General features: G+C 37.4%; 5 protein-coding genes and 1 non-coding gene across 19 annotated transcripts in view; 3 read left to right on the forward strand and 3 right to left on the reverse strand.

Moving 5' to 3' along the window:
- The first annotated feature begins 9,566 nt into the window (after positions 1-9,566).
- On the forward strand, positions 9,567-21,165 carry eif4g2b (eukaryotic translation initiation factor 4, gamma 2b). Of its 3 annotated transcripts, none has more exons than XM_048168418.1 (22): positions 9,568-9,755; positions 10,402-10,510; positions 10,801-10,895; positions 11,224-11,289; positions 11,367-11,492; positions 11,722-11,824; positions 12,693-12,824; positions 12,969-13,035; positions 13,132-13,283; positions 13,379-13,489; positions 16,587-16,769; positions 16,918-17,056; positions 17,143-17,306; positions 17,401-17,511; positions 17,818-17,946; positions 18,089-18,193; positions 18,291-18,506; positions 18,611-18,869; positions 19,042-19,246; positions 19,353-19,561; positions 19,670-19,791; positions 19,896-21,165. In XM_048168418.1, the coding sequence occupies exons 3-22, from the start codon at positions 10,885-10,887 to the stop codon at positions 19,959-19,961; spliced, it is 2,676 nt and encodes an 891-aa protein (XP_048024375.1). In that variant the 5' UTR covers positions 9,568-9,755; positions 10,402-10,510; positions 10,801-10,884; the 3' UTR covers positions 19,962-21,165. The 3 variants fall into 3 exon arrangements, with proteins under 3 accessions (XP_048024377.1, XP_048024375.1, XP_048024376.1); XM_048168419.1 differs by lacking the exon at positions 9,568-9,755 and adding an exon at positions 9,845-10,003; XM_048168420.1 differs by lacking the exon at positions 17,401-17,511 and having other exon boundaries at positions 9,567-9,755.
- LOC125254884 lies at positions 17,555-17,735 on the forward strand. The gene has a single exon (XR_007181791.1). It is a non-coding gene; the product is annotated as a small nucleolar RNA SNORD97 (small nucleolar RNA).
- On the reverse strand, positions 21,035-37,302 carry LOC125254056 (polyamine-modulated factor 1-binding protein 1). 7 transcript variants are annotated; one of them, XM_048168434.1, is made up of 10 exons: positions 37,241-37,302; positions 36,680-36,742; positions 25,905-26,076; positions 23,713-23,853; positions 23,404-23,604; positions 23,123-23,310; positions 22,753-22,966; positions 21,577-21,675; positions 21,423-21,490; positions 21,035-21,341 (listed from the first exon to the last, which is right to left on the reverse strand). In XM_048168434.1, exons 3-10 carry the CDS (start codon positions 26,067-26,069, stop codon positions 21,185-21,187), a joined length of 1,233 nt encoding a protein of 410 aa, XP_048024391.1. In that variant the 5' UTR covers positions 26,070-26,076; positions 36,680-36,742; positions 37,241-37,302; the 3' UTR covers positions 21,035-21,184. The 7 variants fall into 7 exon arrangements, with proteins under 7 accessions (XP_048024391.1, XP_048024392.1, XP_048024390.1 ...); XM_048168435.1 differs by having other exon boundaries at positions 25,905-26,079; positions 37,241-37,298; XM_048168433.1 differs by lacking the exon at positions 37,241-37,302 and having other exon boundaries at positions 21,035-21,338; positions 21,432-21,490; positions 25,905-26,079; positions 36,680-36,847.
- On the forward strand, positions 36,903-44,981 carry rnf141 (ring finger protein 141). The gene is made up of 6 exons (XM_048168437.1): positions 36,903-37,338; positions 38,455-38,649; positions 38,740-38,848; positions 39,014-39,195; positions 39,297-39,404; positions 43,664-44,981. The coding sequence occupies exons 2-6, from the start codon at positions 38,516-38,518 to the stop codon at positions 43,812-43,814; spliced, it is 684 nt and encodes a 227-aa protein (XP_048024394.1). The 5' UTR covers positions 36,903-37,338; positions 38,455-38,515; the 3' UTR covers positions 43,815-44,981.
- Positions 44,982-45,109: 128 nt separating this feature from the next.
- On the reverse strand, positions 45,110-56,426 carry LOC125254054 (AMP deaminase 3-like). Its single transcript, XM_048168422.1, has 14 exons — positions 56,170-56,426; positions 55,892-56,069; positions 53,454-53,619; positions 52,990-53,209; positions 52,703-52,832; positions 52,419-52,613; positions 52,179-52,310; positions 51,899-52,062; positions 51,427-51,553; positions 50,813-50,976; positions 50,519-50,639; positions 48,413-48,586; positions 46,132-46,242; positions 45,110-45,929 (listed from the first exon to the last, which is right to left on the reverse strand). The coding sequence occupies exons 1-14, from the start codon at positions 56,409-56,411 to the stop codon at positions 45,753-45,755; spliced, it is 2,301 nt and encodes a 766-aa protein (XP_048024379.1). The 5' UTR covers positions 56,412-56,426; the 3' UTR covers positions 45,110-45,752.
- Positions 56,427-60,167: 3,741 nt separating this feature from the next.
- LOC125254055 (AMP deaminase 3-like) overlaps positions 60,168-70,636 on the reverse strand; it is a 15,084-nt gene continuing 4,615 nt past the window's right edge. For all 6 annotated transcript variants that reach the window (XM_048168423.1, XM_048168424.1, XM_048168428.1 and 3 more), the window contains 14 exons: positions 69,616-69,838; positions 69,338-69,515; positions 67,330-67,495; positions 66,867-67,086; positions 66,577-66,706; positions 66,293-66,487; positions 66,053-66,184; positions 65,773-65,936; positions 65,093-65,219; positions 64,476-64,639; positions 64,196-64,316; positions 61,660-61,833; positions 60,869-60,979; positions 60,168-60,714 (listed from right to left, as the gene is read on the reverse strand). In XM_048168423.1, the coding sequence (XP_048024380.1) occupies positions 60,538-60,714; positions 60,869-60,979; positions 61,660-61,833; positions 64,196-64,316; positions 64,476-64,639; positions 65,093-65,219; positions 65,773-65,936; positions 66,053-66,184; positions 66,293-66,487; positions 66,577-66,706; positions 66,867-67,086; positions 67,330-67,495; positions 69,338-69,515; positions 69,616-69,838 (2,282 nt within the window). In that variant the 3' untranslated portion in view covers positions 60,168-60,537. The remainder of the gene's footprint in view (positions 60,715-60,868; positions 60,980-61,659; positions 61,834-64,195; positions 64,317-64,475; positions 64,640-65,092; positions 65,220-65,772; positions 65,937-66,052; positions 66,185-66,292; positions 66,488-66,576; positions 66,707-66,866; positions 67,087-67,329; positions 67,496-69,337; positions 69,516-69,615; positions 69,839-70,636) is intronic.

A 70,636-nucleotide genomic window follows, 5' to 3' on the forward strand; every position in this document is an offset into this window, starting at 1 on the left:
TTCTCAGTCTTTCATGTACTTTGTGTCTGTACCGTAAAATAAAGAATCTCCCTTGAACCTCAGACATGAATATTAACACTCCTATGTGTACCAATAAATATATGCCAATTGTATAATAATGCTGAGGGCAGATGAAAGAAAATTCCATTTCTTTGTGAGTCCTATGTTTGAATACAAATCAGTTGATGATATGATGAATTTCTCATTTTATTGCTGTACTCTCAAAAGAATTATTTCAAGATATTATTATTTCACGAATCTGAGCAATGTTTTTGTATATAGAATATGCATGACTCATTTAAAGTCAACATGAAATCCAAATTTACCCTATTTGCTTTTTCTGATGCTGGTCACACTGTGCAATTTATCAGTAGATGTTGTTTGCCTTTGTAAACTTTAAAAATTACTATAAATATATAAAATCTTATAAAATGTCGGTAACATTAGCCAATAGCCAATTTTCAAAATGAGAAACATCATCAGTCTGGCTCCATTCTGATACATAACTTTTCACGATCCAGGATTTCTGCCCTAATTTTTTCAAGTTGAATAATCATGGAAGTAAAATAGGTTATAAACAGCAACTTAAAAAAAAAAAAAAATCACAAACATTTTACCCCTCAAATAAAAGACAAGTACTTTTGATAAATGTTTAAATTATACAATGGGGCTGTTGAATGCTTGAATCTGATTGGTCGACGAACGTTCGGCTAAAGTAGTTCTAGGCAGGTCTTGACCGCATTACAGTTCCATATCACTACGCCAAATGATTTCAGTTATTTCAAAAGGTCCTTACAGCTTACAACAGCAAAAGAAACAAAACCCACAACGACACTGACCAAGCAAATAAATATAGTAAAAAAGAGGATAAAAATGACAAAATATTTAGATGTTTTTCACCACAAAATACGCTTTATTATGTCCTAAGAGCACACGCTATCTCTCACTCAAACACACACACTCGCACAGAAACGTGTTGTCCGCGCTGCTCTGACGAATTAATCAGTAAAATAGTTTAGCAACTTAAAAGCTACATGACATTTTTTCACCAGTGAGGTAATAACTGAACACTTATTGAGGTAGATAAACTTACAGTTTAGCTATTAGAGACACTGCTGCCGAACACTGTTGTACAGGCACAGAAGTACAGGCAGGATAATTCACATATGCCTCTCTCCCTCTCCCTCTCCCTCTCTCTCTGTCTCATAACTGCGTTAATAACTGGAACATTTTGGAATTAGCAGGCTTGGGGTGAGATGCGTAAGAAATTAGTCCCACACACAAGAGTGTTCTAAGGACAAAAACCTGACAAATGTCTTGAAATACAACATCTGAATAGTGTCTTGAGGTGTAGTAACCATAGTATAAGTGGAATAATTGACTCCGGGCCATTGAATTATCAGAAAATAACTCTGCTTCGCATCGTGGCTGCATTACCACCTCGGGTGTGCATTATTTTCTAATAATTAAACAGCCCCTCGTCAATTATTCCTCACATATTCTACCAATTTTATCTATTGCTCACATGAATCATGGCTGATTGTGAATATCACATTTCTACAATGACATTCTTACAGATTTTGCCTATTGCTTGAACACTATAGACACATGCTTAGACCAAAGTAACAAAACTTGAAGCTTTTGTTACTATACCTTAAACACAGTGTAACCATACCTTAAACAAAATCGCTGCTTTGCACTTCAGTTGCAATTCTGCAACACATTTGCTCCTGCACACTACACATTTCATACATGAAATCTCATGGGTACCATTGTGAAAACACATCTATTCAAAATACAAAACACGTTGGGTGATTGAAAACACTTACTTACAAAATTGATCACCAATCAGCCAACAACAAATAGGCCTCAGTTGAACCATTTTGAGAAATTTGCAAGCATAGAGGCAGGGAGAGCAAGAGGTAGAGGAAGAGGAAGATGAAGATGAAGACAAAGACAAAGAGAGAGAGAGAGAGGAGTAGGACATGGTCGAAGAAGCTATGCACGGAACAATATTTCAGGTGATATTAGAGCAACGTTGGTGGATCATGTGATAAATCATGGCCTGACAATGAGGGAAGCTGGGCAGAGAGTCCACCCACATCTAAGCCAGTTCGCAGTTGCATCCATCATAAGGACATTCAAACCGGAAAACAGGTATGACTTCAACTCTCCACTCCAGACTGTAACTACAGTATTTACAGTACTGTACTGTATCACATTACTATATCACATGTACTGTATTGCTGTCACGGAATCTGTCAATCCTGTCATTAATAACACTAATAACATAATACAAGACAGCTGGGTGCAATGAAATGATAATGAATCCGGGAAGTGGGTTATGGAAATTGAAGTCCGAGTGGTGTGGTAATGGTCTGGGGTGGAGTGCCCTCTGGAGGCTAAGTAGGGCACTCCAACTGGTGATCATGACAATTGCAAGTTGGATAGTGCTCCTTTTGTAACAAAAAATGGTAGTTTTGTGGAACATACAGTGCAGTATATACGCACTGTACCATTGAGATGTTACAGTACTGTGTAGGGTATACAGTACTGTAAAAAAGAACCAATAACAATTAGTGTCTGCATTTTTCTACAGAATGACTAGAAGACCTTCTGGTGGTGGTCGGCAACACCTGTTCACCCAACAGCAGGAACTTGCCATTGTGGAAATGGTCAGAGCAAACAATGCAATCCGTCTCCACCAGCTACGGGAACAAATACTTGCAGATAGGCAAGTATTCATCAACATCAATCAAGTAGGTATTACCACAATCAGACGTGTCTTGGTAAAGCTCAAAATCACAATGAAGCAATTGTACAAGGTCCCATTTAAGAGGAACTGTATCAGGGTCAAAGGACTTTGACAAGAATATGTACAGGTAAGTGTTGCAGTCCTTTACATTTACAATACAGTATCTATGTAATCCAGTACAGTAATAGCTGAATATATACCATTGTATCAGTGCCACATAGATGCATGCAGAGAGGAACACAGTTACCTGTGTGTTTGTGTGTTGGGGTGGGGGTGTGTGGGGGGGTTCTGTATGTGTAGTACTGTAGTTGTGTGTTTTGAGTAATGCCAGCCATCCATGCTATGTATTTTCTGTTGCAGACAATCTTGGACATGGATGGAGCTGCACAGCCTCATGAATTTATTTACATTGATGAGGCTGGTTTCAACCTCAGCAAAAGTAGACGATGGGGTCGTAATATAATTGGCCAAAGGGCAATTGTGCACGTCCCAGGGAAGCGTTGGGGGAAACATCACAATGTGTGCCGCCATAAGCCTTTGAGGGCTACTACACCATCATGCCAAACTAGGTCCCAATACGCAACATATACTCACATTTCTCGATGCACTTCATGATGCAGTTGTACAGGACAGATCAGAGCAGCCCAGGTTTGTTGTTGTCTGGGATAATGTTAGTTTCCACCGGGCTGCTCTGGTCCAGGACTGGTTCACCAACCAAGATCAATTTGAAGTTGTATTCTTGTCCCCTTACTCGCCATTTCTAAACCCTATCGAAGAATTTTTTTCCGCTTGGAGATGGCGCGTATATGACCGCCAACCTCCATTGCCTGAAGAGGCATGCGGTTGGTGGTCATATAGGTATAGGAGACATTGAGGTAACGTCAATCCATGGATGGATTCAGCACACAAGCCGTTATTTTCCCCCTTGCTTAGCAGGAGAAAATATCGCTTGTGACATTGATGAGATCCTGTGGCCAGACCCAAACAGATGGCAGGATCTGTAATCCCACTCATGCACAATTGACCTGTTTTTCTGTATTTACAATAGTGTATTTTGTTTTATTTTTGTATTATTTTTGCGTTACTGCATATACTGTACTGTAAAGTATAGTACTGTGATGTGCAGTATTGAGTTGATGTCATTTGTAACCTTTCAGTACTTTCATTTTTGGTTGTTGTGAAAACCTTTGTTGGAAAAAAAAACAGAAGTGTTGCACTGAGCTTCACAGAATGCTAACTGATGAACTGAATAAAAACAGTGAAATATAAAGACTGCAGTGTTTTATATAAAGTACACTAGTGTGTTGCTGCTAATCTGAAAGTGTATTCATATGATGCAAGTGTGTATCATTTTGTCATCAGTGACATTTTGACAAAGGATTGTTAGGTTTTGATAGCAGAGTTTCAATTCGACATAGATGTGAATGGTTTATTTCCCAGTGTTGTCGTGTGCTTGTGTGTAAAGTTTTGACACAATGAGCCGAAGTTTTGCAAAAAGTGTTCAAGCAATAGGCAAAAACTGTAACCAAAACCAAATGTTACAAAGGAAAGCTGTTTAAGACTGACACATTGTCTCAATCCATGATTTTTTTGTGGTTCTTAATTCCACTATAGCCGTCCTTGTCCTTTCTTGATTTTTGTCCATTTTTACAGCTCTTAATCACCTACTATTCATCCTTTCCATTACTAGTGTGTGATCATGTTAAAACAGGCCAAAATCCAACCTTTACAAAACCTTGAAGCCACAATTCATCTCCTAATTTAGAGGTGATGCTATCATCTGAAACACGACCCTCTGGCTGCCACCCTACTGGTGCGCATTCCCTCCAGCAGATAAAATCTATGAGCTTGAAGGGTTTTAATGAGGCAGAAGATTCCTGTTAGCGATGGCTTTTTAATTATCACAAGGACCACTTCGCTCGTCTTCAGGAGGGGAATGAAATGATTGGATGCATCAAATCTTGGTGAGGTTTTTGGCACTATTATGGCAGGACCTGGAGAAATACACAGAGGTTCAGCCTTTTATTCAACCTCAGTGACTGTGATTTCACAAGTCAGATACAGGGTAAAAATATGAGGGTCCCCAGCGACCAATGTTTCATTTCATCTTTATTACTATAGAAGCAGACAGAAGGAGAAGTTTTGTGCAAACATTGGAAATAACCCAAGGAAAACATTCTCTGCAAAGATCAATTGTCAACAAGGCCATCCTTGAATATTTGAGAATATGTGTGCAATGGATCTTTGTTGCTGCTGTCGAGGACTGGGCAACTTTTGTCTTCAGCAGGGTTCACATACATTTGTTATCTCACAAAAACGTGCACTCTTACACATGCAAACTGACAGCAAAAGCTCATTTGCTGAATACGTATGAAAATGTAATGTCCCAACAAGACACAACAGTAAAAAAAAAACAACTGTGTGTTAAATAATCTAATGCCATTTTTACTTTGAACTGATGCAATACATTGCAAAACAACACTATTCTGAAAAATCTTTATTATTGTTTTGCTTTGCTCAACATTATGCAAAATTAATTTCTCCCTATAGGTAGGGGGGGGGCGGTCAGGGACCATTTATGTTACACTGAACACATTTTCTTATACAAGTGCTTGAGTTAGCACATCTGAAAACAAATAAGGTGTCTTTAGTTTACATCATTACTTTTAAATCATGTCGCAGTTGAAGGACACAACAGCGGTGGGACGTAAACAAGGAATCAAGTGGCTGTTACCAAAGCAAATTTATTTTTGTCACTGTGTGTATCCTTCGTAGTTCAATGGGCCTGCAGTACAAACACAATGCAAAGTCATACTGTGAGGGACACCCGAGAGACTAGCTTTGACTTTGAACGTTATTACATCAGGGACCTTATGAACATATTGTTTTATGAGGTAATGTGTTTGAATCTCTCTCATGATGAAGGCATGTTCTTTGATTGTGTGGAAGCAATCTCTGCAGAGAAAGCCGATTCCTAATTTCAGAAACTTGTTTGTGGTTTACTTGGTACTGGCTTATGGGCCTTTGAAAATACTGATTAAAGAACTCTCATTCTCAGGAAAGAGAACGGCAAATTATAAAGGAACAACAAGGGAACGCAGTGCACCGTGAGAGCTGACTGTACTCTACAGGGCAGCTTAACATTTTCACACTGTATTTAAGTTCACACTTGCATTGTACAATACAGACATTATAAGTATCCAGGATTTCAGCAACTGAAATCATAGCTAAACTGATACGCTACAAGCCTTTGAATTAATGGATTAATTCAAATATAATAGAACTTGTGAGTATAATGGATTTGATGCCACTATTTTGATGGCCTTTATATCCTATCTCCATCTTTGGGGGGAGAATAAGATAAAATAATCTCAGTTTTAAAAAACTAAGATTATTGGTCTTGAAGGTATTTAATTAACAAGAGTAAACTGTCATGCTCAGTGGTTAGTGGTTGTGTTGTGTGTCATGTACATGCAGTGCTGGGTAGATTACTTACAAATTGTACTCAGTTACTGATTCCAAATTGATAATAATCCATTACATTGCACATTTAAGGTAATATAATATGACTGCTTTTTATTTTTTGATTACTTTTGACCAAGCATCACATGATTTGAATAGGACAATCTTGTACCATATTGATATAAAAATACAAAGAGAAAGAAAATATATTCCATTCTTCATTATCAACAACATGAAGAGCATTAAATATTACATTACTTCAGGGTTTCCTAGACAGTTCGTGATGGAACTGCAGGACTTTGTGAGTTAAATGAAAAGCTAATAAGTAATTAAATCATACAATTTAAATAAATGGTCATTTGCTAAAAATATTAAAAATATATATTTTATTTGTTTACCTGCATGTCATGTGACCATTAACTGACATCAGAGAACTGTAAGCTTAATTGTATTATTATTAGGGGCCAAGCCTCTGAAGTTATCAAATACAACAGTGCATTTATATACAAATTCATTGTTCTTCTTCTTCCTGAATGGTAGTCAATTGCAGCCCTATGAACCATAAGTAGGAAAATTTTGAAATTTGGCACACTTGTAGTGATGGTGTTTAAAAGTAATTTGATCAAATTTGGAGCATCTACGACCATAAAAAAATAAAAAAAAATAAAAAAATAAGTAGTATAGGGAGAATCAATGAATTATGAATAATTATTTCTGCCATTGTAAAAATTACTGCCATTGTGGGAATAATATGTAATCATGTAATCAATAAAAAAGTAACTGTAGTCTGATTACAAGTAAAATGTAATATAATTAATGACAAGTACTTCATTTTTGGAATTTGCACTGCACTGCATGAATGGATGCCTATACATTTAGGACATCCCGTTATACCAAAACAAATGTTTGACTCTTTTTGCAATTATTGAACATTAAGCTCCTGTGGATTTAAAAAATAAAACACAATCAATGGTGGTGGTATACACAAATAAAAGATGAAAAAAAAAAAAAACACACACAGACACTCAAGAATACATTGTAAGATTAAAAGAGTTCAAAGTGTTCATTCAGTGCAGATTTATAACCTACTTGAATTATTAAAGTGCTGTGCAACTTATCTGTCCGTAGAGCTACTTTTGGGGGCCACTGTATTACACATACTTGGGCTTTTTCCTTTTTGAAAAGATATTTAGGTTTCTACTGCCATTTAGTGGCTAAAGTCAGAAATGCAATTTCACCTGAATATTTGATGGGATATTGGAATAATGTTCAGTTGTTTGTGCAGACAGTTTTTCTAAAAAGATATACATTTCCTTTCTACACTTTTAAATGTTTGTTTTTCTTTTTTTTTAGTTGGTATATTTACATTACGTTGTTTGACCTCTAAAACTGAGTGAATCAAAATAATTTATACTTATATTTAACTATTTATATTAATAAAAGTAAAAGAAAAAAGTTGTGCTAATGCATTGATTTGACTGGTATTTGTCTGATTTTTTTTATCTTTATTCTGAAACATCCAAAAGAACATTTTAGTTTATAAACATTTTAATGAATTTTGCACTATGTTATCTACAATATATTCAAAGTGAAGAATAACAAATAAAATAATTTTTCCCTTCATATTTCAAGCAGCAATGATACTGTGTGCATGTTATCCATCAGTGAGCATGCCATGTCACCATGTTATTAGTCCCCACCCATGCATCTTGCAAAACTCCAAAAAGCAGTTCCCGTTTAACATGATGCAACAAAGTATCTGTTGCTCATGATCCAGCTGTTCCATCACAGCCAAGGTACTCCCAAATCAAGCCTGTAGGCAATTCTGTCCAAGCACACCTGATCAGACACACTGCTCCACTTTTCTTATCTTCTCTTCCTGGGTTTCAGTCACACTTTGTAATATAAGTGTTCCCTTTTGCTTGATGCTGCTGGCCTTGTTCTCTCTGTATAGACAATGAGCAGTTTCTGTCCTGAATCCACTAAACACTCACCTGCTCAAGCCTTCGTTTTCCGATTCCGATTAACCTTTTTAAATGTTAGTACAAACGTTCATGTTATCTCAAAGTGCATTAACTAATGTTAACAGATACAACTTTTGATAAAATTGTATTAGTAAATGTTGAGGTTAACATTAATAAATGCTGTAGAACTTAAAGTATTGTTCATTGTTAGTTAATTTTAACTAATGTAGCTAAATAATTCAACAAATAAAACCTAACTAGTGTGACCGAATAAACATAAATCATGCTAGTCGTTTATGTATTATATTACTATAAATACATCCAAATAAATAAATAAATGCAATTTAATTGATATATAAGTGATGCTATTACCTATTAAAATTCCTTATGTTGAAAACAAAAAGCTTTAAAGACATTAAAGGATTAGTCCACTATCAAATAAAATGTTCCTGATAATTTACTCACCCCCATGTCATCCAATATGTTCATGTCTTTCTTTCTTCAGTCGAAAAGAAATTAAGGTTTTTGATGAAAACATTCCAGAATTATTCTCCTTATAGTGGACTTCAATGGACTCCACTGTTGAAGGTCAAAATTACAGTTTCAGTGCAGCTTCAAAGGGCTCTAAACAATACCAGACAAGGAATAAGGGTCTTATCTAGTGAAACGATTGGTCATTTACTAACTGTATATGCTTTATAAACACAAATGATCGCCTTGCACGTGCTTCCACTTTCCATATTCTTCAAAAAGCGTACGCCTTACCTATTCAACTTATGGAAAAAAACGAAACTGGTGCTGCGTTTGTTCCGTAAATTGAATAGGGAAGGTGTAGGACACACGGCTTTATTCCTCTTCTGGTAACGTTTAAACCCATTTAAAGCTGCACTGAAACTGTAATTTTGACCTTCAACCATTTGGGCTCCATTGAAGTCCACTATAAGGAGAATAATCCTGGAATGTTTTCATCAAAAACCTTAATTTCTTTTCGTCTGACGAAAGAAAGACATGAACATCTTAGATGACATGGGGGTGAGTAAATTATCAGGAAAATTTTATTTGAAGGTGGACTAATCCTTTAAATGTGCAGTGATTTGTTAAGATCACTTGAATCTTCATTGTAAAAGAGATTCATCATTTGGGGTAAAAAAACAAAACAATTTGGAGGGTCTATAACATTGGATTTATAGAATATGTGTAAACTAACTGACCAACCGTATTGTTTATAATCAAATCAAAGACTCTAAAATTAATTACACAAATTTTAAACAAATTACACACAAAACAAACTGAATATTTAGGAGATCATTCCAAAATATCTGTAGCCTATGTGGTTATAACGGAAAAATACTGACAACGAAGTCCTGACGAATACAAATCAAGTTCCTGTGTGACGTCAAGCAGTCAGTCAGGAGGTGGCTCGCGCATAACATTTTCTTACCCACAGTGAGCTGCGATCGTGCCTGACCGGTTACTCTTTCAATACTCCCAAAACATATCTATTTTTATATTCATCCTTTTTTCTCTTTTAGAAGAACAAAACCTAAATCAAAACTGAGGTTGCTTTAGTAAAGGTAGGTTCTTTTGTATATAACGTATGATAAAATGGCTGCTCTTATGAGAGCGTGAATGCAGAAAATGGCGTCGTTATAGAACAAACACCTGAAAGCGTTTCTGTTTGTATTCTGTTAATATAAAATATTAAAATACTTGTCAGTCGTTAGACACTTTAATATATGTCTATTTTGGCCTTTCTCCGTGTCCTGAAGCGTGGCCAAAAACAGCATGCTAGCTAGCTAGCCATTACGCCAAAGAAATGTTGGTACGTTATATATATCTGTTTACGTCTTGTTATTTAGTAATTCGGTCATCTTTCAGGCTTAGAGAATAATAAAAAATTATTCAGGCGTTGTTCGGTGTTTTCCGTTTTTTCTTTGTTGCCTCTGTTACTGTGTTAGCAAGCTAAAGGTCTCGCCTCTTTTGTTATGAAAGAGGAAAACCAGTTGTTTCCGGTCATATATTCGTACAATAAAATATTCGTTTGCTCAATCTCTGATGTAGGCCTTTTCGTTTTAAGGAAGAGTAAATCAGTAAATCTCTAATCAAACTAGTACTTCCTGTATGTGTGTAATACGCAATAATTTCTTAACCTGTTAGTTGTGTTTTCTCATGTTTCCTTGACTCTTTCTTTCTCTCTTTTTTTCTTTATCTCTCATACAGTTCGGATTTCCCCACCCCGCCCTTTGATTATTATTCTTTTGAAGATTCTTCGTTGTCAAGCCGCCAAAGTGGAGAGTGTGATTGCAGAAGGGGGTGCTTCTCGTTTCAGGTGAGATCAAACATCAAGCACTGGTCAGGACTTTGCTACCAGTCTTTCTTAACATCAATAGAAGAAACATAGCTTAGCTATAGCCTATAATATCACTTGTTACCCTAGAAATGCATTTACATCATTTATTGTTCAGCAAAATGCTTCATTTTGAGGCACCCAATTTAAATGGGATTTCCCAATGTTGAAGCTTTTCAGGTCAAAATGATATGTATAGGTCTACTCTCAGATTAAGCACCATGAACATTGTGTTAATGACTGGCATTTCTCTCTATCGCACACTGGTTCAGTTGCGTTTTAGACCCGAGCATCTGCATTGACGCCGCACCAATCGCCTTGAGCAAGTGGACAGTTCAGTCGATTTAACTTAACTCATGAAAGAGGGGTAAAGCATTTGCCTGAATTTTTAAAAGGATGTTTGAATTGAAGATTGAAATAATTGATCGTCTTTGAACAAGATGGGGGAATTCTTTTAGATGGGTGTCTTAAAATGTCCTGACTAGAGTCACTCAGATATTGGGGTTTTTTCCACATTAAAGATAAAGTCATAAGGTGTATTAACTGGTCCACTAGTTACTTTTTCTGCTATTTAAACTGGTTAAAATGGTTTCCACACCACAACAAATAGGATAAGTGTAAGCCAGTTAAGTATTGGTGATGGTTGTGTGAAAAGCATTCTGAAGTTGTATAATCTAATATTGCTTTTGTTGTAGTGCTTCTTCGGGCGGAGGAGGAGGTAGGGGTGCATCTCAGCACTATCCCAAGACTGTCGGCAACAGGTATGCCTTGCTAAATTCAAGAACAATGCTGCTTTTTAACATGCTTTAGAGGCTCTAATTGCTTTGTTTCTCTTTAGCGAGTACCTGGGGAAAACCCCAGGGCCTAGCGTTCAGAGATGGGTTCCTTCACGAAGCACTAGACGAGATGTCAACTCCTCCAATGAAAAAGAACATCACGATGCAATATTTAGGAAAGTGAGAGGGTAAGTGTCCTTAAGGAGCATGAATATTCACTTCAGCAGTGATGAGCTTAAAGAAGCCTCTGTTTTTGAGCTCTTTTGTTCATTGTGCTCTGGGCCGTTTGAGCATGTTTTTGTGGTTGTGTCAGCTGATGCTCTCAAGCTCAAGATAAGCACAAATCTTTACATGTGGTAAACTGTGGTCTTTGTTTTAACTGGTACAAGATGTTTGTTCTTTGCTTTTTTCTTTTAGCATACTTAATAAGCTGACCCCTGAAAAGTTTGACAAGCTATGCCTTGAGCTTCTCAATGTGGGTGTAGACTCTAAACTTGTCCTCAAAGGAATCATCTTGCTGGTAAGATGCTTTTGCGTCATTTTAATGCATACAAACTTGATTACCAGCTGTTTTATCATTTTCATCTGACTTCATAACGGTGTTCACGAATTTTATTAGACCAGGTTGACATTTAGCATTGCTCTTTTATATAGAATGGCCAAAATATAGGTCAATTTACACCACCTTTTAAAAGTTGATATGATTTTAAAAAATAAATAAAAATATATTGTCTTTGCTCACCAAGGTTACATTTATTTGATCAAATACAGTAAAAATAGTAATAATGTGAAATTATTGTAATTTAAAAAAGGACTTTTCTATTTTCATATATTTTAAAATGTATGTATTCTTGTGATGCATAGCTGAATTTTCAGCAGCCATTACTACACTCTACAGTGTCAGATGATCCTTTATAAATTATTCATTGCATTTAAAGTTAATCTTTTGTTACATTATCTTTACTGTTGATTAATTTAAGGTACCCTTCTTGATTAAAGTATTAATTTCTCTCAAATAAAAATCTTACTGACCTCAAACATTTTAATGGTAGTGTTGGTTATACGTTTTGCTCATGTAATTGATTGATTCATTTTGGTGGTAATTATTATAATGAATATTTAGAATGTATTATATAACCCTGCTCAGATATTAGTTTTAAGACAGATTACATTGCCACTGCTAAAAAAAAAAAGTTCTGAGGAATATTTTAATGCCAAAAGTCTTAAAAGCAACAACAAAGCATTTCATGTGTTTGAAATTCCAAATCATCTTGACTAAGTGATAATAGACATGTTAGGATAATGAAATAATCTTATAAATATAGCTACACATACCATACATTACTGAAATACATGTGGTTACATATCATTTCTGTTGTTTCCTGTAGATCGTAGACAAAGCCCTAGAAGAGCCCAAATACAGCTCACTCTATGCTCAGCTATGTCTGCGTTTGGCAGAGGATGCACCAAACTTTGATGGCCCAACACCTGAAATCCAGTCATCACAAAAGCAGAGCACAGTGAGTGCCTAAATGCCATTAAAAATTAAATGTCATATCTGTGTGTTAAGGGTTTGTTGACTCTGGAAGAGCTGTCCAAAAACACTGCTAATTAGTTTAATTTTCTTATTGTGCACCATATTTATTTTCATAACTTGCCTGCAGACTTTCAGAAGACTTCTAATTACCAAGCTTCAAGATGAATTTGAGAACCGCGCCAAAAATGTTGACAGTGAGTCACTTTTTTTCCCCCTCACATCCTTGTTTTATTGCAAGGCATTATGCTCTGTGGCAGGTTTCTAATATTCAAATGTATGTTTGCACTTAGTCTACGACAAACAAGACAACCCTCTCACCTCTGAGGAGGAGGAGCAGCGTGCCATTGCCAAGATCAAGATGCTTGGCAATATCAAATTCATCGGAGAACTCGGCAAACTTGACCTCATCCATGAATCTATCCTTCATAAGTGCATCAAAACAGTGTGTATCCCACTCAATTTAGTTCCACTCTATTTTGTGCTTTGGTTAATGGTGAGTCAGTGATTTTGATTAGTCGCACTCTACACTTTCTATAGCTTTTGGAGAAAAAGAAGAGGGTCCAGCTCAAGGACATGGGAGAGGATCTGGAGTGTCTCTGTCAGATAATGAGGACTGTGGGGCCCAGACTCGACCATGAAAAAGCCAAGGTACAACCTAGCCCAAGAACCTTTGTTAAGGGTAGTGTTGTCAAAAGTACCGGTACTTCGGTACCAAGTCGGTACTGAAATTTTGAAAATGGGACGATACCCGTATTTCTGTAGTACCGGTAGTACCGAGATTCCGGGTATATTCGGTACCCACTGATAAGGCTGTTGGCAGTATTTACTTGAATATGACACGAGTGAAGCACAAAGCTTTGTTTAGCTACAAAAGAAATAATAGGTTAGCAATTAAATGTGACATCGCAGCCATGGAAACATATTGGTTCATGCCGAATGACAGAGGTACGTGAGTCCATAAATTTAAGCTTTGTATTCTGTTTTGCGAATCGCGATCTGGTCTCCTGCTTAGCAGAGAATTTCATTAGTTATTCCACAATATTACAATATTAACAATATTACATTAGTTATTCCACATGGAATCTCTGCTTCTTTTCCCAAATCTTCACTCACGCAGGGGATTATAAACGTTCCTTTCGTTCGCATTTAGGCCTATTATAGGCTATTCGCATTCTTTACTGTGGTGAAGTAAAAGAAACACCGTAGGACAGAAACCTTTTTGCTTGCACGTCAATTTCTATTTAACACAGTTTGTGCTTGTTATTAGACTTCATAAGGCGCGTCAAGTTTATTTGTATAGCGCATTTCACACACGCCGGTGATTTTTACTTTCGTTTTCTCTGGCAGCGCTAAATCCAACATAGCCTGAATGTCTTACCCCTGCGGAGGATAAAACTCGCTCTTCAGACCTTTTACAACAAGTGTCAGTTGCTCGTAACATCAGGAGATAACATGAAGATATTATTAAAGAGAAATGGTCTATTTCCTGCTCGTATCCTCATCCCTCTCAAAGCGCAGAGCGGTAGGCTATATCAAAGACTATAATAACGGGACATTGGCTATATGACGCATCTTTGTGTGGAAATAAAAAACGAATGTTTTTTAAAATAATATTTAACTTTATTATTTAGGTTACCATTATTTACCTATATTTATTTCATAGATTTACAGGCTAGTATATTGTTTCACTGACGGAATAGCTAAAATAAACACGCACGTTTGTTACCCCTGTTGAAAAAATGAGCATATGTTGGTAAGGTAGGTTTTGAAGCTGGTATGCTGGTTTGAGCTGGATTATGCTGGTCCTTTGCTGGACCATGCTGGTCCAGGACCATCTTAAGACCAGCATGGACCAGCACTTGACCAGCATACACCAGCTCAAACCAGCATACGAGCTTCATAACACACCAGCATATGCTCGTTTTTTCAACAGTACAAAATGGATGTTTGAGCATTTATTTATTTATTTATTTATTTATTTTATATTTCAAAATTTATTTCATTGAGGCAGCCTATACACACACAAACATACACACACGTTCCAAATCATATTTAATGTTTTTAAAATTGGCTATATAAAACAGTAAAATAGTTCCAACAGATTTTGCTGTGGTACCGTAATTGGTACCGAGAACCGTAAAATTTTCATGGTATCGGTACCGACTACTGGAATTTTGGTACCGTGACAACACTAGTTAAGGGTTACTATTCTTATTCAGCGGTGGAAAAGGGGATTGACTGAATTGAAACACCAATTTCATGTCTTTCAAGTTTTTTACTATTTTTAATTAAATAATTTTGTTACATTTGTTACAAGTAGCATTACAGGATTAATTTCAAAGTACACAATTATATCAGTTAAATAATGCTCATATGTAGGTATTAAAGGTGCCATCGAATGTTTTTTTTTTTTTTACAAGATGTAATATAAGTCTAAGGTGTCCCCTGAATGTGTCTGTGAAGTTGCAGCTCAAAATACCCCATAGATTTTTTTTTTTTAATTAACTTTTTTTTTAACTGCCTATTTTGAGGCATAATTAGAAATGCACCGGTTCAGGTTGCAGCCCCTTTAATTGCTCACGCTCTCCGCCCCCTCCCGAGCTCTCGTTGCATAAACAAAGTTCACACAGCTAATATAACCCTCAAAATGGATCTTTACAAAGTGTTCGTCATGCAGCATGTCTAATCGCGTAAAGCTGCGCACACACTTAACGATTGTAAGGCTGATTATGAATGTAAATTGATACTTATGACTGATTGCGCTCAAACGCGTCCAGTCAGAGCCAGTTGCGTTCAGTCTGCGATTACAGTCGGTGTTCAAATTCCATGTGTAAGTATATAAATCTGCTTCAGTCGCAGGAAACAATCGCTGTATGTTGAGCGCAGTCTTAGAATGTTTTAGCTAGTCGTTAAATGTGTGCCCGGCTAAAGTATGGTATTTATTTGGATGTTTACATTTGATTCTGAATGAGTTTGATAGTGCTCTGTGGCTAACAGCCAATGCTACACTGTTGGAGAGATTTATAAAGAATGAAGTTGTTTATGCATTATACAGACTGCAAGTGTTTAATAATGAAATTAGCGACGGCTCTTGTCTCCGTGAATACAGTAAGAAACGATGGTAACTTTAACCACATTTAACAGTACATTAGCAACATGCTAACGAAACATTTAGAAAGACAATTTACAAATATCACTAAAAATATCATGTTATCATGGATCATGTCAGTTATTACACTCCATCTGCCATTTTTCGCTGTTGTCCTTGCTTGCTTACCTAGTCTGATGATTCAACTGTGCACAGATCCAGACGTTAATACTGGCTGCCCTTGTGTAATGCCTCGATCATGGGCTGGCATAATCAAATATTGGGGGCGTACATATTAATGATCCCGACTGGTACGTAACAGTCGGTGTTATGTTGAGATTCGCCTGTTCTTTGGAGGTCTTTTAAACAAATGAGATTTATATAAGGAGGAAGAAACAACGGTGTTTGAGACTCACTGTATGTAATTTCCATGTACTAAACTCTTGTTATTCAACTATGCTGAGGTAAATTCAATTTTCAATTCGATGGCACCTTTAAGGGTTGATTTAGGGTGTTGGTGATTAAGGGATGAGTTTCAACCATAAAACAATTGTTGCAGGCTCCTATATAAAATTGAATACTGAATGATATAGCCATTGAGTAGCATTATTGTCATTTGCGGAAATGCGCCCTCATTTATTGTTGCCTTTCCCACAGTCTTTAATGGATCAGTACTTTGGCCGAATGCGATCCTTAATGAACAACAAGGATTTGCCTGCAAGGATTCGTTTCCTACTGCAGGACACCGTGGAGCTGAGAGAGAACAATTGGGTTCCTCGCAAAGCTTTTATTGACAACGGACCAAAGACGATTAACCAGATTCGTCAAGATGCAGTGAAGGTGAGTCAGTGAGGGTTTTTATTTTTCAGTTTTTACAAAAACTGTCAATATTATTTTTAGGCTGTAAAGGAGTCACAGACTCTGCTATTAGAAACAAATAAGTTTATACAGTGTTGGTTATTAGAGGTTTTTCTTTCCCTTTGTGAAGGATTTGGGTGTTTTCATTCCACCCATGAACCAGGGAATGAGAATGGACTTCTTCCTAGAAGGCCCCTTCATGCCGAACAGGATGAAACTGGATAGAGAAACTCTTGGGGGATTGGCCGATATGTTTGGTCAGATTCCAGGTGAGTTTAGAACCTGTGAATTGTATTTATCAATTGTCTCTTAAAAAAATGCCATGTCTTCATATTACATGCATTTGTATATGCAGGTATTGGCATAGGGACTGGTCCAGGTGTGATCCAGGACAGATTTTCCCCCACCCTTGGACGTCATCGTACAAATCCTCTTTTCAATGGCCACAGTGGACACATGACTTCCCAACCACAGTCACAGTTTGACTTGGGTATGAAGCCCTTCATCAAGTCTAACCAGGTAAGCATAAACATTTTTTTTTTCAGCACTAACAGCAATAATTTACCTTTTTCAAAGCAGTTTATGAGATTGCTAAATAATTGTATATCGTTAGGGACAGAATCAGCATTTTCACAATCAAAACCAGAACCATTCGAACCAGCAACAAGCTCAATCTAAAGACATGCCTCCGCGCTTCAAGAAAGGGCAGCTCAATGCAGATGAGGTAAACCAGAGACACTAAACACTGAGTAAACCTAAAACCTCTTGCACCCTGTGATTATAAAAAGACGCGTTATTCTGAGGGACTCAACTGGATGGTAGTTTTCTTACTTTCTTTGTCTGATCTGTCTCTTCCTTTTCTTTATCTCCTCCTTATGCCTCTCTCCTATCCCTCATTCTTAAGCTCCTATCCAGTCCGCTGACTGCGATTATGAGATATGAGGGTGTGAATTGGCACAATGGTCTTAAACATTTTAATCTTTGTTATTAACATAACATTGTTTGTTTTTTCCATGATCCATTCTTGCAGATCAGCCTTAGACCTGCTCAGTCCTTCCTTTTGAATAAAAACCAAGTGCCAAAACTTCAGCCCCAGATTCCCACCATGATTCCTCCCAGTGCTCAGCCTCCACGGACACAGACTCCACCACTTGGACAGGTAGAAATCTCTCTAAGCTTTGCTGAACTCTTTCTCTTTTTGACAACTGATTACATTTGGGAGCAATTAATTGCTGTTTTTTTTTTTTTTTTATATATAAATCTTGCCAGTGTGTTGCTCATCTTTCATGTGTTCTTTTTAGCCTCCTCAACTTGGTCTTAAAACCAACCCCCCTCTGATCCAGGAGAAACCTCAGAAGACTACTAAGAAACCAGCACCTGCTAAGGAAGAACTGCTGAAAATGACTGTGGGTGTCTTTGTTTTGTTGTACTACTTGTGTTCAAAGCATTAAATCACTGGTTACTAGAGACTTTCTAATGGTTTACTGACTTTGTTTACAACAGGAGAACATTGTGACTGAGTATCTGAACAGCAAGAACATGGAGGATGCTGTCAGTGGTGTGAAAGAGATGAAAGCTCCCAAACATTTTCTGCCAGAGATGTTAAGTAAGATCATCCTCTGTTCTCTGGAGAGGACTGATGAAGACCGGGAACAAGCTAGCACTCTTATCAACACACTGCGTGTTGAGGGCGTCATCACTGGGGAAAATTTCATGCATGTAAGTAACCTTGCTTTTTTTTTTTTTTTTTTTTTTCTTAAGCAATCAAAAGACTTTCATTTAGCACTTCACTGCTAATTCCAATAATTGTACTTTGTCATCAGGCTCTGCTGAATGTCTTGGATCAGTGCCCTAAGATTGAGGTGGACATTCCTCTGGTAAAGTCATACCTAGCCCAGTTTGCAGCACGAGCCATCATTGCTGAGCTGGTCAGTGTGGCAGAACTGGCTCATCCACTCGAGAATGGCAACCACTTTCCTCTTTTCCTGCTTTGCCTGCAGCAAGCTTCCAAGCTCAAGGACCGTGAGTGGCTCACAGATCTTTTTCAGCAGAGCAAGGTCAACATGCAGAAGATGCTTCCTGGTAAGTCTTCCTCTTACACTTAAGTTTTTATTATGTGACTCTCCCAGAATATCTAATCTGACTGGACAGTTGCTGCATTTGACTTTTTTTTTTTTTTTTTTTTTTTTAATTTTATTAAATGGGATTGGTTTGGATTACATCCTGTCTTGAACTAGATTTTTGTGTTTCTCAGAAATTGACCAGAATAAGGACCGTATGCTGGAGGTTCTTGAGGGGAAAGGTTTGAGTTTCCTCTTCCCCTTGCTGAAACTGGAGAAGGAACTGCTGAAGCAAATCAAAGCAGACCCCTCCCCTCAGACCATCTACAAGTGGATCAAAGACAATATTTCTCCCAAACTCCACACAGACAAGGGCTTCGTCAACATACTTATGACGAGGTACAACCCACTCTATCTGCATCACATCCATAAACGCATATATATGCAAGACTTTGTTATAATTGATGTCGTAGTTAACATGCCTTGTTGTTTTTCTATTTAACAGCTTCCTGCAGTACATCTTTGCTGAGCTTGGTGTGACCGAGGGTGACGAGCAACTGTCTTCCCCTTCTAAAGAGCAGCTGGACCAGGAGAAGGCACTATTACTCGCCTTCAAGCCAGTCCTGCAGAAGTTCCTCCACGATCACACTGACCTGCAGGTCAGTGCCCTGTATGCCCTGCAGGTGCACTGCAATGCCAACGCTTTCCCAAAAGGTACAGAAACTATTCAGATTGTAACATTCTGTCCCTGTTGAGATCAATAAAACCATGACTTTTTTTAAATTGAGGTTTGAGGCTCTTATTTTTTTTATTGCAATTTAGGTATGTTGCTTCGCTACTTTGTCAACTTGTATGACATGGAGATCATTGAGGAGGAAGCTTTCCTTTCTTGGAAAGAAGACATTTCCCAAGAATTTCCCGGAAAAGGAAAAGCCTTATTCCAGGTGTTTATTTAACTCCTTCAAACTTTACAGTATTCTCAAACATAACATTTTTCCCCCTCTCTCCGAGTACAAGCATGTATATTTACAGATCTTTTTCTTTTCAGGTGAACCAGTGGCTGACTTGGCTTGAGACGGCTGAGGAAGAGGAGTCAGAGGAGGAAGCCGACTGAGGAGGGACTAATCCTCATAGTACATATTAATTTCCTGCTACATGACTTGCTGTCTTCTCTTTGGTTCCCACACTCTTTGCAGTAGCTCACACTCAGCCAGCTATATTACACTGCTGCTAGGCTCATGAATTAAATGAACGGCATAGTAATACCAATATCATAATGTCTCTGTTTCCTTGTATCCTAACCAATGTCCGGCTTGTTATCGGTTTTATTTTTAGATGATAAATCAACCACTGTGCTTTTTCAGTAGAAAGTGTTAGTCAAATCTTCCTTACATGTTCTGCCTGGTTTAATCTGTATTTTTGTTTCACAAGGCACAGGACAGGAAACCTTTCAGTGTCTCAGCGAAAGTGAAGCTGTCACTATATAGAACCAATGATTTGTTTGCAGTCTTGGGGATTGATTAAAATTAATCATGAGATCCTAGTTGAATGGCCTTTTATAGGTTACGCTGTAGACGCTTTTATTAGTGTTATTCTGGGTCGGTTGCAATATCCTTCAACCCTCGTGCATGATTTAAACATCTAAACCTGTAATCACTGTAACTTTAGCAGATTCCACTTCTACCTCCTACTGAATAAGCGTTATTTAGTGCAGGCTTCTGATATGTCTAAAGTTTTAGTCTTGAATTAAGATCCAGAACAACTGCCTAGTCATTCAGTTTTGCACAACACACTACCTAATATCTCAGCTTGCAGTAGAGTTTAAGTGCTTTCCATTGAAGATTCAGATATCAAGCTACTAGTGTCAACTTAATGCCTCTGCTGCCCCAGCCTTACTTCCTTAATGTTGTCTGCAGTGTGTTCTGACAAGGTAACAGAGACGTATTCTCTGTCTAATGGCAGTAGTAATGTTGCGCTTCAGGTCCCACTGATCTGCAGCAAATTATTTCAATTTTAAACCTCAAACTGGTGGATTATTTTAACCTGCCTTTTAATTAAACATAAATAAAAATCCTTGATGCCCATTAAAGAGGAAAGGCTTTTGCCCTTGTCAATAAGGGGTTCTCAAACAACCTTTTATTGACAGGTGTTTAATTGTATTTGACAGTCGATCTTGTTAAACTTACATTTGCCAACATGTTAACTGCAGTCCAACTGTCAAATGAAATGGCTTATGATCATGTCATTGTAAGGCTGTTTAGTGCTGTATTCACCAATATTGCTGAATTTACAATAAAGGAAAAACTTGATCAGCTTAAGTGTTTGTTGTAAGTGCAATTATTCCTCATCAGTGGGGATCCAGAAATATTCCACTTTCCTGTTTCTCCTTGAAAATCCAGAATCGTGGGAGTCTGCCATTGGTGACAGCTCACTGAAGTGGGCTGGGCCAGTGTCTCTTCCAACTCGAGGTGCGGCTACCCTGAACATTGTTCTGCTGGATGAGACAAATTAACAGTCAAGACATTTATTCATTTTAGTTTAGCATTGGTATGAATTTTCTTTAAAAAAGACTTGCCTCCCTGACCTCCTCTCTGAATCCTCACTGTTGAGGTCAGGTGTGGAGATGTACACAGGGTCTCCTTCCTGTTGGGTGCATATTGTTTAATGCCATTATTTAGTAACAAAACTGTTTATTAATATTTTCTTAATATGCTGAAAAGAAACTTTACCGTAAAGTTCCTTGGTGTGCCATCTTGATTTTTTAGGATCTTAACCCTCTGGTCGCTTTCAGTCATACACAGGAAGTAGCTCTTAATATTAGCTTGACACTGAAGTGAGATGTGAGTACATGTTGTTAGTGCCATCAAAGAAAATTCTAAAGAGTCATTTCACAAGGTGAGTGACATTTCCATTTTCAATTGTGTTTTTAGGGTTATTTCGCTAAGGCTTTATTGCATTGTAATTTTTCATGTTTTGTCAACTAAGATTTCATTTAAAAATAGTGGTATAAACACTAATATTATTTTTTTTAAAAAAATATTCTTACAATTCAATTACTTTCCATTTTAATATATTTTAAAATTCCTGTGATGGTGAAGCTGAATTTTCAGCATTCAGTGTCACATGATCCTTCAGAAATCATTCTAATATGCTGATTTGTGTGCTCAACCGTAATATGTATTATTATCAGTGTTGAAAACAGTTGTTTTGATAAATATAAAGTTTTGAAAAACAGAACAGCATTTATTTAAAATAAATATTTTGTTAAATTATCTTTTTTGTCACTTTTGATTAATTTAAAGCATCCTTGCTGAATGAAAGTATTATATAAATATAAGTATTAAAATGAATAAAAGTGTATATATATATATATATATATATATATATATATGTATGTAAAATTAAACAAGCATGTATTCCAATATATTATTTATAATGGGGCAGTTGTGGCCTAATGGTTAGAGAGTCAGACTTGTAACCAGAAGGTTGATATAGTTTACAGGAAATGTAGGTAGGACAGTGCTCTCTTCCACTCTCATTACCCACAAGAGGTACCCTTGAACAAGACAGCTAACCCCCAATCGCTCCCTGGGTGCCGCAGCAAAAAATGGCTGCCCATTGCTCTGGGTGTGTGTTCAATACTCAAATGCAGAGCACAAATTCCAAGTATGGGACACCATACTTGGCCACACATCACTTCAGCATCATCATCATCATCATAATAAACATAATTTAATATATTTTACTGAATATTTGTTGAATTGTGAACATAAAAATGCCTATAATAAAAAGGAAAAGTAATAAAACATGCAAATAAAAGTAAAATTCTCTGTGTACTCTTATATTGTTGATGGACGCAAAAGGAACTCTCTTCATGGACTGACCCTATAATCAAGAGGACTTACTGCTTTGGTCTGCCTCAGAGACTTGAGCTCTTCCTGTGCTCTGATGACTTCTGCCAGGGCCTGGTGTTTCTCTCTCCAGCTGAGACACTCCCTGGTGCGATCCTGCCTCTCCTGCTCAGCTAAATGTCTTTCCTGCTCAGCTTCCTGCTGGGCTTTATTGGCTCTCTCACTCTGCTCTTCAGCAACCAAAGCTCTGCGTCTGGAGTTCACCTCCCTACGGAGGGGGAGAATGACAATGACAGACAGCATCATGAGCCATTCCTATTTAGCTTTTATTGCATTATAATGGCCTGAATTCTGTCATGCCAGGCAGGACCTTTTGCTTAAATTACCAAAGATAAATGGCATTGCTGAATGCTTGTGAGCTTACTTTTCCATTATCTTCACATTCTCCTCAGTCAGTTCTTTGAGTTTGTGTCGTAACGTGTTCCTCTCATCTTCCAGTATTCTGTTCTCCTCCAGGAGAGCATGCTTTTCTCCTGACGCCCTGTCTAGTTTAAGCTTAGTCTCAAAGTAATTCTTTTCAGCCTGTGCTAAAAGTAGCTGGACATCATTGTGCTATGGATGACAGTATGCAAATGAATTCAGTGGAGGCATATATAGCATTATTTTGCATCCTGTGTGTATACTTGTATGATATTGTGTGTGTACCTCTTTCTTCAGCAGCTGTAGTTCATCGCTGAACCGTCTTTTGTCAGCTAATGCAAGATCTTTTTCTTGCCTGCTGTCTAGTGCTCGGGCCTCTGCCAGTGCCCTGCCCTTGTCCGCCTCTGCTCGCGCTCTATCAGCATCCTCAGCTGCCCTGGAACACAGTGTCGCCCTCTGCTGGCTGAGATGGAGCTTCTGTTTCAGCTTATAACAAAGGAAAGAAGGGACAGAATCATGGTTTCATTTGTATTATTTTCTTCTCTCTCTTGTTCTTCTACATCTTCTATGATTCAAGATGTGTAATGTGAACACCTCTTTAACTTGGGCCTGGAGTTCCTGGTTGAGATTCCGCAGGTTTCTCATGGTGAGCTCACTCTCAGTTCTCATCATTATCCTTTCCATGTGAATTTCGTTAGACAGATACTTGTTCTCCTTTTTCAAGTCCTCACATTCCTGAAAACAGATACAGTGACAATGAGGGTCACTAGGCATCCAAGACACAAAGTATATTGATGAAGAATGTTTCAACTACTTGTTATTTTTTAAAGCAACAACATGGAACATTTGCTCACGGTTCCCCCATGTGGTTGATAAGTGCAACTGACCCTTCGCCCGGAGTTTGATTGACAAACGATCTAACCAATCATAATGCTGAATCTGCCATTTTGTCCAACAAAGCAGTCAGGAGTTAGAAGATTAACCTTGGTGGCCTTGAACTTGAAAAATGGTGTGCACTGATGTCTTTCCGTATTTGAAACAACTTTCCTTCTCATGTTCATTCATGTTTATTTGATGCTAGTAGGAAGAGATGATTCGGTTCACAAGCCGCTTGAACTGAGGCGCTACAGCAATCTGTCACGACCATGGTCACGACACATTATAAGAGCCACAAAACGGCTTTTATTGTTCGAATTTCTTAAAAAATTGACACAATTTGGGACTTTGTTTAATATCATAAGTAACCTGCTCTTTCTTGTCTGTCGACGTGTTGTCAGTGTCCTCTTTGCTCCGCGATGTATTTTTCACTGTGTGTGCCGTGACAGCACCATAGATTGTCGGATAAAGCAAAAGTAACTAAGGGGGGTGGGGTCTTTGCGAAGAGTCAACTGATTGACAATAAAAACTGTTTTGTGGCTCTTTAATGTCTCGTGACAGATTGCTGAAGTGCCTCAGCTCAAGCAGTTCATGAACCGATCATCTCTTCTTACTAGTTAATTTATAGCATCAAATAAACATGAATGAACATCAGAAGGAATGTTATTTCAAACGCAAAAAGACGTCAATACACACCATTTTTCAAGTTCAAGTCCACCGAGGTTAATCTTCTAACTCCTAAATGCTTTGTCGGACAAAATGGCCGAACCAGAGATCGTATTATTATAGGGAGATAAGAGGGTCTGTATCTCTTACCATTGGAGAAAGCGTAACAGCTAACTTAATCACATGCGACACCTCTCAGCCTACCATGTCACCATTCAGAACTCCTCCCTGCGTACTGCCAATGCGTACCGCCAGTTAGCATTACAGTAGGTGTCCACTGGCACGGGGCGGGTGGCACGGGGCGGGCGGAGCAGAGCGATCGTTTTCAATTAATTCCTTTGGAAGTCGAGCTTCACGTTCGCGAGGTGCATTGTGGGACTGTGAAGCTCGACTTCCATAGGAAATTAATTGAAAACGCTCGCTCTGCTCCGCCCGCCCCACACCATTGGACACCTACCGTTAGCCGTTAAGCTTTTTTGGCTAAAGGTTGCAGTCTTGCCTTCCAGTGGCTTTGACTGAACCATGCAGAAACCTCATTTGGAAACCATGTCCACCAACCAGGTAAAGTAGCCCCTGTTACACTATGTTCTACAAATATCATTACATAGTTTTATTTATTGTTACTCCAGAATTGAAAAGTACAATGACAAAAAAGCACGGTAGTATGTTAGCCTAGTTTTTTTTGCTCGCATAGTTCATATGTAGCATTGTTTGCAAAGGGTGTATTTTGTATAATAGAATAAAATGTTGTCCGCATGGTTTTGAGACTTGCATATTATATCGTTTTGACTTATAGTTAGCTGTTGGATAACTCCACTCAGGCTAGGAGTAAAATATGTGACGTATGCTGTAAAGGAGGTTCGCACTCTTCTGCTGGCAGGGGATGGGCGGGAGCTGTGCGTGTACCGACCCGAACACGAAACTTGCAGAGTGTGGTTGTAGCCGCTAGGAGGCTGCTCAGGTAGCAGCGGCAGTAAATTCATCTGATTAAGAGTTGTTCTACCACTGAAATAATTTTAGAGACATTATTTTGAGGTCGAAAATTACTACATAGTGTTGCTTTAATTCTTATTATATATATATATATATATATATATATATATATATATATATATATATATATATATACACATACACACGTCAGAAAAAGTGAAAAACACCTCAAATACAGAATTCTATTGATCCATACATCCTAATGTTGCCAGAATGTGCCCTATATTGTTCTCCATCCTGTCAGCACTTACCTTCCTCTTCCTCACTAGTTCTCCCTGCAGGTGGTTGATCTGCAGGAAGGAGCCGCTGCCACTCAGAGCACTCACAGGTCGGACTGCACGTACAGGTCTTCGAGGAGGGTGTGTGGGTTTTGAAATTCCTTTAATCTCCTCAATGCTTTCGAATCGTCCCCCCATGTTGTTGCTGCTGTGAGAAAGGGACTTAAAAATACCGCTGTCTGAAGCAGAGGTCTTCATTGAAGTCAGAGCCTGGAGCTCTCCATGAGAGGTAGCCCTTAGGGTCATCGCTCTGACTGAAACCAGTTTCAAATTTTGAAATTTTGAGCTGTTTTAAAATTTTTTTTTTTTTTGCTCCTGCTGACCCAAGAGTTCCTGTAGAAGTGAATGCAATGGGAACTAAGGAGACTCACCAACATGCAGCCTAGTTCAAATATTTATGAGGAAATGTTATACCACCTCAGAGGGAGCAGAAACTCTATGCTACCATAAGGATTGAAACACAGCTCACCTCATCCTTGACTAATTGAACCATAGTGCCTCTCAACATCCTGAAATGAGCTGGGTAGGGTTAATAGCATATTGATAACGATGCCAAGCCTGAAGACTGACTAGATTTTTACATTTTCTGAAGAAAATGTGAGTGCTATTTAGCAGGCAAATTCCACTTACGCTAGGGTGTCTGGGTGGTTCCTCAAGCAGTGTCTATAATATTCTGATCATAAAATATAGATCATCCTACATAAGTCTCTTGGAAATATCCCATTTTATTGTCCAAATCTTGAGCCTGATCACTTAGAAAATAATAATAGCACACCTCTACATAAAATAAACCACACAATCTGAGTTATCATTCATGTTTGAACCACAATCAGTGCTGGACAAAATGACATGGCAAAGTTCAAGGTTATTTACAAGCACCACCATTTAATGCACTGTATTATTACACGGGTCTCTTCAATACTCGATTTTGACTGTTCAACTACACCATATAGTGGTCTGATATTTGTTTTGTACATGGTAAGGCGTTGTTTTACCATGTTTTGTATATGGTATAACAGTTGTTTTATACATGGTAAGGGACAATTCACAAAGAATGCATTTTCCATATTGCACTGCTTTTCCATTGTTTTTCTATGGGAACTTTAAACTTTAAATTTTATATTTAACCGCAAAAAATAAATTCATTGTGAACAGGCCCTAAGTGACCCTTCATACAGAACGCGTTTGTGCAGTCTACCTGCACTGCTTTTCCGCATTTCCTGATTTTGCTGACATATTTTGTTGATCCTGGAACAACATTCCTGTCCAAAAATGTAATCATAACAATATCCCTACCCCTAAGTTATTCCTAAAATCAGAGGGAAATGATGTTAGAAAAACCTAACCCAGGTTATAAGCCTAAACTTGACATAAACTGTCCATAAAGTTGTCCCTCAGATCTGATTGGTTGATTGAAATGTTGTTCCAGGATGTTGATTCAGGAACATGTTGCACTGGATGAAATCAGGTTCTGCCTGCTTTTCATTGTTTTTCTATGTAAACACATGCTAGACGGATGTCTTTAACCATTGCGCTTGCGTCTTTTCCAACATCTCATGTAAAAATGAGTTCTGTGTGAACGGCCCATTATTGCATTCCACCTGCACTGCTTTTCCATTTGTAAACATACGCTAGACACCAGACGGACTTCTTTGAGCATTGCACTTTTGCAGTGCAGTGCAGTGTCTTTTGCAGCGCCTCACGTATGACAGCATTTTAAGGACTTGTTCACACAGAATGTATTTTGGCTTTGGGCAGTCGAATGGGGAAAAATCCAAGGTTTACATAGAAAAACAATGGAAAAGTAGTGCAATGGAATGGAAACAAACCCCTAAAAACACAACATTCAGGTTAAAATATGTTTCTTTCAAAAAACGTGTCCCTTGAATGTTTTCATTACACTGGTCTGCGTCTCACATCTTTAAACACAAAAACATGTTCTGTGTGAATGAATGGCCCCTTATGGATATTTTTTTTAAATTAGAGGAATATTAAGGTAGGCTAATATTAAAAATAGTCTAAAATCAAAGATATATCAGTATATTGTGTCCATGTATTTATTTATTTTGCGATTACTCATTATCACACCTTTAGGATGATCATTCTTACAAGTAATTTTCTCCGAAACTGATTAACACAACCTTTACAAACCGTGTTGGGGGAAGTTATGCATTACAATATTGTGTTACTCCCTTTGTTGCATTGTGGATCACAGAAGAATAGAAATAAGGGGAAGAAAGTTCAACACTCTTAAGCAATAAAAACAAAAATAAATAAATGAACACGAATGTAGTGTTGAAGTCATTTTTGCTTATTTGTATAAGTGAATTGGATCATCTAAGGTCAGCAACATAGACATCGGTTAATAAAGTGAGATTAAATACATAAAGTATATTTGTATTATTTAACATATTTAATTATTGCTGGTTTACGAGTTTCCAGTTCACTGTTTTTATTCATTTTGGATACTGAATCTGTTTTTGTGCAAGTGACCTGAGTAAATGCATGCTTGCATTTAGTCTAGAACTACAATAACCATCATGTTCACACAGCACACACAACTCTGCACTTACTCATGAAAACAAAATAACTTGTGTTACTTTAAAAAAAAAAAAAAAAAAGTAACTCAAATATTTTGATGTAAGTTTAAAAGTAACGTGTTACTTTACTGGTTACTTGAAAAAGTAATCTGATTACTTAACCCATGTTACTTGTAATGTGTTTTTATCTACCTATTGAAGAAAAAGACAGCCGAGATTGTATTTAGTATTTTTCACGGCCAATTCAGATTCTTATTTATTTATTTATTTTTACAAGCAAATTGGCAGATTCCGATACTGGTTGCAGATATTATTATTATTATTATTATTATTATTATAAACAAAAATATCTAGCCATTTCAAATTAGAGGTAGCCACTGCATTTTAATCACAATCCAAACAAAAATGCTACACACGTTGCATGACCAGTTGTTTTCTATTTGAATTAGATTTAATTTCAAGATTTAAAGGTGCCCTAGATTCAAAAATTGAATTTACCTCGGCATAGTTAAATAACAAGAGTTCAGTACATGGAAAAGACATACAGTGAGTCTCAAACTCCATTGTTTCTTCCTTCTTATATAAATCTCATTTGTTTAAAAGACCTCCGAAGAACAGGCGAATCTCAACATAACACCGACTGTTACGTAACAGTCGGGGTGTACGCCCCCAATATTTGCATAATGCCAGCCCATGTTCCCAACATTATGAAAGGCATTAGACAAGGGCAGCCAGTAATGTCTGGATGTGCACAGCCGAATCATCAGACTAGGTAAGCAAGCAAGGACAATAGCAAAAAATGGCAGATGGAGCAATAATAACTGACATGATCCATGATTACATGATATTTTTAGTGATATTTGTAAATTGTCTTTCTAAATGTTTCGTTAGCATGTTGCTAATGTACTGTTAAATGTGGTTAAAGTTACCATCGTTTATTACTGTATTGACGGAGACAAGAGAGCCGTCGCTATTTTAATTTTTAAACACTTGCAGTCTGTATAATGCATAAACACAACTTCATTCTTTATAAATCTCTCCAACATTGTAGCATTAGCCGTTAACCACGGAGCACAGCCTCAAACTCATTCAGAATCAATGTAAACATCAAAATAAACACTGTACTTACGCGATTAGACATGCTGCATGACGAACACTTTGTAAAGATCCATTTTGAGGGTTATATTAGCTGTGTGAACTTTTTTTAATGTTGTTTAAGGCAAGCGCAAGCTCTTGGGGCGTTGAGCTTGAGAATCAAAGGGCCACACACCCTGAATCGGCTCATTTCTAATTAGGCCCCAAAATAGGCAGTTAAAAAAATGAATTAAAATTTCAGGGGACACCTTAGACTTATATTACATCTTTTAAAAAAAGTTCTAGGGCACCTTTAAAGCAAAAACAGAACGGTCTGACTTTATCTTTGTGAAATTATATGCTACACACAAAAAAGCATGAAACAAAAACAGCAGACCAGGCTGAATGAGATGCAAATTCACTCTCTGACAGCAGGTGGCGCTTATGGAAGAGCAGTGATACAGCGTTTCCTTGGTTACCGCTGTAAACAAAGCAGCACTGTGCTTATAAATAGCTACTTTATTCGGAGGTAAGAGGAAAATAAAATGCCAAACTTTTCTGAAGACAGTAAGTTGCCTTCAGACATACATTCATATAAACCTTCACCCCTAATTCAGTATTTATATTTAGGGCCTGAGCACCGATGGTGTGAGGACCCTATTGTAATTGCTCAATCAATTATTATTCTTCTCTGAAAAGAATCACACTTTTGAGGGCCTAAACATGCTCGAGAAACTCATGAAACTTTGAACACACGTCAAAAGTGGTAAAAATGTATGTCAGATATGGGTTTCAGAATTAGGTGTGGCAAAATGCCTCTATAGCTCCACCTACAAAATTTTAATTAAGCGCCCTAAGCGTGCTACGTTTCATGTACAAAGTATGAAATTCGGTAGGACACATGTAACAGCCCAATACCTACAAAAAGTCCCTGGGTCCAAAGTCTGAAAACCCAACAGGAAGTGAGATATTTTGAATTTTCTCTGCAAGAATTTGTGCAGTTTTTGCCATTTCCACACGTTGTACTTCAACAAACTCCTCCTATAATCAATCAAAGCTTTAATCAGATCAACATCATATTTGGTCAGTCTAATCTAAAGTGCCTTTGAAGCATTAAATTGCGAAGATCTTGAGTTTTCACTGAAGTGGCGGCCTGACAAAATTCAATGTTTCGCCATGAAACTTGTTGGAAGTTGTTGTAACTCCGGCATACAATGTCCTATCGGCCCCAAACTTCACATGTTTTTTTACAGTGCTGGCCTGAATACATACATGCCAATATTCAGTTACACTCATAGCGCCACCTGTGGGCAACAGGAATGGCATGTTTTACACTGTGATTAACTCCTCATAGAGATTTAACCAGATCAACATCATATTTGGTAAGTCTAATCTTAAGGCCTTAGAGATGTTAAATTACAAACATCTTGAGTTTTCACAGAAGGGTGTGTCCGTGGTGGCCTGACAAATATGATGTTTCGCCATGAAAGAGGAAGCTGTTGTAACTCAGACATACAGTGTCCGATCTGCCCCAAACTTTACATGTTTGATAAGAGTCCTGGCCTGAAGGACGAAAATGACTTTACTCGCTTACATGCATGTTGCCCACTGTTCACTGTTTTCCTAAGGCCAACTGGTGGTGGTGGCCCCGGGTGCAAGGGCCCTTTCATCTTTAATTTCTTCCTATATTTCAAGCATCGTGAACAGTGAGCAGCTCTGCCTGCTACAGAATTTTCTCCTCTTTGTGTCTGTCTTCAGCGTCTCTGGCCTCTTGTTAACGGCCATTTACAGACTCAGGCATGATGTGGGCTATTTACCTTTATCACTGTCCCAGTAGCTCCCGAAAATAACAGAAACATAAATACAAAAATACAGTACAAAGACTGGAGAAATGTAATGTCTTTTTGTACTCGTATTTCTGTTATTTTCGGCAGCTACTGGGACAGTGATAAAGATCTACCAGTGCTTTACAGACTAGGAATGGAAACTCAAACCCCTCTGTTGTAAATGTATTATTCAAGCAGAGTGAAGCAGCACAAATAGGACAAGTTCCACTGCCCCAGTTAGCTTTGTTTGTGATTTTGCTGTAAACATTAAATGCCTAACAACAATTCAATTTGATTCTGCCATCTGAACATTTTTACATTTTGTGACTAGTTTGGTGATATAAAAGGAGCAGAGAACACAAACCTCTTCAAATGTCAAAAGTATAATATTGAAAGTCAAAGTCAAAACCTTTTGTCATGTTTTATTTCCTGTGCTTTCAGCACAGTCAGGGAAAGCTGTTTTTATGTTCTACCTCAGGAATTTAGAGATGAAATCATAAATGATGTGAATCTGCAAAATGGCACAGGATGCTTTGAATAACTTCCTGTCATTTTGTACATCTCCCCTGTGGGTTCATTCAGAGGAGAGGCTTTCTATGTTTTTCTGTTATGTCTTCACTATAGCCTGTAATTCACTGTTCTTGCAATAGCATGTCAGGCTGGTTGTTTTGAAAGCGACGTGGATAATGAGCCTTTCTGTTTATTTAGCCTTCATAATCACAGACAACACTGGAAAGAATAACCTGAAGAAGGAAGCAGGCCTATCTCGGCTGTCACTGATGCTACACATTAGGCTTATAAAATTTTCTCTTGTCGACATTGAGAGGAAATATTTTCATTTGGATAAAAAAAAAAAAAACATCACGGACATCAAGAATGTTAAGTCAACATCCACAATGAATTTAAACTGAAATAAATTTCTAATAATTATAACAATAATTTATAATTCAGCTTTAAAACATCAAATTAATATTTTGTTTAGTTACTTAGTACTTTCATTAAGGGATGCCCAATAGGTGCCCGATAATAAACTTGCTCCAGAGCCCTATATAGCTGGCTGGAAGTTGGATATTTTTCCAACTTGTCCAAAATGTCTATATGCACATGATATATTGAATGTGTTTAAAGATATTTGACATAACTGGTGCACAACCACAGGAAGTGAAAGTTTTTCAGTTGTCCTCTGCCCCAGCTTTAAATGCCCTCTCTGCGAAGGTCATCTTACAGATCATCCTCAACCTCCTGTTTCCTATTTTTATGGGTCCTTTTCTGCAGCATCAACAGACTGAGTGTGTTCAAGCTTCTGGGCAGTTATGGTGGCATGTTCTGCAGTCATGGCTAGAGTCTGGTTAGCATTTTGTCAACTGTTCTTCTTATTTACAAGCACACCCTGTCTAGATGTGAGTCAAATCCTAGGTAGGTTTCTCTCTTACTTTTTCTGTTGATTTATATGCACTGAATTGTTTGTGAATCTATACTTTTGCATTTTAATTTTGGTTGTTTTTTAGTGCCTACAAATGATGGAATTTCTGGAGTGTTGTTAGTCCAAGCCAAGAATAACATGTACGGTTTTAATGCCACCACAGCCAGAGAGGCATGTGAGGCTATTAAAATGAGAATTGCAAATCTAGCTGAAGTGAAGACAGCAAACCAAAATGGCTTACAGACATGCAGGTAAAGCACTATTTAATGGTTTGTTTAGTAGTCAATTATAGACAATTAAATAGCAATTTAATAGTCAATTAAAATATTGTTGTAGATATATGATATTGAATTACTTAGGAAATAGCATTCCTATTTCTAAATAACATTAAAAAAAAAAATGATGCCTTCTATATGAAATTTTAAGTACAATACCAGACAATACTAATTGAAATAAAATATGGTAATATAATATTATGTGTGTTGTCACATGCTGTTTAATTAATTATACAGTAGTGGCCAAGTGATGTCTGGCCTATAGGAAAATTGACATCTTTACCCTTTATTCAAAAAAGTGTGAAAAAAGATGTAAAAGATTTTTAAGCATATTGCATAGTTGTGCTTGGAGTCAATTGTTTTATTTGTGATTATGAAAAAATAAATAAATTTTAAAAAAAATTGCTAAATTGTGCAGACATAATTTTGGCCAGGCTGTCATACAAATAAATTATGAACGCATGCAAAAAAATAATAATAATAATAGTAGTAACTGATTAGTGTATGCTTTTTCTTGTGAGCTTCTTGTTTTCTATACATTTATTTTATTTTATTTTTACATAAGAAAATAAAACCTGTAGCTGTAGTTTGCCTTTTTTTGCCAAATTATTTTGTCAGATAAATACCTTAACCAAGTTTAGTATTTTGTTCTTCCCCTATATTTAAAATATTTAAAAAAACTAAAACTTTTAATGGTTTAATCGAACTTGTATAGGGTCATTAATATCATTTTCCTCTCCTGACATCACTTTTTGGTGTGTATATGTGTATAAATAATGTGTCTTCATTTCTTACATACTTCATAGAGCCTTGAAGTACAACTCTGAATCTTTTTGATGGCTAGAAGTCATATTTGAACTCTATAGATTGTTTCTTCTAAGAGTCCAATATCATTCTTTCACACAGGTTTGGTTGGATTGAAGAGCAAATAGCAGTTATTCCTCGAATTGAAAGAAATGAAAAATGTGGTCAGAACAGTTCAGGCGTTACTCCTTGGAGAACGAGCATCAGCAGAAAGTTTGATGTTTATTGTTTTAAACCAGCAGGTAATTATATGTTTAATATGTTTCTGAAAATACTTTCATCATAATAAGTAATGTCCTAAAATAGGGAACAATGATGTTTAATGTGATTTGAAAGAAAATTATACAATATGTCTGAACTTTGGATTTTGTTAAGAACATATAACGGTAATAAAATCAGTACACTACTAACATACGTTTTCAGTTAAATGTGCAACATAATCAGAATATGTCTCTCGCAATGCACCTCAGGTCCTGATGGATCATTTGAAACAACATCAAGCAGGCCTCAACCTACAACAGGAGGAAGAACACCATCAAACAAGCATTATCCTACTAAAACAACCCATCCATCATCCATTAAGTCAACCTCTTCTCCTGCCTACACATCCACCCCATCCATTTCCTTTGCTTTCAACGCTTCCTCCACAACATTTATAACACTTAGTCTTTCTAACATCAGTGACAGTTCCCAGGCAACAACCAGCCCTCTGTCTCTTTCATCTTCCACAACTTCACCCAAATTCTCAACCTCATCCCCCTCTTCTTCCTCTCATTCATCCACTTTTCTTTTTCAGCGTACTTTAACTTCCACAGGTCAGCCTGCATTGTCCCAGACCACTACACCCAACAGAGCATCCCAGAACACTTTAACTTCCACAGGTCAGCCTGCACTGTCCCAGATAACTACACCTACCAGAGCATCCAGAGGTGGGTTTTAAAAGTTTGATAACCTCCATAACAATTTAAAGGGTTAGTTCACCCAAACATGAAAATTCTGCCATTTATTACTAACGCTCATGTTGTTCCACACCCGTAAGACATTCGTTCAACTTCAGAACACAAATGAAGATATTTTTGATCAAATCCGATGGCTCAGTGAGGCCTTCATTGACAGCAAGATAATTAACACTTTCAGATACCCAGAAAGGTATTAAAAACATATTTAAAACAGTTCATGTGACTACAGTGGTTAAACCTTAATATTATAAAGCGATGAAAATACTTTGCGTGTGCCAAAAAAACCCCCAAAATAATGACTTTTCAACAATATAGTGATGGCTGATTTCAAAATACTGCTTTGAAGCTTTACAAATCTTTTGTTTTTGAATCAGTGGTTTGGAGCGCGTATCAAACTGCCAAAGTCACGTGAACTATTGAAATTTCGAAACACTTATGATGTAACGAAGCCTTGTTTACTGAAATCACGTGACTTTGGCGCTCCAAACCACTGATTCGAAACAAAAGATTCATGAAGGATTTGAAGCAGTGTTTTGAAATCACCCGTCACTAGATGTTGTTGAAAAGTCGTTATTTTGTTTTGTTTTTTTGGTGCACAAAAAGCATTCTTGTCGCTTTATAATATTAAGGTTGAACCACTGTAGTCACATCACAGATGAACTGTCTTTAGTAGCTTTCTGGGCATCTGAAAGTGTCAATTAAAGGATTAGTCCACTTTTAAATACACTTTTCCTGATAAATTTACTCACCCCCATGTCATCCAAGATGTTCATGTCTTTCTTTCGTCAGTTGAAAAGAAATGAAGGTTTTTGATGAAAACATTCCAGGATTATTCTCCTTACAGTGGATTTCAATGGCTACCAACAGATTGAAGGTCAAAATTACAGTTTCAGTGCAGCCTCAAGGGCTTTAAACGATACCAGACGAGTAATAAGGGTCTTATCTAGCGAATCGATCGGTCATTTTCGAAAAAAATACAACCGTTTATGCTTTATATAAAAAATATCGCCTTGAACGTACTTTCCGCTTCCGCATTCTTCATAACGCTTACGTTGAATGTTCTACGCCTTCCCTATTCTACTTACAGAACGAACGCGGCGCCAGTTTCGTTTTTTTCCGTAACTTGAATAGGGAAGGCGTAGGACATTCAGCGTAAGCGTTTGAAGAATGCGGAAGCGGAAAGTACGTAAGGCGATATTTTGTTTTAAAGCATAAACGGTTGTAGTTTTTCGAAAATGACGGATCGATTCGCTAGATAAGACCCTTATTACTCATCTGGACGTTTAAAGCCCTTGAAGCTCACTGAAACGTAATTTGACCTTCAATCTGTTGGTAGCCATTGAAATCCACTGTAAGGAGAATAATACTGGAATGTTTTCCTCAAAAACCTTCATTTCTTTTCGACTGATGAAAGAAAGACATGAACATCTTGGATGACATGGGGGTGAGTAAATTTATCAGGAAAAGTGTATTTAAAAGTGGACTAATCCTTTAACTTGCTGTCAATGGAGGCCTCACTGAGCCATCGGATTTCATCAAAAATATCTTAATTTGTGTTCCGAAGATGAACGAAGGTCTTATGGGTTTGGAACGACATGAAGGTGAGTAATTAATGACAGAATTTTTGGGTGAACTAACCCTTTAATCACTTCATACATTCATTTGATCACACTCTTTTGTTGTTTTTATATTTTAGCAACTCCCAAAACATTTGTCATCATTTCTTTCGTGCTACTGCTCTTGTTGGCAGTGGCAGGTGCAGCTTGGTATCTCAAAATGTAAGTTTTTAAATTACTATTATGAGAAAACAAAATGCATATGCTTCACTGACTGGACTATACTCCAACCTTTTTTCAGCAAAAGAGGACAACGGGTTCCATCCTGGACCAGAATGAGGCCAAAACAGATTACTGAAACAGAGATGTGGAAACAAATAAGTGAGAGACATTGTGTGCCAGAACAGACCATCAAAGACATTAACTTTAGAAAATGCAACAACATCATCCTTCAAATGGAACAAGACCCAGACACTCCCTAAGAAAACACTGTACTTTGTTTTGGTTTTTTTTTTTGTTGTTGTTTTTAAATGTCCTGTCACTGTAACTGCATGTGAAAGAGCAACTTGCACATTATTCTTATGTTCTCCTTTTGTGTTCCACAGAAGAAAGTCCTGCAGATTTGGAAAAACCTTTTCATTTTTGAGGTGGAAAAAAAAATGATAGGCCTACTTCATTTATGTTTTTGTTGTTGTTGTTGTTGTTGTTGTTGTTTTTTAAATAATCTTTTACTTTCAAATATCAAGAACTGATGTAAATAGTTTCATTTTTTATCACATTTGAGCATTAATTAACTCTTTAAACTCTTCAATTGTACTTGCTTGTCTGTATAAAAATTCGATGGATTTTTACCGTTAAGTCTGGTCGTGACGTCATCAGCCCGCGTCAAGCTTTTCTTGCTATCATCCTACTTGTCATCTCGAATATTTGCCTGAAACAAATGTCAGCAGGTTTGTACACATTTATTTGCATAACGCTGAGTTCTTGTACATTTGTAGCTAATACTAACGTTTGGTGTATTTGTGTTAAGAGGTTTATGTATTGTTTTGGCCAACCAAGCTAACACTAGTAGCCAGATGATTGTTTTTATAGTAATATTCGATATACAAACACCATCTATATTTAAGCCGCCTTTTCACATTCCGAAATAAACGTATATGGTTCACTCGTCTGCTTGGTTATTACATCTTTTGAAAGAGAGTCCGTTTTTTTCTTCTTCATATTGGGCAGATAAGAAGATAAATAAACACCTGTTCAATTCGAAAGCATTGTTGCACATTTGTTATGAATGAATGTTTCAGGGACTATTTCAAAGACTGCGAAATATACCACTGACAACTTGAGACCATTTGTGGCCGTATGCTTTTTGTAGCACACCAAAAGTTCATACTGTCCATACATGTTAAGTCGCTGACCAATAACATGAGCGTAAACCTCATTTCCATCAATATTTTAGGTTAAACTATATAGGGAGTGGGATCCAAACGCCCAAAAGCACTAATGAAAATGCTTCCTGTTGCATTCTTCTTCAAATTCAAATCAAATTATCAGCAAAATTGAAGTGAAAAGTTAAAATAAAAGGTAGAATTAAAAACAGAAGTGTAAAACATGATGATAATGTTATCCTGATTGATTTGAGAATTATTAACATCTTGTCCTTTAAGGACATTTTAAAAAAGCAGAGACATCTGATCGCCTGTACGAAGTGCGCAAATGATCAGTGTCACAAAGTACTCACATTAAATATTTACATCACCCTTTTTTAATCAAAATCCTCAAACTTTATTTACAGGTTTGAGTCCTAAGTTTTCAGTGTTGTTTAGGACCCCACTGTGCATGAATAAGGGAACGTCTATATTTTAGGTGCCGTAACTGGGCACCATTTCTTTTAAAAATTTGGATCACATTTTAGTGAAGTTCACCCAAATTTCTATTCGTTGTGACAGGAATTTTTACAAGTTCATATATTCAGTGTATTCTATTAATTAAATTGAGGTTATAAAATTGCATTTGTAAGGGAATGCTGTTTAAAGTATCAAGTTCTGTCAACATCCTCTCTTGTCTAGGGCCTCCAGCAGTGAATGAGGTCTAGAGTTGTTACAGAGCAGCCCTCCATCTGGAGCCAAGATGGGCCAGCAGCTTTCTGGCCAGGCAATGGCCAGACTGCCTGAGAAACTGATCAAACATGTGGGGCTAGTGCGGGACGGTGGCTACCTCACCTATGACGAGTTCTTGGGTCGTGTGGCGGAGCTTAACGATGTGTAAGTGAGGCTTTTAGGATAAATCAATGCAGTGACACAATAACCTGCTAGAGTTTGATAAGAATGTGGCGTAACTTTTTTCTTCCACAGAACTGCTAAACTAGCCTCTGGTCAAAAGAAACATCTTTTGTTTGAAGTTCAGCCTGGATCTGATGCAACTGCCTTATGGAAAGTTGCTGTGAGAATAGTGTGCACCAAGGTGAGATCCAATGAATTTATAGGTGGAATATATTAATATAATTAAAATGAAGTCAAACTGTGTTCTTCAGTAGTCATTTGCTCTGTAATGCAAATTTGAAATGTGGTGTTAATGTTTATCTAGGGTGGAATGACAATTGTTGCTGCTTTCTCTGAGTGCTTGTAGATTAACAAGGAGAATGGAATGGTGGAGGCCTCCCGTATTATGAACCTGTACCAGTTTATCCAGCTCTACAAAGACATCACCAGTCAGGCAGCTGAAGTCTTTAATTCAGAGGTGGCAGCAGAGGGATCCTCTGGACCGCTGTCATCAGAAGACAACTGCCAGGCCAGCATGTGGATGGGCAGGTACATTTGTTCTGTTTGCCAAATCTACACCTGATGTAATGATGCATAACGGGTGACTCACTGTCTCACCAAGCAAATATGCTATTTGTGCTCTGTAACAGGGTTAAACAGTTGACTGATGAGGAAGAATGCTGTATCTGTATGGATGGGAAAGCAGACCTTATTCTGCCCTGTGCACACAGCTTCTGTCAGAAGTGTATTGACAAGTGGTAAGAAACTATGATTCATTTTCATGATCGATTAATCGATTAGTTCACCCAAATAAGGATTTACTTACCCTCATATTGTTCTAAACCTTTATGGCTTACTTTCTTCTGTGGAACAAAAAGGGAGAAAATCTGATTCTGAATAATGTTCTGGTCAGGACTGGGGCTTTCAAGCTCCAAATTAATCATTTGGACCAACTTTGTGAATTGGATCCAGGGTTTTTGAAATCAAATTTAAGACTTTTTAAGACCTGCACAAATAAATATAAAGGGTTCGTTCACCCAAAAATGAAATTTCTGTCGAAGGTGAACGAAGGTCTTACAGGTTTGGAACGACATGAGGGTGACTCGCCCTCATGTTGTTCCAAACCTGTAAGACCTTCGTTCGTCTTTGGGGAAAAAATTAAGATATTTTTGATGAAATCCAAGATTTTTTTTCCTCAACAGAAAACAACGAAATTACCACATTGACCATATTCAAGGTCAAGAAAAGTAGTAAAAACATTAAAATAGTCAACGTGATTACAGTGGTTCAACCTTAATGTTATGAAGCGAGAATACTTTTTGTGCGCAAAAACAAAAAACTTTAAGGTCTCCCTGTGTTTTCTCGCCAAAATAAAAGCTCAATTCGAAAGCAAAGAAATGAAGACAACCATAATTAAGTATTGTAATTTTACTGTTGTTCTGTAAAAATAAAATAAAAATAATAATGATAATAATTATTACATTTATTGTAATATATTGTATTATAATACAACTTATGATTATTAAAACTCTTGTCTTTTAAGTTTTACAGTACAATAGTATGTATTATTGCAACAGTGATATATTTTATGTCTTTAATAAAATATTTTTTTAATAATAATTATTAGTATTTTTGGGGGGGTGTTAATGTAGGATTTCCTTTTTTGTCTTTAGTTGATGACATGCCTTATACTGGCCTATGTATATATTGGTTTATGTAATATATCAATACATACGAATTAGAGCCAGAAGTCAGTTGATAGTGGATTTTACTAATTATGTGCATGAATATAAAGAATTTACTTTTTTTTTTTCCATTTCTTTTTAATTCATGGTGACTTCAAATACTGTTTGTTCATAGTATTTCCTTCCTGTGACGGGGCAGCCTAAAGAGAATCTACAAAAGTTGCATTAAATGTCAGATACAGTTTTTATGTAAGCAAAATGCCAATAAGAGCCAGAAAAAATTATTTTATGCATAATGTGGGACTTTTTATATAAACGAGCCATGTCTTTGCTTAACTTCTTCCAGCTTCCAGCTGATGAGGCAGATAAAATATGCACTTTTGCAACCAAAATAAATTATAATTCATCAACAGTAGATTATAAGCAATTATATTGCGTAACAGTGCCTCATTTTGACCTCGCTTTTTGAAGTTTATCATCATGTTAAAGTCATTATGAAACTGAAGTTGCAATAATGTTTTCTTCCTTGTTTTGACGTGTATCCGAGTGAAATGGCTTGATTTTGTTCATCGGGAATGGACCCTTTTCACAAACTGTGATGACACATTTCCTAAGTTATAATTGCAAATCTAGTCAAGTTTTTAATATTTTAATTTTTAAAGAATTTAATACACATTTATAACACTATATATTGTGTTATTATGGAAGCCCGTTTCCGCCACTGAAAAAAAAAAAAAAACTCCGACTCCGACTGCGACTTTTTATCTCAGAATTCTGACTTTTTAACTCGCAATTATAAATATATATATATATATATATATATATATATATAAGTCAGAATTCTGAGATATAAAGTCGCAATTGCGAGTTATAAAGTCAGAATTCTGAGATATAAAGTCGCAATTGCGTGGTATAAAGTCAGAATTGCGAGATATAAAGTCGCAATTGTGAGTTATAAAGTCAGAATTCTGAGATATAAAGTCGCAATTGCGTGATAAAAAAGTCAGAATTCTGAGATATAAAGTCGCAATTGCGTGATAAAAAGTCCGAATTCTGACTTTATTTCTCGCAATTGCGACTTTATATCTCAGAATTCTGACTTTTTATCACTACTGTGAAACGTTCTCACAGTTCTTACTTTGCTTGCGTTTCCTTTCATTGCGACTGACCATCAGGATTACTGCTTTGTTATTATTATACATTAAATAGACCATCAGGATTGCTGCTTTGTTATTATTATATACTGTACATAAAATAGAGGACATCATAAAGGATTATTTTTAGCGCCGATTTACCAATAAAGAAATATTGATTTTACTGGAGGAGACACATAAAGATTAGTCTCCGGACATATGCATTATGCAGAAATATGCATATAGAATGTTTCCACGGTAACCTTGTACACAGCGTTTCAAGGAGAAAAAACAGCTTTTACTGCCATCTAGTGGGCTTAATACTAAAACAACCAATACCTATCATGTTTCATTAACTTTGCAACTCAAGGGTAGAATCATGCAATTCTGCAAATTACAGGCGAGGTATTTGGGCAATAAAAGTTGTTTTTAACAGAATGGATACACTAATGAATTTTACACAATAATAACAATGTAATAATAATCATAAGAAGAAGAAGAATCAGCTGTGGCGGAGGCGCAATAAATCAGACAAAGCTGAAGTGGCACATTTTATACACCAACAGCTTCAGACTTCACGGCAGCACGGCTATCGTTGGATGCACTGTTACAGACAGAGATACTGGCCATCAGTTAATTGCGAGAAAAAAAGTCAGAATTCTGACTTTTTATCACGCAATTGCGACTTTATATCTCAGAATTCTGACTTTTTATCACGCAATTGCGACTTTATATCTCAGAATTCTGACTTTTTATCACGCAATTGCGACTTTTTATCTCAGAATTCTGACTTTATAACTCGCAATTGCGACTTTATATCTCAGAATTCGGACTTTTTATCACGCAATTGCGACTTTATATCTCAGAATTCTGACTTTTTATCACGCAATTGCGATTTTATATCTCAGAATTCTGACTTTTTATCACGCAATTGCGAGTTTTTATCTCAGAATTCTGACTTTTTATCACGCAATTGCGACTTTATATCTCAGAATTCTGACTTTTTATCACGCAATTGCGACTTTTTATCTCAGAATTCTGACTTTTTATCACGCAATTGCGACTTTATATCTCAGAATTCTGACTTTTTATCACGCAATTGCAACTTTATATCTCAGAATTCTGACTTTTTATCACGCAATTGCGACTTTTTATCTCAGAATTCTGACTTTTTATCACGCAATTGCGACTTTATATCTCAGAATTCTGACTTTATAACTCGCAATTGCGACTTTATATCTCAGAATTCTGACTTTTTATCACGCAATTGCGATTTTATATCTCAGAATTCTGACTTTTTATCACGCAATTGCGAATTTTTATCTCAGAATTCTGACTTTTTATCACGCAATTGCGACTTTATATCTCAGAATTCTGACTTTTTATCACGCAATTGCGACTTTATATCTGAGAATTCTGACTTTTTATCACGCAATTGCGACTTTATATCTGAGAATTCTGACTTTATAACTCGCAATTCTGAGATATAAAGTCGCAATTCATCTTTTTTTTTTAGTGGCTTTTTTTTTTTTTTTTTTAGTGGAGTTTTTTTTTTTTTTTGGCGGAAACGGGCTTCCATATGTTATATTACATTGTCAGTAAATGACAAAAAAACGAATTAATGCTGCTGCGAGGGTGTTTCTAAGAACAACAGCTGAGGGAGTGACAGCTAATTTGACATCTTTCTTCTGGCCAACATAATCAGCCTTCTCTATATATTTTCCATAATTTGAAAAGTCATGGAAACTCTTTCACAGGTTTTTTTCTTTTGCTGTTGGAGCAAATGGAAATACAAAAAATTATATTTGCTGTCCCCTCCTGTTCACTGCTATAGAAGTTTAACCTAGTTATGACAACTTCCGCTTGAATGTATCGTTGGATTGTATCGTTGGACAGGTTGTCCCGCCCAGTGACCACGATCATCAAAGAAGAGAAGAGATTAACTGGTTAAGGTTAACCGATTAATTGAGGACTGTATGCTACAAAAATAATCACTTATATGGTTTTAAAAAAAGTTTTCAGTGCTCATTCATTTTCATTATATGGGGGGAAAACAGTGAAAATTCCACAAAAGGAGAGGGGGAAAAAAGTCAAAGGGTTTGGAACAACATTATGACAATAAATAATGACAGAATTCCTAAATAATTTTAATCAGCCATGACAAACCCTGTGCTATTGTGTGTCTATGCCTCACTATAGGAGCGGTCAAAGCCGAAATTGCCCTGTCTGCCGAATTCAGGTGACTGCCGCTAATGAGTCATGGGTCATGTCAGATGCTCCCACGGAGGAAGATATAGCTGGGTACATTCTCAATCTTGCAGATGAAGCTGGGCACCCACACAGACCTTAAAATGAAGCACTGTGCCACTGTCAAACTCACTGTCTCCCCATAACAGATGATCTTCTTTAAATCGTTATTTTATAGGGTGACTATGGGTATTTGTTGCACTATATAGTGTCATTCACTGGAGGCAATAACTGCTGATTTGTTTGAATTTTTTTTTTTTTTTACTTTTTTTTTTTTTTAGGTTAATGCATCATATTGTAACATCTAATCAATGCATAGACTGTGAATGCATATTGGTAAATTCTAGATAACATGTAGCTGTAGAACACGATTCCCTCGTTGCACTTGCCGTTTTATCTTGTTTGTGAAGTAATTGCACTTAATCGCATTTGTTCAGTAAAGGCCTTGTAATACCTGGAAAAAAAAAAACGTCATAGTATCAGCATGTGCAACAGTTTAATAGTATTGTTGAAACTATAATTCCATCACACGTTATTTAGTAACATTGTTTGTACAGTTGATGCGCGTTCATAACCGAAGGTTTAACAATAATTAGTGATCCATTTGACATGAACTCTTTATCTCTGTGTAAGTTGGAACAAATGTTAATTATAGGGCATGACTCCATTATATCACATTCATTATGAAAAATAATTGGATCTTTCAAATGTATCAATATTTGAGAATTAACTAATTTGCTTGTTTCTTTTGAAGCTTAATGGGTTGCAAATGAAACCTATATTTTATAGGGCATCACTGATACTTTCAGTGGAGGTTGGTTACCTTTTTAAATACAAATTTGTTTCTTTTTCAGTTTGAAATCCTAGACTATTCATCTTGCACTTTGTGTGTGTATGAGAGAGACTGTGAATTTGTGGGTTTAGGGAATTCACTTGTATTATTGAAGATATGTATAGCTAAAACTTTATATAAATACATTTAAATTTGTGTGGCAGTTTATAAAGAATTAATCCAGTTTATCAAGATCTTCTAATCTAGTTTTAAAAATGTTAATTTCTGCAATATTCTCACAGATTTATAGAGATTGGACTGAATGTTAATAGTTTTATCAGAGAGAAAATGGCATTAGTTGCTGCTTCGTAGTGTTTTTTTTTGTTTTGTTTTTTTGAGATTTCTTTTACTTATGGACTAAATTGGGATGTTCTGTGTTCTCATTCCTTCTTCTTGTGTAAATCTTGAATAATAAAGTAAACTTAATATTTTGTTCTATCTAGTTTGTTTGAAGGCTGTAACATTTCCTACTACTTCCACAGGGCTGCAGTGTCGAGCAAATAAAGAATCTTTTTTTTCTATTCATGTGGAGTATGATCTCTCCTTATGAATTGATTCAGCAAAACTTTTTTTTTGACACCACTTTATTTATTTTTTATTTTGAGTGCAGTATTCAGATATTGCAGAACATATGTTGCATTCAGGTTTCAAGTGGCTCTTCATAGGCCAAGCACCCATACATTATACAACATCCTTAAAACAATTTAACCTTCTCTGTTGGTGTACAAAATGTACAAGTTCAAGTACACAAGTCTATTCTGTGCCAAAAATAAAAAGCCGCCCAGAATATCAGGTTGCTAACAAACTAGTTTATCAAGGCAAATATTAGTTCCAGCTCCTGTGCCTTACAAAAACAGAATACATTGTTTAAGTCACAAACTCAAAGAATCCCTTGTTTAGAAAAGGTAACAAATGTATGCTCAATCAAAACATCATTTTCAGAAACCATGCAAAATACTGAAACAGTTTATCAGAACGTCCTATTTTTAAAGGGATATTTGACATTTGAGATATGAAATATATCCATCACCTACAAGGCACTATAGGAAGGGATATGCCCATATAAGGCATTAAGTCACATAGCTTAAAGTCACATAGTTACACGTCTTGCTTCCTGAATAATGTATTTCCATAGCTCTTTTGTTTTATGCTGACGTCTGATCCACTCGTATGGACTCATGATCTACCCTATCTATCATCCTGCCATGTTTATGGGGCTTGTGCAGACAGCGCTTCTGACTTCACAGCATCCACTAGGAAGCTGAGCTCATTACACAAGATTTCGTGACGATAGGCCATACGGATCTGCGCCACATTTGTCCTGCGGATGTCATTACCCTCTGGTCCATCCTGTAGATAATTCTCACCCAGGAAGTGTTTCTTTTCCTGCAAGGGAAATCTAAATGTCAGCTTTATATATATATATATATATATATATATATATATATATATATATATATATATATATATATATATGCAAGCGCGTTAAATTTAGCATTGGAATGTGTTTAAAATTAGCACTGGAAGATTTTTCCGGGTTCAGTAGAAGTTAAGCCCAACCAACAGTATTTGTGGAGTGAGAAAGTACCTGATGAGACAGACCGCTCTGAAGCACACTATTTCTGGCGATCTCACACACATCACATGTGCTCAGTTTCCACAGTTGTGCTGCTATGGCGTACTCCTCCATCAAGGCCTCCTAAAGGTACATAAACAACACAGAATCACATCACCTGACTGCTATAGACCAGGGTTTTCTAACCAGGGTGCTGTGTAAAAAAATACTTCAAACATTTTTAAACTGCTAAATTGAATAAAGGTGAGGGTGTATAATATATACCATCAATCTCTGATGTCTTCAATAACAAATAACATGCACAAATTCACAACAATGCAAAATTTCAGCCTGGGTTTGCAGGGGTTGCGAGTGTGCACACATAAAGTCGCCTCTCAAACAGCTTGTGAGTGCCAAATTGATTTCTTTTTCATGGCTTGTTGCGCTTAAACGGTCAAATTCAAACAAAGATACTGTCACAATATCTGTCTTGCTTAGTATTCACATACAGTCAGTTATGTCATAAGAGTAAGTGAACGTAAACAGTTCAGAAAGAAAACTCATGTGCAACAGTATACTGGGTGCTTCAGGTCTTAAAGTGACAGCAGCCTAATAAACGTGCTGCTATCCGTGTTTTTAATGTAAATCAAACAACAAAAGACAAAGAAAATCACTCACTGCTCTTGACTGAATAACTTTTGTAACTTCTGTTTTTATATATATTTAATTTTTACAATGAATTTTTCATTTAATTACTTCAGTCTCTGTAGTATTTCCTACCTGAACAGCCCTAATACTGTTGAACCTTCCTGAAAAGCAATTTATTTCATTTGTATCTTTATTCTATTTTATTCTTTATTATTTGTATACTTTGTTAATTCAATTCAAAGTTTGAAATCAAGTTATTTCTTGCATTGGCAACAAAATTACCCCATAGTAAAAACACAAATACATTGAGTGACCAAACATTTAGGTGAGATAGTTATAATGGTAATTGAGCAATGTTTTTATATAAATAAAAGCCCAAATTAAAATCTGTCATCAAATTAAGGGATCTCTTTAGAAGACATTACTGATTGCCTAGACTTTCATTGGATGGACAAAAAAAATTTATAACATTAAAGGTGCCCTAGAACTTTTTTTAAAAAAGATGTAATATAAGTCTAAGGTGTCCCCTGAATGTGTCTGTGAAGTTTCAGCTCAAAATACCCCATAGATTTTTTTTAATTCATTTTTTTAACTGCCTATTTTGGGGCATCATTATAAATGAGCCGATTCAGGGCTGCTGGCCCTTTAATTGCTCGTGCTCTCCGCCCACGGAGCTCGCTCTTGCCTTAAACAACATAAAAAAAGTTCAAACAGCTAATATAACCCTCAAAATGGATCTTTACAAAGTGTTCGTCATGCAGCATGTCTAATCGCGTAAGTACAGTGTTTATTTGAATGTTTACATTTGGTTATGAATGAGTTTGATAGTGCTCCATGGCTAACGGCTAATGCTACACTGTTGGAGAGATTTATAAAGAATGAAGTTGTGTTTATGCATTATACAGGTGCATTATGCAAGTGTTTAAAAATGAAAATAGCAACGGCTCTTGTCTCCGTGAATACAGTAATAAACGGTGGTAACTTTAACCACATTTAACAGTACATTAGCAACATGCTAACGAAACATTTAGAAAGACAATTTACAAATATCACTAAAAATATCATGTTATCATGAATCATGTCAGTTATTATTGCTTCATCTGCCATTTTTCGCTGTTGTTCTTGCTTGCTTACCTAGTCTGATGATTCGGCTGTGCTGCTCCAGATGTTAATACTGGCTGCCCTTGTCTAATGCCTTTCATAATGTTGGGAACGTGGGCTGGCATATGCAAATATTGGGGGCGTATACCCCGACTGTTACATAACAGTCAGTGTTATGTTGAGATTCGCCTGTTCTTCGGAGGTCTTTTAAACAAATGAGATTTATATAAGAAGGAGGAAACAATGGAGTTTGAGACTCACTGTATGTTATTTCCATGTACTGAACTCTTGTTATTTGACTATGCCAAGATAAATTCAATTTTTGAATCAAGGGCACCTTTAAAAATATCTATATTACAGTAGATGGGCTAAGGTGGTTCTTCCCCATGTATGGTATTGAATATCGATACTTTTCAAGATATTGTATCGAAGTTAGAAATTCCAATATCGTGACAACACCAGTGTAGGGTCCCACAATTATTTTTTTTTAAATTTCAAGGGGTGCCGTGACTGGAAAAAGTTTGGGAAACACTGCTCTATAGAACCAGTAACTGCTTTCCCTGACCTTTGTGTAGTGGAACTGTAATGGGTCATCTGTGGAGAGGGACACACACAGGCCCTTTTGCAGGAACTCCCTGAGGGGATTCTTGGAATACTCCAGGAACAGGCTGTTGTTGCTGAGTGGAGACATGGCAATGGGCACCTGGGCCAAGTAAAACAGGTACTGCAGCACAGGACTCTGTGTTGAGAAATTAACAAGAACAAATGTTAAACCACAAGAAAAGACAACATCAATACTGGTATCTGATGATTTTCAAGGTTGTTGTTGTTGTTGTTGTTGTTGTTGTTGTTGTTGTTGTTGTTGTTGTTGTTGTTGAATTACTCCATTTTTAGAAACGTACAGGGCTCAATAATAATGATTGCCAGTTGACAGAACTGTCACTTGTCCTATTGGGTCAGTATTGTACAGTACCTTACATTTTTTGTCAAGGTGAATCTATCTGGCTAACATAAATAAGGACATATATATACACTGTGTGCAGAATTATTAAGCAAGTTGATTTTCTGATCATATTTTTTTCCAAGCACATTTTACCAATTCTAAACCACATTAATCTTAATAACTACTATTAATATTGTATTTAATCATTTATAAGTGATATATAATTGTTCATGAAGGCTGGAAATGAAAAATGCCTTATATTCAGGTGTGCATAATTATTAGGCAGGTTTGCTTTTACAGGCAAAATGAGCCAAAAAAGAGATTTAACTCAGACTGAAAAGTCAAAAATTATTAAATGCTCATGAGAAGGACGCAATACTAATGCAATACTAGAAATTGCAAAGTTAAAGCATGACCAATGGACAGCAAAATGCTCATTGGGTCAGCGGGGTCATACAAAAACAGCTGGAGAAGAAAAGACACATGTTAACTTCAAAAGAATTAAGAATTAAGGTGAAGAATTAAGTGTGAAACCATCAGGAACCCTTTAGTCTCCAGCGCCACCATTTCCCAGTACTGAAACCTACCTGGAGTCTCCAGAAGTGCAAGGTGTCAGGATCTCAGAGATTTAAGAATCCTAAAAAAGGACCCGCTCTTAATAAGAATCACAAGCTGAAGTGTTATAAAATACATGAAGACTGGGTTTTTATAGGCCTTATAGACAGATAGCTTGAGAGTGACTCTTGAAGGACCAGCACCACATCCTCTTGTACCACTGTTTGAAGAATTTATCTTCCAGAGTCTGGCAGTAAGGTGTGGGAGTTCACTTTTAGTCCATCTCTTATCCCGAAATGTCTGTCTTGCAGATATGGACTAAAAATGATCTTCCAAAACTTACTGCCAGATTCTGGAAGATAAATTCTTCAAACAGTGGTACAAGAGGATGTGGTGCTGGTCCTTCAAGAGTCACTCTCAAGCTATCTGTCTATAAGGCCTATAAAAACCCAGTCTTCATGTATTTTATAACACACTTCAGCTTGTGATTCTTATTAAGAGCGGGTCCTTTTTTAGGATTCTTAAATCTCTGAGATCCTGACACCTTGCACTTCTGGAGACTCCAGGTAGGTTTCAGTACTGGGAAATGGTGGCGCTGGAGACTAAAGGGTTCCTGATGGTTTCACACTTAATTCTTCACCTTAATTCTTAATTCTTTTGAAGTTAACATGTGTCTTTTCTTCTCCAGCTGTTTTTGTATGACCCCGCTGACCCAATGAGCATTTTGCTGTCCATTGGTCATGCTTTAACTTTGCAATTTCTAGTATTGCATTAGTATTGCGTCCTTCTCATGAGCATTTAATAATTTTTGACTTTTCAGTCTGAGTTAAATCTCTTTTTTGGCTCATTTTGCCTGTAAAAGCAAACCTGCCTAATAATTATGCACACCTGAATATAAGGCATTTTTCATTTCCAGCCTTCATGAACAATTATATATCACTTATAAATGATTAAATACAATATTAATAGTAGTTATTAAGATTAATGTGGTTTAGAATTGGTAAAATGTGCTTGGAAAAAAATATGATCAGAAAATCAACTTGCCTAATAATTCTGCACACAGTGTATATATCCTAAAATAAATATTAAATGATGAAATTTATAACTATACATTTACAAATACAATAAATTATATATTATACAATGAAATTTATGGAGGGTGGAGAGACTGGCCTTCTTCAGATTGAGTCCGTGAGAGATGTTGTCAGCTGTGAGGAAGGCTGACACCAGATGGGTGATGGATCCTGCCTCGCCACAGTGAGGACGGAACTGGAAGGTATTGAGACCACGTTCCCTGAAAAAAAAAAACATTTTCACTATTTAACATGGCTTGTGACTTCAATTATAAAGGCTAAATTTGCTTAAATTGTCTAAATTTGAGGGGAATAGCTTGTCTTCATTAGTTTGTTTTGTGAAGACAATGGGTTGTAATGTTGAAATCAGAGCTTGATCTTTATAGCGACTTACTTTCGTAGGTTGTTGAGGACCATGATGTTGGCATACATGTGGAAGAGGTAGTAAGTGTATGGTGGGTTTTCCTCCATGGTCCACTCTTCTGGTTTTGGACTCTTATAGGTGAATAAGTGATCACTGTGTTTGGACTCATCATCCACACTGTCGAACCCTGTCACCTGCAGAAAAAAAAAGATTTTTTGACATCTTTTCACAGCAACGTTTTGCCCTCATTTTCCTTAAAGGTTGTTTCTTCATATTTACATAGAGACTGATCGGGCTGTTCTAACAAGGTGGTGTTCCTTTGACTTTGTTGACATTTGGTGAAAAAAAAAATAATCGATCGCACAATGACTACATTACTGACTTGGGCGTAGTTCAACCACATTTGTTTTCTGTGATTTTATGTGACAGTTTTACATGAACTCATATTCATCTGAGAACCATTTAATTGTTCATAAGGGATTTGGCATTGGAATCTTGATTCCCTGGTAAAATGACTGTTTTGTGGTTAAGCTGTTAATTGCACTGTTGGTGTTAAAATGTTCTATTGTGGCATGAATGTGCTCTGACTGGTCTTGCCAGCTCAGGATAAAAGAATAAGCTCACAACTCTGATGAAGCACTTACATGTTTCAGGAAGACATGCGTTTCTTTGTGCTTCTGAGGGTTAACGGTGGCCTGAAACAGTGGGAGGAAGATGTTCTCTAGCATCTTGGCGAAGTTGGGAACAATCTTCTTTGATCTGAAAATGTCACTAAAAACAAAGTATACAAGTCAAGAATATTTGCTTTTAAAATATTGGATATGAATTATGAGCAAGTATGAGCAAAATGTGAGAATTGAAGTTCAGAAATGAATTGAGAATGCCTTTGAAATTCGTTAAATTCATAAATTTTGAAACTGACAAAAGGATGCAGATTTGTAATTAGAACTTTCACATTGATTTGAACATTAGATGATATTAATACCCCTGGTCTACAGCTAAAATGCTTCTGAAACAAATGTTGTCAAAAATTGTCTTTGTTGTGTTAGACTATTGAAGTTTCTCTGTTTAATTTCTTTAAATTTGTATGTAAAGTTACATTAGGAGAGGACTTACTAAATCCTGGGCACTTGTATGATCCATCTCATGTTAGGGGAGTATAACTTTTGATTGATAAACCATTTGGACAGACTGTCCCACTCTTCAGGGGCTCGGCCATAAATTGAGAGACGGGGTTCTGCATGCTGATATTTACTCTCCTCCAGGTCATGAGCAACCTCCTGTACAACAGGAACAACGGGAATGATTGTTTCCCACTTAAGAAAATAATCTGTTTGCTCTGACAGTTATAGTTACTTTTATCTTATGTATCAGCGTGCGAGTTATTCAATTTTACCTTGATGAGACGTGCAAAATATTCTCCATTGATGTAGTTGTCACTTTTGATGTAGATCTCTCGGAGCTCACTAGCACCCACTGGGTTGTATTTGGAATTGAATTTATCAAAGCGATGAAAGGTTTGTCTGCCCTGTAACAAACAATAGAGCAACTTCTTTATTGCGGCAAGATCTATTCTGCAGGGAAATGTAGCATAAAAGCATTATTTGGAAGTCCTGAGGTTATCTGAAATACGTACCGCGTGTACATCTAATGAGTCTACTGTGAGATCGTAAGGGTCCATTTTCAGATTGTCAAACACCTGTTTGAGGGTGAGCTTCTTTCCGTTCTTCTCCAGCACCACTCGCTCCGCTTCTGTCTTATAGGTGTCCTGGATGAACTTCAGAAGATGCTTCTGGTTCATGCAGGCAGCTGCGTGAATGTGCGTATCAACCTGAATATTCACATATATGTACATTTAGAAGTGTCTTTATGCAGTAAATTATGTAAATATTAGTGTTTATGCCACTTTATATAAAATACCTTTCTGACATTGTAGAAGTCTCTGTGAGGAACGCATTTCAGTTCCTTTAACTCGGCCATCTCGTTCAGCATTTCATGTAGTTGGAACTTGGACATCAGGAAGTTAAGCCTTCTGTGACAATAGGTCTTCCTATAAAAGGGAATATTGCCCCTAAATGTATTTCCTTTTTTCTCTGAATTTCATCTATCATTATTATTATTTAGCAACAGATGCATGCAGTGTTATACATTTTGAATGTGAGATAGTATTGTGATTTCCAGAGGAGAAATATAACAACCGAACTCACGTTGGTCCGTCTGCAATCATGGCAAGGACGTGGCTCAAGTCAATGGCAAAAGTTTCCAAGTCAGGATATGGCAAGCTCCGCGGCTGATCCTGTTTTAAGGCATCCTCATTATCATAGACATATATGATTCCATCTTTCATCCTCAGGGAGTAGTTCAGATTCTGTGGGAGGTCTTCCATACTGTAGGGATCCTCACCCTCATTTAGAGGGGGGCAGATATCTGTTGCCATGGAAATAAACCATAATGGTAGTGCTGATGAATACTAATGTCATATTATATTTATGTCCTGATATAAATAGAAACAGGACTAGTTGTTTTTAGTGTCAATTCCCCAAACCTAATAAACACCCTACAGTCTTTGAGACATAATACTAAAGATTTAGGACAATAATTTCTCACTTATGCTTCAAAGCTGTTGTCTTTGAACAGTTCATTTATTGGTGCATGAACTGCCATGACATACCTGGAAGCACTTCATCCTCCTCACTCCATTTCTCATTATTGGCACTCCTTAGAAACCTGGCTGTGGTCCTGGGGAAGCGGTGATATGCCAGCCGGGAATATTTTTCTCTGATGAAGAGTGCTGTCAGCAGAGCTTTTGCTGCCTGCTCATAGTCCTCGACTGTTGTCTGTCAGAAGATTTTTTTAAATGTTTTTGAAAGGAGTCTCTCATGTTCACCAAGGCTGCATAGGTTTGATCATAAATACAGTATAACAGTAATATTGTGAGATATTACGTTACATATTGCCTGTGTGTGTTTGTGGACTTTTATTTTACTTCCTGTCTTGAGTGCCATGTTGTTGTTCGTTCTAGTTTTCCCCTTGATTAGTCTAGGTGTGTTTTGTTACATCGTTATCTTGTTAAGCTCGTTTGCCCCTGTATATATATCCCTTGTGTTTCTCTTGTGCTTTGACAGTTGATGTTTGGTGTTCCATGTGTTCGGTGTTCCATGTGTTTGGTGTTCCTTGTGTTTTCCCTGTTTTGGGCTTGTTTCAGTTTGCTTATTAAACATACTTTTTTGCTCTCAGATCCTCGCATTTGCTTGCTCTGCTATGACCCTGGAAGCCGATTCTGAACTTCCCGCCAGCCCTGACGTGACCACGGAGGTCATCCTCGAACTGCTGTCGGCCTGACACAACCACGAAGGTCGCCCATTAACTTTTTGTCTGCCCTGATATGACCACGGAGGTCACACTAGAACTCTTTGCCTGCCCAGTTAAGACCTTGGAGGACACTACTGAACTCCCTACCCGTTCTGTTTCAACCAGAGAGGCCAGTTGTCCAGTCCCCCAGTCCCATCTGCTCTGCTGTGGTGGACTTCAGCACCGCCGCCTTGGCCACCAGCTCTGCCTGCTCCATCTTGTTCATCAATTCCACCCTGGCCAAATGCTCTGCCTGCTCCAACCTTGCCACCTGCTCTTCCTGCTCCGCCCTGGCCAGCTGCTCTGCCTGCTTCACCCAGGCCACCTGCTCTGCTTGCTCCACCCTGTCCACCTGCTCTGCCTGCTCCACCCTTGCCACCTGCTCTTCCTGCTCCGCCCTGGCCAGCTGCTCTGCCTGCTTCACCCAGGCCACCTGCTCTGCTTGCTCCACCCTGTCTACCTGCTCTGCCTGCTCCACCCTTGCCACCTGCTCTGCCTGCTCCACCCTGGCCACCCACTATGCCTGCTCCACCCTGGTGCCCAGCTCTGCCTCTGTCTCCTGGCCCTCTCCCTCTCCACAGACCTGGCCCACTATCCCTCCCCCTGGTCCGCCTCCGCTCCACCACCCACCTGGAAATTTTGTTTTGTGGTTTTGTTTTGGGGCTCTGTTACATATTCCCTGTGTGTGTTTTTGGACTTTTATGTTACTTCCTATCTTGAGTGTAATGTTGTAGTTCTTTGTAGTTTTTCCCCTTGATTAGTCTACCCTGGTGTGTCTCGTTACCTCGTTATCTTGTTAAGCTTGTTTGCCCCTGTGTATATATAGCCCTTGTGTTTCTCTTTTGATTTGTCAGTTGATGTTTGGTGTTCCATGTGTTTGGTTTTACAGTGTTTTCCATGTTTTGGACCATGTTTCAGTTTAATTATTATTATTATTATTATTTTTTTTTTTAATTATTTTTACTCTTAGATCCTCTCCTTTGCCTGCTCATACCCAAAGTTACATTATATATAACTGTTTTTTATTTTAAAATGAAATTTTATTCCTGTGATGGCAAAACTGATTTTTAGCTTTACTCCAGCCTACAGTGTCAATCATTATGCTGATTTGGTGCTCAAGAAAAAAAAATCTTAATATTATCAATGTTGAAAACAGTAAGAAAAAAAAAAAAAACAGCATTTATAAATCATTTGTAACATTATAAATGCCTTCACTGTCAATTTTGATCAATTTAATATGTCCTTGCTGAATAAAAGTATTTATTTCTTTAAAAAAAATTTACTGACCCCAAACTTTTGAACAGTATTATATGCCTTAAATCTCTAAGTTTAAAGTTTTGTGACTTTATCTTGTTATACATATAAAATGTACAATATATCTTTGTATAATGGATACTTTCTTTGTTGCTTTCTTTTATAATTTCATATACTAATCTACAACTGCATCCAAAGTATTTCATTCTGAAGCCACACCTCCACTGGTCATGCAAATAATAACTGAATTGGTGTCACACAGGTGTGACTTGCTTGACCTTTTTTTAACATAATTAATTCATAGTCGTTTGGCTCAAATTAAATACTCAGCCCTGTTTATTAACTTTCTTGAACTGTACCTTATATATTATTATATTATACTTTAAATATTAAATACCTTATTATAATATACATCATTATGTACCTTATTATATATAGAATACAATTTAATATATATTATATGTAAGATACTTGTATATATATATATAATAATTTGCCTCCTACCCCTGCACAGTAGTCTCCACTGATGGTGACCCTCTGGAATTCTGGGATATTGACTGGCTTAGGGCCTGTGGGTGTGGAAGGGGTCAGCAGTGGTGAAATCACAGACATAGCCCAATCTGGAGCGACAGGGATTTGCAAGGAAATTGATTGGGATCGCATCAGCTTCAAACTCTGTTTCCTAAAATGGGGCATAGAGAATACAAAATACATTTTCAATATCACATTAATGCAAAATGCTGATTAGTTCTTCAACCTGTGCCACATTTGAGTTCACTGACCTCTTAACAAATTTCTCTGACATCTGCTCCTCCATCTCTTTGCGTAGCTCCCACTCCTTGGCCTGATGCAAGCCAATGGGACAGTCCTCAGGAACAGTGAACATGGACAAGGTGTTCTTACTTTCTTCTTCCTTCAGAGCTGAAGCGTACACTTTCTCAGCCATGAGTCGAACTTTCTCATCCACTTCTTTGAGAGAGTTTTTTATGAACTGATGTGGCATTTCTGCAAGGAGTGGTGCCATCAGAAAGAATGTTTGTTGATTGTTCTTCATCAGGTGTAGGAACACCTTGTTATGTACATGGTGTACATTCATTCAAAGTATTCTAGGAACTTCCATTACTTTGGGCAGTGCCATTTTCCATTTTTCAACTCACAAATCATGGTTATAAACATGTCCTCAAGTATCCATCCACACAGTTCAGGTTTCACTCTGCATCTTGTGCCTTGGTCAGGTATGTGAGGTTAACTAAGTTTCTGTCCTATTAGAGACCATGCGAGGTCAGTCGCTGGATTCCCAAAGTGTCAGACCAGTTGTTGTTGTTGTGTCCTCTGGCAGAAAACTACACATGGTACACGGCAATCATTCCTTTATTTACTTGGTAGGCAATCATAATTAGTTTAGGCACAATCATGAAGAAAAAGGACCACAAGTAGAGGGGAACCTTATATACACCCCCACTTCAGAAAAGTTGGGACATTTTGTAAAATGCAACAAAATCAAGAATCTGTGATTCGTTAATTTTCTTTAACCTTGATTTAACTGACAAAAGTGCAAAGAAAAGATTTTAAAATGTTTTCACTGAAAACACTGTAAATATAAACACATTTTGATTTTGATGGCTGTAACACACTCCAAAAAAGGGGACAGAATAAAAAAAATAATAATAATAAAAGAGAAAAGATTACAGAAAATCCATGTTAAACTGTTTGGAAACAGTTCACAATAAACAGGGGTAACACAATAAGGTTCATTAGTTAAACACTAGTTAATACATTATATTAGTGAATTGTCAAACAATTCAAAAATCACATTTCTCAATGCAAGATTGCAAAGAATTTAAGTCTTTCACCATCCAACATGCATGATATTGTGAAAAGATTCAGGGAATCCAGAGAAATCTCAGTCCGTGTTTATCAAGGCAGGAAACATGATCTTTGAGCCCTCAGATGGCACTGCATGAGAAACAATCATACTACTGTGTTAAATATAGCCGCGTAGGTTCGGGAGTACTTTGGAAAACAGTTGTCACTTAACACTGGCCAGAAATGCAACTCGAATCTCTATTACGAAAGGAGAGAGCTTTACATTAATTCTATGCATAGGTGACAAGTTCTCTGGGCCAGAGCACATCTCAGATGATCCAAAAGACAGTGGAAATATGTGCTGTGGTCAGATGAGTCCACCTTTCAGCTTGTTTTTGGGGAAAACAGACATCGAGTTCTCAGACCCAAAGACGAATGGGAGCATCCAGACTTTCATCCAGTGCATCAGTGCAAACGGCATGGGGCATTGACATGGAAGCGTATATTGACTTGGAGGCATATATTGGGATTGTACAGAGACATACTGCCATCAAGATGACATCTTTCCTAGGAAGCAAGACAATGCCAGGCTTCATTCTGCACAACAGAGTGGTTTCTTAGATACTCTACACCATAGAAGGGATGTGCTTGACTGGTTTGCCTGCAGTCCAGATCTGTTTCTTATTGAAAATCTGGTTATTTTTAGGTTTATATATGCTTTAATTCAGTTGCACATGATTCAGTAATGTTGATTGTACAGTTGATATGCGTTTATAATCTAAGGTTTAACAGAATAACTACAGTGATCCATCTGACATGAACTCTTTATCTCTGTGTAGTTAGACCAAATGTTAATTAAAGGGCATGACTCAGTTATATTACGATCATTATGAAAAATAATTGGATCTTTCAAATGGATTTACATTTTAGAATGAACTAATCTGCTTGTTTTCTTTTGTAGCTTAATGGATTACAAATGAAAAAATTTTTTTTTAGGGCATCACTGACACTTTCAGTGGAGGTTGGTTAGCTTTTAATTGTTGTTGTTTTGGGGGGGTTTTTTTTGGTTTGAAATGCTAGACTATCTTTTACGTTTGTGTGTATGAGAGAGACTATGAATCTGTGAGCTTAAGGAATTATTGAAGATTGTCAAGGAATTGTTTTAGTTAATTATATACATAACTTTCCTTTTTAACATTTATATGCTTTTGAAAACTAAATGTCCCCAACACTTATATCACAAGATTTAATCCATATATTATATAAATCCTCATGACCCTAGCAACATATCAAGGAATATATTGGATTCCTGTATCAAGGAATCCAATTTTGCTTTTACCTAGTAACAGAGAAGTATACCTAAGAACCAATCATTGGAGAAAAACGATGTAATGAAACGTTACCTTTTCATGCTCCTATTCTATAAAAACAGTTGTATTCTTTTTGTCAGGGGGAATTCTCTGAAATTGGTCCTCCCAGCTGTGATTTAAGCATATTCAAAGGTTGCAGGTCAGTGGAACACTAGAGACCTTATTCCCAAGTGACAGTGTTCATTGGGGGCAAGATGTCGTCATCATTAGGTGTCCAGGGTTATCAATGCGGTCAGGTAGCTCTAATTCGAGGTCATCTTATGCGGTCAGAAAATAATTCTTAGGCATCTGGGTTTTCCAATGTGGTCAGAGTAGCTATACTTAGGCATCAGGGCCCGGTTTTTCAAAAGTAATCCACTAGGATTTTGGATAACGGATTGGATCAAATCTTGAAAATGTGTTTTTCAAAAGAAAAAACGGATTACATAATCGGATTAGATCACGTAATCCAATCTTGGTTTTGATCCGGATCAAACCTTTAGTTTGGGTTTTTCAGAACTTTTTTGTAGGATTTGGATCACTTTGATCCAAAAAAACAGGATTAAACTGATCCCAACAGGGGGTAGGATTTCAAGGTGGATTCCAGGAGGAAAATGTAGTAAAACTTTAAAACTAGTCAAAAAATACAACATTTTTATCATGTAATATACATACACATTTTTATCTTGCTCTTGATTAGTTTAACTGTTAAAGTAATAAATTAAATGCAGACATTAGTCTACATATTTAGCCTTTCGGTAACCTACTCTAAAGTAAAAAGAAATTTTGGTGCCATAAAACAATCCCTAAACAGCTGTAAATATCCAACAAAAATATATTTAATTCAAAACCCATATTCTTTCTATCAACATGTCCCTTTAGGGCCTCCGTAGAGCACTGGAAATCCAGATTTGGTGATCCTGAATAGTTCCTATCCGGATCAGATTGATCCAATCCGATGTTGCTTTAAAAAACTGGCTCCAAAAGTAAGCTGGATTACGTGATCACGGATCGCAAAAAAGGATTACTAAATCCGGATCAATTTTATCCGGATTAAACCTTTTGAAAAACCGGGCCCAGGGGTTACCGACACGGTCAGAGTGGGAGTCACCTGAGGATAACATTGCAGGTGTCGGGGACACCTGGTTTAACTTGGTCAGGTGTGTAGGGGAATGTTCTATGTTTTCTTTCCTTCTTCTTGTGTAAATCTTGAATAATAAATTAAATATTTAGTTATATCTAGTTTGCTTGAAGGCTGTAACAGTTCCTACTACTTCCACTGGGCTGCAGTGTTGAGCAAATAAAGAATCATTTTTCTATTCATCTGGAATTTGAACTATAGACATAGTGAATTGATTCAGCAAGGCTTTTTTGACACCACTTTATTGACAAACATATGTAGCATTCAGGCATGTTTCAAGTGGCTCTTTAGAGGCCAAGCACCCATATATTATACAACATCCTTAAAAGAGTTTAACCTTCTCTGTAGGTGTACAAAATGGTGTACAAGTTCAAATACACAAGTCTATTCTGTGCCAAAAAATAAAAAGCCACCCAGCCCCAGAATCTGCTAACAAACTAGTTTATCAAGGCAAATTTTATCTCCAGTTCCTGTGCCTTACAAAAACATGTATCTGAACAAAAGAATACGTTGTTCAAGTGAGAAACCCGAAAACTCCCTTGTTTAGAAAAGGTAACAAAACAAAACATCATTTTCAGAAACCATGCAAATACTGAAACAGTTTATCAAAACATCCCATTTTTTAACGAGATATTTGACATTTGAGATAGGAAATTTATCCATAACCTACAAGGCACTATGGGAAGGGATATGCCCATATAAGGTATTAAGTCACATAGCTCCACATCTTGCTTCCTGAACAATGTATTTCCATAGCTCTTTTGTGCATCACCTGTAGCAAGATAAGGTTTTATGCTGGTGTCTGATCCACTCGTATGGACTCATGATCTACCCTATCTATCATCCTGCCATGTTTACGGGGCTTGTGCAGACAGCGCTTCTGACTTGACAGCATCCACTAGGAAGCTGAGCTCATTGCATAAAGTCTCGTGACGATAGGCCATACGGATCTGCGCCACATTTGTCCTGCGGATGTCATTACCCTCTGGTCCATCCTGTAGATAATTCTCACCCAGGAAGTGTTTCTTCTCCTGCAAGGGAAATCTAAATGTCAGCTTTTTATATATATATATGCAAGGGCATTAAATTTAGCATCGGAATGTGTTTAAAATTAGCACTGGAAGATTTTTCCGGGTTCAGTAGAAGTTAAGCCCAACCAACAGTATTTGTGGAGTGAGAAAGTACCTGATGAGACAGACCGCTCTGAAGCACACTATTTCTGGCGATCTCACACACATCACATGTGCTCAGTTTCCACAGTTGTGCTGCTATGGCGTACTCCTCCATCAAGGCCTCCTAAAGGTACATAAACAACACAGAATCACATCACCTGACTGCTCTAGACGATTGCACTCAAAGTAGATTAATAATTAACTCATTCAGTGTCAGCAGTGTTTGCTCTTGAGCGGCATGCGGAGCGCCACACTTTTGCAGGCCGTGATAAACCTGACGCTCGCCGAGATCGCTGCTCCTTTCAAGCAGAATCCCACCCAAGAGCAGCAGGTGGTTTCTTTTGACCCCATGAACATTAATGACTGGTTCACGCATGTGGTTTCTCCCATACTCCGGCGGTTCCTATTACATTTCTACAACAAAGATTTAACTCTATGCTTGACCTTCTCATTGGATTTCTGGTTATCTTTTTATGCATGCCCTGTACTTCAATGTCTGTCTGTCAAATGAAATGTTCTCTTTGTGTATTTCAGATAGATGCACTGGTGGTTCTCTCCCCCAGACAGACAGCTGAACTGATAGTTGAGGATTTTGCAGGTCTCCCAGAGAAAAACGTCATCATAAACATGGTCTTTGATCACATCTTGGTTCCACCTGAAGACCGTGGTCTACTTGAGATGCTCGGATATCTCATTGTACTTGCTGGCGAGGTAAGAGCATCTCCGCCAAAGACTGTCTGTCTGTGGACAGATTTCAGCACATATAAAAGGTTTGCATCATTCCCATTAACTGCTTTCCCTGACCTTTGTGTAGTGGAACTGTAATGGGTCATCTGTGGAGAGGGACACACACAGGCCCTTTTGCAGGAACTCCCTGAGGGGATTCTTGGAATACTCCAGGAACAGGCTGTTGTTGCTGAGTGGAGACATGGCAATGGGCACCTGGGCCAAGTAAAACAGGTACTGCAGCACGGGACTCTGTGTTGAGAAATTAACAAGAACAAATGTTAAACCACAAGAAAAGACAATATCAATATCTCTTTTTGTTTGTTTGTTGTTGAATTACCCCATTCTTAAAAACTTACAGGGCTCAACAATAATAAAGATGGCCAGTTGACAGAACTGTCACTTGTCCTATTAGGTCATTGCATCTTACATTTTTTGTCAAGTTGAATGACTTAGTATGTTTCGCCATCTGTGCCATTATTTTCCAGCAAAAAAAAAAAAAAGTTTATTGGTAATGTCTCTAATAACTGTATTTTTTTAAATAACCCAAAAATAAATGTTATAAAACGGATAGTTCCGGCCCTTGATTCTGACTGGATAAAACCGCGTTCGAAGCCGTTGTAAAATTCCCGCAAACATACAGCTGACCACATTACATAAATATCGCTGCGCCACTGAGGCCCCGTTTACACTAGTGCGTTTTTGTTTTAAAACGCATACGTTTTGCTACGGTTACGCCTGTCGTTTACTCTACGCCGGCATTTTCGAACCTCGAAATCGGAGACTTTCGAAAACGCTACAGAGCCCGTTTTAGTTTGAAAACGGCGGGGTTGCGTTTCAGTGTAAACGTACCAAAACTGAGACTTTTGAAAACGATGGCATGGCTGCACACATTCACTCTGACGACCATGTAAACAATAACATGGAGACTGAACTGCAATATTTGTTGGCTTTGTTGTCATTTTTAGCAGGCATTGTGCCGTTAAACTCAGCATATTTTTAATACTGCAGCTGTCTACATGTGCAAGAGGCAACTGTGTGGCATGTGCATGCCCAGTGTGCGTGAACAGTCATGTGACATGCATTTTCGGCCGTGTAGTGTAGACCAGACGGAGATCGTTTCTGAAACGCTGTGGAAACTCCAGACGAGGATCATTTTCATTTTAAAACGCCGTTTTAAAACAAAAAAGCACTAGTGTAAACGGGGCCTGAATGTGTATGTTGCTGCATCAGTCTTGACAATGTAAACATGTTTGTTCTCTATTGATTTTGTTAATTGAAGCTGCATTATATAGAAGAGTATTGTGAGAGAGAGAGCGTGACCGAGTGTATTACCTGCATTCAAATTTAGCATTTTCCTTCAGGTCAGTCCTATGTTCATTAAAAAAAAAAAATCCGGATTCCCCATAGAGACAGAGCGACACGCGTCATAATCTGAAGACCACGCCCACCGGGGGGGAAAACAATCCAACCGTCTCCATTGACTTTGTATTGCGTGAGGCTGCCTCTTTGTCTTTTCTGACTTATTACAAAAAACAGAACAATGTCTAAAAGCTGCTGTGTGACAAGGTGTACAGCTAACAAGCTAAAAAACCCAGAAATAAGTTTTTATAAGCTGTCGATCCCAAAAAATGAATGTTTAAGGACATAAAAGTGGATACAGGCAGTGAGACAGAGCGCAAATGGTCATAATTACTTTAAGAAATACACTGGAGGGGGTCGTAATCGGCGACAACATATGCTAAACAAACCAACAAAAACAAACCATTCATTATTTTTTACCATGTCAAAGAATTATTTCACCTGTCGCCGATTACGTTCCCCTCCAATGCATTTCTTATAGTAATATGACCCGTTGCTCTCTGTCTCACTGCCTGTATCCACTTTTATGTCCTTAAACATTCGTTTTTGGGGGTCGACAGCTTATAAAAACTTATTTCTGGGTTTTTTAAGTTTGTTAGCTGTACACCTTGTCACACAGCAGCTTTTAGACATTGTTCTGTTTTTTGTAATAAGTCAGAAAAGACAAGGAGGCAGCCTCACGCAATACAAACTCAATGGAGACGGTTGGATTGTTTTCCCCCCCGGTGGGCGTGGCTTTCAGATTAACATAAATGCGCTCTGTCTCTATGCCCTGCTGATACTGACAGCTCTAGTTAAAGCATTTGTCATTTGTGTCTTGTTCCGTGTTCACAACAAGTTTCAATATCTTTGCGACTGAGTGACTCACTCATAAAGACAATCTTTGCCGCCATCTAATGGCGTAATAATGTAATTTCTGTTGCTGTTCACGGTCAGGGACTATTTTTTCCAGCGGAAGGAAGCCTTTTAATGATTTTACTTCATGAAAGTTGCATTGATACATATTTTTTGGCGTTAATATTTGTATTGTGTGGTAACCGTTTTATAAAAGCAATAAGCCCTGTGAAGCCATGGTTTACAGTGAATTTATAACAGCTAAGGGGGTTTTCCGCTCCGCGTCGTGCCTAACAATGCCCCTTAGCTGTTATAAATTCACCATAAACCATGGCTTCACGGGGCTTTTTGCTTTATTAAATAATTAAATGTAAAAACGATACATTTGATGTGTATATAATTAGTTTTAGAGACTGACCTTCTTCAGATTGAGTCCGTGAGAGATGTTGTCAGCTGTGAGGAAGGCTGACACCAGATGGGTGATGGATCCTGCCTCGCCACAGTGAGGACGGAACTGGAAGGTATTGAGACCACGTTCCCTGAAAAAAAAAACATTTTCACTATTTAACATGGCTTGGGATTTAAATTAAAAAGCTTTTGGCTACATTTCAGGGGAACAGCTTGTCTTCATTAGTTTGTTTTGTGAAGACAATGGGATGTAATGCTGAAATCAGAGCTTGATCTTTATAGTGACTTACTTTCGTAGGTTGTTGAGGACCATGATGTTTGCATACATGTGGAAGAGGTAGTAAGTGTATGGTGGGTTTTCCTCCATGGTCCACTCTTCTGGTTTTGGACTCTTATAGGTGAATAAGTGATCACTGTGTTTGGACTCATCATCCACACTGTCGAACCCTGTCACCTGCAGAAAAAAAAAGATTTTTTGACATCTTTTCACAGCAATGATTTGCCCTCATTTTCCTTAAAGGTTGTTTCTTCATATTTACATAAAGACTGATCAGGCTGTTCTAATAATAGACAAGACATTTGGGTGGGGTGTGTGTGGGGGGGGAGGGGGAGGGGGGATCAACCACACAATAATGACATAACTGACTTGGACGTAGTTCAAAACATATCCGTTTTCTGTGATTTTATTGTGTGTGACAATTTTACGTGATCTCATATTCATCTGAGAACCATTTAATTGTTCATGAGGGATTGAAATCTTGATTCCCTGGTAAAATGACTGTTTTGTGGTTAAGCTGTTAATTGCACTGTTGGTGTTAAAATGTTCTATTGTGGCATGAATGTGCTCTGACTGGTCTTGCCAGCTCAGGATAAAAGAATAAGCTCACAACTCTGATGAAGCACTTACATGTTTCAGGAAGACATGCGTTTCTTTGTGCTTCTGAGGGTTAACAGTGGCCTGAAACAGTGGGAGGAAGATGTTCTCTAGCATCTTGGCGAAGTTGGGAACAATCTTCTTTGATCTGAAAATGTCACTAAAAACAAAGTATACAAGTCAAGAATATTTGCTTTTAGAAATATTGGATATTAATTTTAAGCAAGTAGGAGCAGAAACGTTGCATGGGTATATGTTGCAGGGTTGTGCCATTAGAATTGAATAGAGAATGCCTTTGAAATTCATTTTAATTTAGGAATCAGAATGATTTTTTTTTTTTTTTTAAATACTCAATTCCTGGAGCACCACAGACCTGAAGAGTTTAGTTCCAACCCTGTTCCAACAAGCAATCCTGCCTAGTTTTCAAATAAGCCTGAAGGATTTGATGAGCTGGATCAGGTATGTTTAATTAGGGTTGAAGCTAAAACTGAGTTTTGCATCTCTGTCATACAGTGACGCACTCTTTTATTTATCAGTGTTTGATTTTGCAAAGGGACACATTTCTGTTTAACCACACTGAGTAGAGACAACCTGTACTTCAGTAAACAGTATAGATAACTTCAAATAGAGCCCATCACTGTTTGCAGATTATTGCTGGACAGTGACAAGAGATGCTCAAGCAGTCACAAGAGTTACATTAGAAAATGACTTACTAAATCCTGGGCACCTGTATGATCCATCTCATGTTAGGGGAGTATAACTTTTGATTGATAAACCATTTGGACAGACTGTCCCACTCTTCAGGGGCTCGGCCATAAATTGAGAGACGGGGTTCTGCATGCTGATATTTACTCTCCTCCAGGTCATGAGCAACCTCCTGTACAACAGGAACAACGGGAATGATTGTTTCCCACTTAAGAAAATAATCTGTTTGCTCTGACAGTTATAGTTACTTTTATCTTATGTATCAGCGTGCGAGTTATTCAATTTTACCTTGATGAGACGAGCAAAATATTCTCCATTGATGTAGTTGTCACTTTTGATGTAGATCTCTCGGAGCTCACTAGCACCCACTGGGTTGTATTTGGAATTGAATTTATCAAAGCGATGAAAGGTTTGTCTGCCCTGTAACAAACAATAGAGCAACTTCTTTATTGCGGCAAGATCTATTCTGCAGGGAAATGTAGCATAAAAGCATTATTTGGAAGTCCTGAGGTTATCTGAAATACGTACCGCGTGTACATCTAATGAGTCTACTGTGAGATCGTAAGGGTCCATTTTCAGATTGTCAAACACCTGTTTGAGGGTGAGCTTCTTTCCGTTCTTCTCCAGCACCACTCGCTCCGCTTCTGTCTTATAGGTGTCCTGGATGAACTTCAGAAGATGCTTCTGGTTCATGCAGGCAGCTGCGTGAATGTGCGTATCAACCTGAATATTCACATATATGTACATTTAGAAGTGTCTTTATGCAGTAAATTATGTAAATATTAGTGTTTATGCCACTTTATTTAAAATACCTTTCTGACATTGTAGAAGTCTCTGTGAGGAACGCATTTCAGTTCCTTTAACTCGGCCATCTCGTTCAGCATTTCATGTAGTTGGAACTTGGACATCAGGAAGTTGAGCCTTCTGTGACAATAGGTCTTCCTATAAAAGAGAATATTGCCCCTAAATGTATTTCCTTTTTTCTCTGAATTTCATCTAGCATTATTATTATTTAAGCAACAGATGCATGCAGTGTTATACATTTTGAATGTGAGATAGTATTATGATTTCCAGAGGAGAAATATAACATAACCGAACTCACGTTGGTCCGTCTGCAATCATGGCAAGGACGTGGCTCAAGTCAATAGCAAAAGTTTCCAAGTCAGGATATGGCAAGCTCCGCGGCTGATCCTGTTTTAAGGCATCCTCATTATCATAGACATATATGATTCCATCTTTCATCCTCAGGGAGTAGTTCAGATTCTGTGGGAGGTCTTCCATACTGTAGGGATCCTCACCCTCATTTAGAGGGGGGCAGATATCTGTTGCCATGGAAAAAAAAAATATGGTAGTGCTGATGAATACTAATGTCATATTATATTTATGTCCTGATATAAATAGAAACAGGACTAGTTGTGTTTAGTATCACTTTCCCAAACCTAATAAACACCCTACAGTCTTTGAGACATAATACTAAAGATTTAGGACAATAATTTCTCACTTATGCTTCAAAGCTGTTGTCTTTGAACAGTTCATTTATTGGTGCATGAACTGCCATGACATACCTGGAAGCACTTCATCCTCCTCACTCCAATCCTCATTATTGGTACTCCTTAGAAACTTGGCTGTGATCCTAGGGAAGCGGTGATATGCCAGCCGGGAATATTTTTCTCTGATGAAGAGTGCTGTCAGCAGAGTTTTTGCTGCCTGCTCATAGTCCTCGACTGTTATCTGTCAGAAGTAATCATTTGTCAGTGATTCATTTTCTCAGCTTTTAGGAGTACAGCATATATACTAGTGTTCAAAAGTCAAAGGTTGTTAAGAGTCTCTTATGTTCACCAAGGCTGCATTTACTTGATCATAAATACAGTAAAAAACAGTAATATTGTGAAATATTATATAACTTTTCTAATTTATTCTTGTGATGGCAAAACTGATTTATTTTATCAGCCATTACTCCAGTTTTCAATGTCACATGATCCTTCAGAAATCATTCTAATATGCAAGTTTGGTGCTCAAGAAACTTATTATCAATGTTAAAAACAGTTGTGCTGATTAATATTTTTGTGGAAACCACATTTTCAGCATTCTTTGATTAAAGGTGCAGTATGTAGGATTTCTGTCCGCTAGAGGTCGCTAGAGGCCTATTCAAAACAAAGGCGTAGCTTGATGACGCCAAGTTTGAGCGTGGAATCTTGGGACATGTGGTCTTCACCTCAACGAACGGTGCAAAAGAATTGGGATAGGACTCGGGAAGAAATCATGTTCATGGATGCGATTATTAACGTTACTGTAGTATGAAGCAGAGCAGGACCGAGTGTTGTGGGAGCTGAATGAGGCCGCTGGAGCGATTGCACAACACACGCTTCATGAGCAGCAGAACTTTTATTATGACACAGTCGCTTTCGCTTTTCTGGTCATGAGTATGAGGTAATGCAGCTCTGTTTAACATATTAGATACATTTGAGTGTGTTGAAAATTATGTTATAACATTACTCTGTGCGTTCGCTCAGTGGCTGCTGTGAGACACTTGTTTAAGACACTGCAGTAAGCTAGATAAATTTTAGAATACGATATTAAATGCTGGATGGCTTGTGTTGATAAATGGCATGCATTTCATTTTAAAACGTATTGTATGATGGAGAAAATTCTGTATTACTGTTACTAAAAATAAAGCTGCATCTGATTATGCTATGTTAGCTACTTGACAAAATAGTGTTTTTCTCTGAGACATAGTAAAGCACGGTACTTGCAAAAAAAATAAATAAATAAAATTCAAGAAAATTTAATTTAAACAATAAGACTAAACGTGTTGAGCTATATAACAATTAGTTTTCTGTCTATAAATATATCAAAACAGTTGTTCCCTTGTCTTTTAAAACGTGTAATATATTAAAGTGTCTTTGGTGTTTCAATAGTTTTTACAAAATAAAACCAGAAAGTCTGTTCATCAAACATTAATCATTGCCACACCTCTACTGGTCATACAAATAATAACTGAATTGGTGTCACACAGGTGTGACTTGCTTGTCCTTTTTTTTTAACATAATTAATAGCTGTTTGGCTCAAATTAAATGCCCAGCCCTGTTTATTAACTCTTGAACTGGCTGTTATATATTATATTATATTATATAATATTATATTATATTATATTATATTATACATAATTATATATCTTATTATGTATAATATGCTACTATTTAATATATAATATTTAAGATATTTGTGTGTGTCTGTGTTTTTGTGACATATCAGGACACAAATTTGTATAATGACATGGGTGTGACATATGTATTACAAGGAGAGGGTGACTTATGAGGACATAACCCTATGTACCCATTTTCCAAAAGGTTTATAAATAATACAGAATGAGTTTTTGTGATAAAGTAAAAATGTGCACAGTTTTCTGTGATGGGTAGGTTTAGGTGTAGGGCGATAGAAAATACAGTTTGTACAGTATAAAAACCATTACACCTATGGAATGTCCCCCCAATTCACAAAAACAAACCTGTGTGTGTGTGTGTGTGTGTGTGTGTGTGTGTGTGTGTGTGTGTGTAATCATTTGCCTCCTACCCCTGCACAGTAGTCTCCACTGATGGTGACCCTCTGGAATTCAGGGATATTGACTGGCATAGGGCCTGTGGGTGTGGAAGGGGTCAGCAGTGGTGAAATCACAGACATAGCCCAATCTGGAGCGACAGGGATTTGCAAGGAAATTGATTGGGATCGCATCAGCTTGAAACTCTGTTTCCTAGAATGGGGCATAAAGAATAAGAAATACATGTTGAATATCACATTAATGCAAACTGCTGATTAGTTCTTCAACCTGTGCCACATTTGAGTTCACTGACCTCTTGACAGATTTCTCTGACATCTGCTCCTGAATCTCTTTGCGTAGCTCCCACTCCTTGGCCTGATGCAAGCCAATGGGACAGTCCTCAGGAACAGTGAACATGGACAAGGTGTTCTTACTTTCTTCTTCCTTCAGAGCTGAAGCGTACACTTTCTCAGCCATGAGTCGAACTTTCTCATCCACCTCTTGGAGAGAGATCTTGGTGAACTGACGAGGCATTTCTGCAAGGAGTGGTGCCATCAGAATAAATGTTAGTTCTTTCTGCTAGTAGTCAATGTTCTTCATCAGGTGTAAGGACAGCTTGTTATGTACATGGTGCACATTTGTTTAAAGTATTCTAGGAACTTCCATTACTTTGGGCTGTACTCAATCTATGATCACAAGCCTATATCTATTCCACAATATCCCTTACTGGGTCAAATGAGACTGGAAAGCATACTGTGTGTACTTGTGTTATGACTGAATTACCAACATGATGCCAAAACCTGATAACTGAGACTCATGCTTTGAAATGAATGACATGGCACTATTAGTTTGCCTATTGTTTGTAATATTTTGGCTAAGAATTTATTTGCTGCATTTTGCCAACATGTAAAACCATTATTGAAGGTGGTAAAATAAACCGGAGGTAATTATGTGTACTTGTAAATCATGCCAGTTTTGCAACTTCACAAATCATGGTTATAAACATGTCCTCAAGTATCCGTCCACACAGTTCAGGTTTCACTCTGCATCTTGTGCCTTGGTCTTAGTCAGGTATCATTGAGGTTAACTAAGTTTCTGTCCTATTAGAGACCACGCGAGGTCAGTCACTGGATTCCCAAAGTGTCAGACCAGTTGTTGTTGTTGTGTCCTCTGGCAGAAAACTACACATGGCGCACAGCAAGCATTCCTTCACTTACTTGGTTGGCAATCACAATTAGGCACAATCACAAAGTTAGGCACAATCACGAAGAATGAACCACAAGGACAGGGGAAGTAATGTACATATATATATATATATTATTCACAATAATGCA

Source organism: Megalobrama amblycephala, linkage group LG19 (genome assembly GCF_018812025.1).
Source record: "Megalobrama amblycephala isolate DHTTF-2021 linkage group LG19, ASM1881202v1, whole genome shotgun sequence".
NCBI lineage: Eukaryota > Metazoa > Chordata > Actinopteri > Cypriniformes > Xenocyprididae > Megalobrama > Megalobrama amblycephala.

What these genes read in the sequence shown, in the direction of transcription:
- LOC125254054 (XM_048168422.1), bottom strand. Translation starts at nt 56,411, where the DNA reads ATGGCACCACTCCTTGCAGAAATGCCACATCAGTTCATAAAAAACTCT. An exon ending in TCAGAGAAATTTGTTAAGAG is followed by an intron (nt 56,070 to 56,169) that starts GTCAGTGAACTC and finishes GCCCCATTTTAG; the next exon opens with GAAACAGAGTTTGAAGCTGA. An exon ending in GTGGAGACTACTGTGCAGGG is followed by an intron (nt 53,620 to 55,891) that starts GTAGGAGGCAAA and finishes ATCTTCTGACAG; the next exon opens with ACAACAGTCGAGGACTATGA.
- LOC125254056 (XM_048168429.1), bottom strand. Translation starts at nt 36,780, where the DNA reads ATGTCTCTCACTTATTTGTTTCCACATCTCTGTTTCAGTAATCTGTTT. An exon ending in AACTAGTGAGGAAGAGGAAG is followed by an intron (nt 23,854 to 25,904) that starts GTAAGTGCTGAC and finishes ATCTGTTTTCAG; the next exon opens with GAATGTGAGGACTTGAAAAA. An exon ending in TACAGCTGCTGAAGAAAGAG is followed by an intron (nt 23,311 to 23,403) that starts GTACACACACAA and finishes TGTCATCCATAG; the next exon opens with CACAATGATGTCCAGCTACT.
- eif4g2b (XM_048168418.1), top strand. An exon ending in GGCAGCTCAATGCAGATGAG is followed by an intron (nt 17,512 to 17,817) that starts GTAAACCAGAGA and finishes CCATTCTTGCAG; the next exon opens with ATCAGCCTTAGACCTGCTCA. An exon ending in GTCAACATACTTATGACGAG is followed by an intron (nt 19,247 to 19,352) that starts GTACAACCCACT and finishes TCTATTTAACAG; the next exon opens with CTTCCTGCAGTACATCTTTG.
- rnf141 (XM_048168437.1), top strand. Translation starts at nt 38,516, where the DNA reads ATGGGCCAGCAGCTTTCTGGCCAGGCAATGGCCAGACTGCCTGAGAAA. An exon ending in TGAGAATAGTGTGCACCAAG is followed by an intron (nt 38,849 to 39,013) that starts GTGAGATCCAAT and finishes GAGTGCTTGTAG; the next exon opens with ATTAACAAGGAGAATGGAAT. An exon ending in GCCAGCATGTGGATGGGCAG is followed by an intron (nt 39,196 to 39,296) that starts GTACATTTGTTC and finishes GCTCTGTAACAG; the next exon opens with GGTTAAACAGTTGACTGATG.